The 61,759-nt window shown below is 47.7% G+C and overlaps 2 protein-coding genes across 10 annotated transcripts; one reads left to right on the top strand and one right to left on the bottom strand.

The window, feature by feature from the left end:
• The first annotated feature begins 1,589 nt into the window (after nt 1–1,589).
• On the top strand, nt 1,590–10,093 carry LOC122366289 (solute carrier family 25 member 35-like). 3 transcript variants are annotated; one of them, XM_043338364.1, is made up of 5 exons: nt 1,595–1,624; nt 2,415–2,973; nt 3,298–3,513; nt 8,727–8,841; nt 9,150–10,093. In XM_043338364.1, exons 2-5 carry the CDS (start codon nt 2,602–2,604, stop codon nt 9,368–9,370), a joined length of 924 nt encoding a protein of 307 aa, XP_043194299.1. In that variant the 5' UTR covers nt 1,595–1,624; nt 2,415–2,601; the 3' UTR covers nt 9,371–10,093. The 3 variants fall into 3 exon arrangements, with proteins under 3 accessions (XP_043194298.1, XP_043194299.1, XP_043194301.1); XM_043338366.1 differs by having other exon boundaries at nt 1,608–1,647; XM_043338363.1 differs by having other exon boundaries at nt 1,590–2,973.
• A 367-nt stretch (nt 10,094–10,460) lies between these two features.
• LOC122366286 (WD repeat-containing protein 89-like) lies at nt 10,461–46,802 on the bottom strand. 7 transcript variants are annotated; one of them, XM_043338357.1, is made up of 10 exons: nt 46,691–46,802; nt 15,786–15,964; nt 14,682–14,798; nt 14,353–14,453; nt 13,774–13,949; nt 13,177–13,322; nt 12,224–12,350; nt 11,675–11,766; nt 11,184–11,298; nt 10,461–10,656 (listed from the first exon to the last, which is right to left on the bottom strand). In XM_043338357.1, the coding sequence occupies exons 2-10, from the start codon at nt 15,950–15,952 to the stop codon at nt 10,516–10,518; spliced, it is 1,182 nt and encodes a 393-aa protein (XP_043194292.1). In that variant the 5' UTR covers nt 15,953–15,964; nt 46,691–46,802; the 3' UTR covers nt 10,461–10,515. The 7 variants fall into 7 exon arrangements, with proteins under 7 accessions (XP_043194292.1, XP_043194293.1, XP_043194295.1 ...); XM_043338358.1 differs by having other exon boundaries at nt 46,695–46,802; XM_043338360.1 differs by having other exon boundaries at nt 46,707–46,802.
• Between the last annotated feature and the right edge of the window lie 14,957 nt (nt 46,803–61,759).

Here is a 61,759-nt window from a genome sequence, read left to right as displayed (position 1 = left end):
CTAACAAGTAAATGTCCACACAAAACATTTTAACAAAAATTTGTGACTACAATGCCCAAATTACTGAAAATAATGGGAAGTGTTCCTCACTGGTGGACTCACAGAAAGGGGCCTTTGTAGCATTTGTCCCTATGGAATGCTCAAAATCAGCGTAACATTGTGTTTTCTTTGTGCAGGAAAAATCGAGACAGGTGAGTTTTAAGAAATTGGTGAACACTGCACAAACTTGAATTCAAATTGTAACATACCTAACAATAAGGAGAATCCCAATTCAGAGCGCAACCGAGTAAGCCCAATGGCATCCATGATCCATCCAATACACCTTGGATCTCTAAATACATCAGCAATGTTACTGTCATATTTTCTAGCAAATTGACCAATCCAAATTTATGCAGCTCTCAGAGCTGAGCTCTGACGTATGCCTAAAGCGATCGAAAATAAAAACAAAAAGGGTACTCACATGGGCAAAAGTTGTCCAACAAATCAACAAAATGAAATAGGCGGCCTTGGTCCAACAGTGACTGATGATAAAAATTTCAAAATATCATACTAATAAGCACAAATTAACCCGGCGGCCGCTGGGCCTCCGCGCCACCCGCCGGCCGCTGGGGGGGGCATAAAGTTGCCCCCCCTTTACTTCTGCGACGATATCGTCGCAACGCGAAGAGATAGAGAAGCGAAACTTTGCACACATCTTCCTGAATACCTAGCCGAGGTTGTGTCCAAATTTGGTGTCGATCTCATTTGAAATGACGTCACAGTGACGTCATAAGTGAAATTATAGATTTGCGACTCTCATATTCCTCACGATACATCACATATATGGGACCGAATATAAAGGGCCAATTATTGGTCAGAAACTAGATGGAAGTGTAGTAAGATGTTTTAGGATGACAGCAGGTGCTGTCTAGTTCATTTACAGTCGAGTTTCATGCTCAGCGTCATCAGAAACGGTCCATATCGGAAAACGACAAAACTTTATGACGTCACTGTGACGTCATCTTAGGTGCTACAACCACCAAACTTTCCTCAAACATTGCCTAGGTATTCATTTGAAGCTATGCCAAGTTTCACGTTCGTAGCTCATCAGGTTTCGGAGATATTTCACAAAACGTAAAGGGGGGGGCAACTTTATGCCCCCCCCCAGCGGCTCGTGGGTTAAGAACCACAGCACCCTAGCGTGGGATATTTTAAGAATTACATCCAAAAATGACCAAAAACACCGGTAATAGCGTATCAATTGACGCATGACAGCACTGGAATCGCCTAATACTGCTAGTAGTGAAAGCTTTATGTTTCATCATCATACTTGATATTTTGAGAATCGACACTAATATTGAAAGAGCTACAGCAATAGTAGCAGAATAAAATCTACTTAGTTATACACAGTAAAAATAATAAAATGAAAATCTTTCCTGTTAGCTTGAAAATGTCTTCCAACAAATGTGTCAGTTATTACGCTTTGGCGAACTCCTTTTTCTTAGGGACTCTTTAGCTCTAAATATCAGCCGTTGGTCTCTTTATTTTGCTTTCATCTGCAGCGCACAAGTGACAAACAACTTTACGGCGAGCAAGTTGTTCAGTTTGATGGCCTGTGGTGGCATTGCCTGTGGCCTGCGTTGGAGTATTAACCTACAACACACACACGTAGAATGCCTAAAAAATTAACATTGAATAGATTATAGCGCGTTAATATATGACTTTATGTGAATGTTACTGTTAACATGCATCTTCATATTTGCTTAAAAGCATTACATTGACATGATTCATCGTTCGTTGTCATTTGCTAATCGTGATTTGGATTTGAGTCAGAGGGAGACTTAATATAATTTATATATTGCTCTTTCATAAATCAAAAAGTTTGTATGTTATGTGTCAGCTTCCTTTGGCTGTGGATTCTTATGGATTGGTGCAGGCCATGGGAGTGAAGTTTTTGTGCCAAGTTGGACATGTGCACTCCTTTCTTCGTGTTCAGTCAGTTCCGTGACATCCAGTGGATGCAATGCTGAGCCTTTTATCAGTTGCCAGTTAAACACTTGAACACTACGTCATAGGCACCAGAAAATGAAGGATGGTCATAAATGGATGCATAATTAACCATTATTCCAATTCCTATTATTCCTTTGTTGTAGTAATGGATATTCAAGCGGGTGGGTTCAATCATGTCACTTTGTGCAGGTGGTTGGTGCATCTCTACTGCATTTTGGGCTACAGCCCACATCAAGCAGTGTGCATGTGCCTTAGGCTCAGATTTATATTGATATACTGTAGGATATGAAGTTCTGGGGTACTGTGTTATGTATAATGTAGATGTGCTCCACTGCCTCTGTCCATTAGGCTTAAGATACAGGTTGTAGATCAGATTCATCTTCTTTTATCTTCATTCACATTCATGATATCAGTTTGTTTCACAGGGCTGTAGTGTAGGTCAAGGTGAATCAATTTTATGAAAAGACACCTTGGCTAAAGAAGCATTGAAGCTTGTTTGGAACAATAGTTCTAAAGCAATATTTCTTCAATGTTTCAAGGAGTTGGTTGATGTTTGTTTGTAACCAGCAAACAAGAAAAGTGTGTTCTTTGAGTGGCAAGTGAAGAAAAAACATGGAATTTGTCATTGGTGGACTTGCAGGATGTTGTGCTGGTGTTATCACCAACCCACTTGATGTGATCAAAACTAGGATGCAACTGCAAGGGGAGCTGAAACAAGCAGGCAGATATGTAGTGCATTACAGGAATGTGTTCCATGCTGCCTATGCCATTGCACGTGCAGATGGCATCTTGGCTCTCCAGAAGGGGCTTTCACCTGCCCTTTGCTATCAAATGATGATGAATGGTGTCAGACTTGGCACTTTCCACATCCTGGAGGACTCAGGAATAATGAGAACCAATGATGCAGTGAGCCCATGGAAATATGTGTGTGGAGGTGCCTTTGCTGGTGCGCTCGGCAGTTACTTTGGCAGCCCATTCTATCTAGTAAGTGCAATATTTCCGTTTTTTAATGTTTTTCTTTCTCCTCTTTGGGACTTGCAACATGTGTTTTGGTTAAATCTCTTGTTATATCTCCATTCACTCTAATTATTCATAAGTCTTGAAGAATATAAGGGCAAAATGTAGACGAAACAAGCCTATTGATAATATTCAGTTCTGATTGGGTTGTATTGTGTGACTTACATTGTACAGTTTAAATTGTGGCAAATAGTTTAAATTGTATTTAGCATATAGAGCTGTTTGTATCTGACTGTGGCCCACAGTGCCCCCTAGTCTCTGCTCACGCCACTATCCTGTCTCCATCTGCAGGTGAAGACGCACCTGCAGACCCAGAGCGCCACTATCGGGGTGGGCCACCAGCACCGCCACGGCGGCCTGGCGGCAGCGCTGCGCGCCATCTACGGCCGACACGGCGCGCGCGGCCTGTGGCGCGGCAGCGTGTCGGGCCTGCCGCGCGTCATGGTCGGCTCGGCCACCCAGCTCACCACCTTCTCCGCCTCCCGCGAGGCCATCGAGCGAGCAAAGGTACACCGGGACGGGGAGCATAGAGAGACGAACCGCCAGACACTATCTTACGCACCCAGGGATTGAGGGATGAGGTGAGAGAAGAGTAACGACTGAGGCATTCCACGTCAAATCAAACACCGAAATCCGTCATCCCCTTCGATTTTTCTGAAAATTTGTAGGCAGACTGGGCATGGTTCAAAACTGAGTTACGTATAATATTTTCGAAATTTGATAACTTATCGCTGAGATATAGGTCATCGAATATAGCGAAAAATGCCACACATCAATTTTTTAAATGGCTATAACTCTGGTTCCTTTTCTGGTATCAAAATGATATTAACAGGGTCGTATAGGCAATTAATAAGGCTTTGATTTTTAATTATAAAATTAAATTGAAGTGACCTTGAAATGCATTTGACCTTGAATTAAAACAGAAAAATTTAAATAGCAAAAAACACGTCACCTTCGATTTGGGTAATTTTTACATATTATGTCCGTCACAATGTTCCTAACCATCTGTGAAAAAATTGGAGTGGGCCATTCATAACTTTCGCGGCAAACGCCGTTTTCATGCATCAACATCACGCAACCGCGCGTGACCTTGAAAGACAGAGTCAAGACATGCTTGCATGTGTACACTTTCTGAAATGAATGATTGCTGATAAATGATATCCCAAACTCTGCGAGAATGGAAATGCATAGTCATCGTAGTCAAGCATTCACGTTCCATAGTAAAAGTGTCTCAGGCAAACGGTATTTTGCGGTGAATTTTGAGCCGTGTGGAAATGCATCATGAAGTAAATTCAACGAAAACATTATCACGCAACGATATCTTCACGTCATTTGATCTTCACTATACGAAAGAACATACATTTTTTAGTATGTATGGGAAATTTCTAGTTAATCCAATAATAAATATGGCAGTTAGAGGCCTGCTAAGAGTAACATGTCGCCGGCTGAGGCGGGCTCGGCCGATGCGGGAAACGCAGCAATCACAATTTTGTGTTTACACGCTCATATTTCAATTGTTTACCAACCGATTTTCAAAATTCTTTCACCATAAGATTGCCTGTACATTTCTTAGTCTTCTCACAAAATTTGACGCGAATCGAACGTAATCAGCGGTAGGGAGCGCGATGTAAAGACGGAACCGTTCCGTTCCGTCCCGGCACAGTCTACAATTCAGGCGGCGCGTAGCGGTCGGCGCCGGCTGCCGAGTCGCCGCGTCGCTGCGGCGACAGGATGTTCACTTTACACCGCTATTACTAGAACAGTTGTGAACCGATTTTCTTATTGCTTGCACGATGAGATGTCCAATTCAATTCTTGACAGGTAGCCATAATTAATTTCGCATTAATCTTATGAGATATTGGCGAAAAACAGGAGGGGTGGGCGAAATTCGCTCTTCCCCCTCCACTGCGCGTGCTAACATACGTTTGCATATGTGCAATTTTCTTCAAAACTTATGAATGGCCCACTCTAATTTTTTCACAGGTTGTTAAGAATATGGTAGGCAATAAAATATATGAAAATGAGCCAAATCGAAGGTGACGTGTTTTTTGCTATTTCAATATTTGTGCTTAAGTACAGAGTTAAGCAAATTTCAAGGTCATATATTTAAGTAGGTGCAACTCTTAACAAATGCTTAAGAAATTACCTAAACAGTAAGGTTTATTTCAGGGGCGTCGCCGACGGGGGGGTCGGGGGGGTCGTGACCCCCCCACTCTTGAAAACTGGGGGTGTCGACCCCCCCACTTTTTGCGATGCTGAGTATGCTTTTTTAGCTTTTATGTCAGTGAAGCAGGCGTCAGCAACACCAACAAATACATCAGATTCAAAATCGTTTCAAGAGCTCCCTAAAGCCAATTAGCCAATTACCTAAAGGTCAATTAGCTGTGGGCGGGGAACACCAGCACAACAATGTTTTTAAGTAGCCCCCATCCTAGTATACCTTTTTATCCCTCAAAGGATTGGACGCGCCAAAACTGCCCCGAGCGTTCGTCTGATCGTTTAAAAAAAATGGTCGCAGTCGATTCGTCGGATCAGTACCTAACTACAAAACTACAAACTAGCCTCAGCCCCATGGCTACCGTCACAACTAGCTGCACAGTGCACATGTAGGGGAAAGGGAGTCAGATGGAACAGTCTCGGGCTTTCGCAAAGAAGTCGCGCAAAAAGGAGCCGATTGCAACAAAACTTCCGGTGCGCTCGAGTTAATCACCTACTTAAAATAAATCGATATCCCTGATTCAATTAAAGATGACCTTAGTTCACTTTTTCATAACGTGCTTTTAATTGATAGGGTAGTTTTTGGAGCTGATTTTGAATTTAGCGCCCATCTGAACATTTAAGAAGTAGTTGTGTTGCTTATTCATATAACATGCTAGGAAGCAATCGGTGGTGGTCATCCACTATTAGGTACTGGTCGATCTGACCTGACCTGATCTACCCAAATGCATGGAGTCATCATCTTCGTTCAAAACTAAGATAACATTCGTAATCAGAACCTCGAAAAACCATCACAACTTACATTCGTTAAGTTCTAGCAGGTCCCGAGTTTCTCTACTTATTGGCGATGACCTGAGTCCTGAGATGACCCGAAAACTTGTAAATGGGTATCATCGGCTTTCTCTCGTCACGGGCAGCATGCTCTTTTTTCCGCAAACCTCTAGATCGATCAGGGGTCGAAAGCATGCCTCAGCGTTAGTTTAGTATACGTTATACGTTAGCGACTGGGAAACCACCAATAGAAGGGCTACAGTGAAGCAGAAAACTATTCGATAGCTCTTTTAACGCTCTTTCGCTAGCTTCGCGTTAGATTTCATCTCAGGTCTATGTTTGGCCCATAAGAAGGCAAACAGCTAACTGGACAGATTCTGCCGAAACATCTGCTTTGCAATAACTTTCGATTCCGTGAATTTGTATGGTATGTACATATGTTGTCTTGTCACCACCGTCTTGATCTCTTTGAGACGCGTCACATGAGTTAAAATTTGACCATTCAGAATTAACGTTAAAACGACCTCAGGTCAACGTTATGTCCTGATCGAAAAAGGACCTCCTGCTGCATATGAATGGATCCGTGTTGTTGAGCTGAACAGTGAACACCTTCCAGGTGCTGTCATCGCTCTACCGCGTCTTCGTCAAAAGTTGTAGAAAAAAATGCTGGTGGCCATCGATGGACATTTCCACTAATGACCTTTCGAGTCATCACTCGCCATAAGTTGCACCCTGTCCCTGGCAATGATGAGCTGATTTGTCATGGCTCCAAAGATATTTTGCGTTTTTGACGAACCTTTTCAAAGCAGGAGGCATTCGTGCTTTTCTAATTTCTCATTATTTTCTAATGATGAGGTCACGTATTTGACCTGCCTTCAGATCATAGATGTAAATCCTCAGTTAGAATCATGAATTGCTGACACGTATAACCCCATACATTAGGTACCTATACAGTGTACCAAATTTCGAAGTTATGGGAGAAAAGCTACAAGAATGGCGAGAGGGGAAAGTTTTATAGAGGCATACCGTGTAACTGAACTTGACATGGCGACCTGACCTTAACCCTAGAACGCCTAGGGGGGGGGGGGTTGTATCAACCCCCCCCCCCTGAGGTTTTTCGAAGTGCACGCTAAACGGCTTGTCGTAGCGGGCTGAAATTTTCAATACCCTCTGGGGCAACCTTTGCGCATCTTTTGCCGAAAAAAAATTGATCGGGTCATGTCAGGTCACGGAGTTATGACGTCATAAGAGGTACAGCCTCCGGCCGACAGTTACCAAACGTGTGCGCCGAATCCCTAGGTTTTCTGCCGGTGATACCCACATCGTTTGATGGATCATGATGAAACTTCCCATGCATGTTGGGGCAAGCATTGGCTATCGTGTGGTGCAAGAAAATTGACCGGGTCAGGTCAGGTCACGGAGCTATGACGTCACAAGAGGAACAGCGTCCGGTACTATTTTTGAAAAGCGCCCGAACCACTATTTTGCTAATTCTTGTCACCTCAATGGGAATATGCACTATGCAGCAATATTAGCTTCTATAGGGAGCAAATGGACCTCCCAAATCCAAAAATACAATCAGATTTCAAAAATTTAAATTTTGATTTTTCGAATTTCTGACGCCGACTGTGACCTTGCCGACTTCCGGCGCTCCCAACGCGCCATTTTTAGAGCTAGGGAAACGAAATACATACCAAACGATAGAGAATTGATCAAGGAACACGATAGTGAAGGTTTCAAGTCGATATCTCCCACCGTTTTGCCGCAATCGCCGCGGAAAGTTGAAAAAGTTTGATTTTTTTCGGAAAATTTGACCTTTGACCGGTCATAAGTAGGTCAAATGTTGACCTAGGACCAAAAAATATACCACCAATCGCGAGATCTCGTTGAGAGCAATCCGTTGGTTTTTTCCGCTAAGCTCTACGACCTTCTGTTTCGAAACGCCAGGGGGGGTCGTAACAACCCCCCCCCCTGGTCGTTCGTGTTATGAGAGATGGCCTGGTCGTGCGAGGGTTAAGTGACCAGTGATAATTTTTACGCAAGTGATGTAGGTAGGTATACCTACCTAATAGGTTATACCAAATTTGGCGGCGCTGCGCGCCGATTTGTTACACACGCACACACACACATACGCACGCACAAAACTGGGAAGTGTGGCAAAAAAACACCCCTACCCATCGGGTGAAGACCCGACCCCCCCACTCAAAAATCCGTGGCGACGCCCCTGGTTTATTTCATTCAAATCAAACAAGTACAACCAAAGTTATGGTCATTCAAAAATATAAAGATGCAACATTTTGTAAAAATTTGATGCCCTATATTTAGAAGACCTGTGGTCAGAATGTGCAAAAAACATCAATGTAATGTCCGGGGCCACACAGGAACTCGCTCACAAATTTATAATGAAATCGCTGATGGTAAGGTGCAAAACAGCCGATTTTTGTTCGATTTGACGTGGAATGCCCCGACTGGAAGAGACGTAGTCGGCATTCTGATGGTCACTGATCAGTCCATTTGCCCGGGAAGCCGGTCTGTTTAGGGTATGCTATTCTTACACCAATTTCTGGTAATAATTTCTCCAAGAACATCTTGTATGCTTTATGATAACTGGCTGTCAATTATTTTTGTTGTCGCATTGTCACACTGTTGCCGTTTTGTTTGTATCTGGCTGCTGCCCTTTGCCAGCTGATTGAGGCTCGTTCGTCTGAACCTGTCGCTCCCCGTGTGACCAGGTGCTGCCGCCGGGGAGCTTCCTCTCCACGCTGGCGGCCAGCATGCTCTGCGGCGCCGCCGTCGTCGTCATGATGACGCCCTTCGACGTCATCGCCACGCGGCTCTACAACCAAGGTGAGCAGGCTCGGCAGCTATTTGTATTGAGTTATAACAGAGGCTTGAATGCATTGCACGATGAACTTTCATGTTGTGTACGCGATATCAGACTATATAGCAGTGAAGTGACTTAATGGGTCATTCACCTTCTCTATCTAATGTCATGCAGCTTGCGTTCTCTGGTCTCTAAAGGTTTGGTGTGTTGCGCAGCTTGACGTTTCCTCCGCTCTGTCACAGCTAAAAGTTTACATTTTCGATAAATTGTGTGATAACTGATAATGGACTGGGTGACCAGATCTAACACCACTTCTCCACCTCGCGCGCAGGCGTGGACAGCAGCGGCCGCGGCCTGCAGTACCGCGGATACGTGGACTGCGTGCTCAAGATCCTGCGCTCGGAGGGACCGCGCGGCTTCTACAAGGGCGTGACGGCCAACTGGCTGCGCGTCGGACCGCACTCGGTGCTCAACATGAGCTTCTGGTCGTACCTGAGGGCCGTCCTGGGAGAGGCTCGTGCCGGGGATGAGGGGTCGGTCGCGGCAGACTAACGTCGGGGACGAGCGGTCGGCAGCAACAGACTATTGGCGAGGACGAGGGGGTGGCGGCCGTCATAAGTGCCTTCAGCGCCCTCCAGGTCGTCGGCGAGAGATTCAGTCGGAGGTTTAGTATGAATTTTATGGAGATTCTCTGTCGCAGAACGGTACAGCTCGCCAGATGAGGTGACGAAGTGCCGGTAGAATTGGGCTACACCTGCGGCAGACGCGGCGATCAGGTGTTAGTCGCCTCTGAACTCAGCGCTCGGCCAGTGCGGAAAACGCCTTTTCCACCGATCATACGTTGCTTAGTGGCAACGGAATGTCTTCCAGGTCAGTAAGTGCCCAGTAGTGTTTATAGTGATGCAGTTTAGCAGGGCTTTTGTGGATTAAGGTTGTGTTCGTACAATCACCGCACAACTTCGGAGTCGCCCCGCCGAAAAAAAACTTGTTTCAGAAACGATAATCTTGTTTCGTAATCATGGTTGCCTCCTGGGTTGTGTCCCGATGGTGCATTTCACGGTTAATTTGGTGTTACCAACGTTCCTACTTTCTCATATGTTTTAACGATGCATAACATAACGACATATTAGTGTATGTTAAATATAGTGGCAGCTCTTCAGTCAGTCTCCATGCTGCATTATGTTACATGTGTTAGTCACCCTTATTTACTTATTTGTGCAATATGTATGGCTGTCATTTTATCGCATGTAATAAATAAACAATAGATAATGCGCGTACACTGTGAATCGTATGATGTTTTGATTCATTGATACGTCAGCGTCCATTGGTCCATTGTCCATTGGGACCATTGTTGCTGTTGGCAGCAATGCATCAATTGCACCTTGTATCCATAACGGAAATCGTCGCAATACATTTTGTGAAAGCGTACTTTGCTGTTCGTCATTGCCTTTCAACAGTGCCCTTCACACGTGAAACGACACGAGGTTCGCTCTCCCTGCTAACTGCGCCTGCAGTTGTACACGGCTGGTTTGTCAGTTTGTCAAAATACCCTGCTTCCAACTTACGGTCAACAGTCACCAATCAACTCCCTGTTCTGTCTCGGATGATTTGTCCGCTTTCTGTCATAGTCTCAAAAAGGTCCTCTTCACATGGTCACGCGATGTATTCAAACAGTGATGAGGCGGTAACAATCGGACTCAGTAGGGCTTCTGTTTGTGTTTGCCGCGCTGTTTGTGGGTGGGCGCCTTGGCGTCTCGGCGTTGGGAGGAGCTGGGCCTGGCGCCCGGCCTCCAGAGGGTCAGCATGCCGCCCTCGCCGCCAGTCACCAGCTCGCCAGTCTGAGGAACCGGGGGGGGGGGGGGGTGTCAGTGTCAGTGTCAGCATACCGCCCTCGCCGCCAGTCTGAGGGACCAGAGGGTGTCAGTGTCAAACAGAGGACGTAGAATGTGGGATCTGGGTGAAATACGGATGGCACCGGGGGAACCGGGAGACCGAAGCTGCATTGGCGTAGACATTACCGTTTGGGACAGGGGAAACAATACAGTGACACCATGAATTTACGGATTACATTGAAACTATTCACGCAAAGCGACGCTGAGCTTCCCGACGAGGTGGATGGTAGCCATAACCGACTGAGCTACATGGTATGGCTGTCAATCCAGAGGCTGACGAAAATACATCAAACACACACGAACTAGGCATGAGAGGCTGATGGCATCGAGCTACAGGATACCAACCAACGGATGGGTAACACAAACACACATCCTGTTTTTTCTCCATCGATTATGTCCTATCACTGACGATAAGCACGATCAGCCCCAGCACCGTGACGCGGTCCGCCGCTACCCACCCCGCCCCGTCTTACCGCCGGGCTGAAGGCACTGGCGCGCACCAGCTGCTGGGTGACCTCGGAGTCCTCGAGCAGCGCGTGCGGCGTCAAACGGTCGCCGTCTATCCGCAGCAGGCGCAGACAGCCGTGACTGCGGAAGGACAAGGGCGTTGGAGATCACGCATCGCTGGTTTATTATCTGCACACAGGTGATCCGAGCGAGCTCACAGTTTGCAGGCATAGCGATTAGAGATGTCGCTGCTAGTCAGGGTGCAAGTGACGCTCGTTGACGCTCGTCCATACATGGTGCCTATCGTTTGCCTGTTCCGATACGAACACTACGCAGGCATTCTAACAAAATATGTATATAGCACCGAAGCAAAGTATATGTAATCAAAAGCGTCCTCGTATAATCTAGAAACAAAACATCAGACTGTACTCCATATCAAGGCTTACACGATCAACTACCTCCGTTATTTTGCACTCAGTTCAGGCCCCCTGCCATTCTCTGTCGCTCAGCAGCTCACCCTTCTTTGGTGGTGGCTCCGGCGACGGCCAGGACGTCTCCCTCGGCGGTCTGGTGGCAGCTCTCTACGTAGCACACCTCAGACATGGTCCGCTGTGGGTCAGGGGCGCCAGTGTCACATACATTATACATAGCACAGCTCCGAGTCGTCCGCTGTTGGTCACGGGGAGCGTCCCCATCACGGGCCGCGCACACAGAGAAACGTAACATCAATCATCATGGACAGGCGCACAGGAGTTTGGATCGCATGACAGATTAGTGCAAGAAGAGACGTCGGATGGAGAAGGCGAATTGATTCGTAAAACAGATCGTCGCAATATGTTTCACAAATCACGAGACATTGCACGAAAGCTTTAGAAAAAACAGCCCTCGAGACATCCCAGATATTCAACCACTGACTATTCGTAAAAATTCATAGAATTACTGAAAGCTGCTGTAGAAACAGTGCAGGTGTGATTTCCTGGGCTCTGGATTACAAGCACTCCCCTTCCTCCGACCGCTGCCCACTGTCGCTCGACCATCCGCGATCAGTGGCCATCCGCGTGCTCACCCGAATGGCCTGTGCGACCTCCTGCCGTCCGAACTGGGCAGTCCGCTCCGACTCCTGCAGGTCCCAGAGCTGCAGCTCCTCCGTGTCAAGCACCACCGCCAGGTGACGGCCGTCGGACCGCTCGTACCTGGGAGAGGGCGAGGACCGTGATACTAACGACAGACAGTACACACTACACACTACACACTACACAGCACCACGGCCAGGTGATGACCGTCGGGCCGCTCGTACCTGAGGGGGGGGGGGGAGGTTCGTCTTATAACACTGTCAGACTGTTACACCACCGCCAGGTGACGGCCGTCGGGCCGCTCGTTCCTGAGGGAAGAGACGCCGTGGGTTTATCGTACAACCTAACCAGACAATGCACTGTAATACAGGCACATGGGGCGGCCGCCCCCGCTCGTACCTGGGGGCATGGGGTCAGTGGGGTCATGGTATAACTCTGCCAGACTTTAACACCACAGCTAGAAGGCAGCCGCCGCACTGCTCGAGCCTGGGCAATGAGCGAGACCGAGTCATTGCTCCAGTGGCAAATACTGAAATGGTACGCCGAGACTGGCAGCTAAGCCGCCGTTGTAAGCCCCTGCAGTCGCAATCATACACTTCCGCCAGCATTGAGTGCAGAAGATCCATAGTAAATACAGTGAGCACATGACAAACATAGCATCAGTTCGTCACAGCCTGACTCGGCGAAACGGTAATGGCATTTATAAGCGGATTAAGCATCAACCAGATACCAGAGCGTGCCCCTGAATAGACAACCCTAGAACGAGATATTGCATATGGATACATCAGTGCACACGACTGCTGCACTCACTGCCCACGTGATTTGAACACGTCGACACCATCCATCGCTCGTTTGCATCACGTGACCTCTCGCTGACACCAGCCTCTGTCGGTCTCTGCCCATCACGTGACCTCGTCAAACGCCAGCCTCTGAGTGTGTGACTCACCACGTGACTGAGCTGACGGAGGACTCGGTGTTCAGAGTCGCCTGGAGCGCGTCGTCCTCGGAGGTCTGAGTGACGTCGAACACGTTCACGTATCCGTCCGTGGAGCCGGTGGCCAGCGCGCCGCTGTCGGTCGGGTGGAAACGTACCTGGGGGGAGAGGGCGCAGTGTCACAGCGTGAGCAGTGCCGCCTGGGAGGCGGGGTCGGTAAGCGGGCTGGGTGTAATGGTCGAGACAGTGAATAAATAAACTGAGTTCCGATATCATTTCAACCTTTTCTCCAATTCCGTATTCTGTCTAACGAAGTGTGACATAATCCAGCGGTACATACAAATAGTATGTCGAAATAATACAATGGTACGGATAATACAATAAAATACGCCGCGAACGAAGCAAGTAATCCGTTATCACAACAGTCCACCCTTTCTCTTATCGTAGCCGTTTCAACAGTCCAAATCTACGGCATCCCTTCTACCGTGCCGTGACCATCCTCAGATCTACGCCCATGACACCCAGCCTCTCCCAGTCACAACAGTACACTTTCCCCCCAGTACCCTAGCGGTTCACAGCTCTCTCCCAGTCCGCCCCTTGCCGACGTACCGTGGAGAGTTCGTCCGTGTGCGACTCCCAGTAGCCTCCGAGCGGCATCGGCTGTCGCACGTCCCAGAACACCAGGTAAGCGTCCTGGTCCACCACCTCAGTACCGGCACAGAGGAACCGGCCGGCCGCATTGACGTCCACGCAGGTCAGCGGTTTCCGCTTCTGTAAGGTGGTGTCTGTGGAAGTAGGGGTTGCAGAGTCAGAGAACGGCAGAGACGGAGCCTCAGACGGCGGCGCGGCGGCACTGGTGGTCAGTGTGTGTGCTGTCAACAGGGACAGACGCGTCGGCGGCGGGCCAGGGACCGGCCCCGGCCCGCCGCCGGGTCAGCCGTCAGATATCCGTTCGGAACATCATGCCACAGTGGATACCGGGGGAGGAAAACGTAAAGCGAGCTACATTTGCTGAAGCTAACATACAAGGTTGTTTTGGTAATAACTCAAGCTGCAAAATGTATTTACTAAGATGTTTGAATTTCAGCGACTGTTTCATGACCAGTTAGCACCATGTCATGCCCTCGTCCACCAATCAGCCTGGCGCATGAGGGCAGACACTATAACATCCTGTCTGGAGCTCCGTACCTGAGTGTTCCATTGTCATCTGGCCGGACCGGGTGTCCCACTGTCGCACGGTGCCGTCCAGGGACGAGGAAACCAGCACCGAGTCGCTCCCTGGCACGTACCTAGCATCAAGGAAGGACACACATTGAAAACATGCCCCAAATTGATGATGTGAGAACAGTTGATGTCACTTATATCTACAGAATATATCGCGTAAGGAAGAACTCCAAATGAAAAAAATATGTTAGACAAAACACAGTTGACATCTTCCTTACCAGGGAATGATGAAATCATCAGTAAATTTTACCATTACTTACACAAAGCATCTAATTAAAGCACGTGGCACTGACCTGACGCCTGTGACTTTGTCTGTGTGCCCTCTCATGGAGTGGAGCTTCTTCAAGGTGCCCCAGTCAAACAGTGACAGTGAAAAGTCTGAACATACCGCAGCCAGCTGGGACTGGGACCTGGAAGACATGACATGTGACTGTGTGGAGACTAGAGGCACACCTAATGTAATGTCATTGTTTACTCATAATTGTTTTAGTGTTCCATGGCAATGACATACTCGTATACTCGTATGGCTTCAAGAGATACATAACACAGTTACAAAACCAGTATAACGCCTTTTGGGGCGACTAACGGAGCGAGCGAGAGGGTGAGCCTTGCACGTGCGAAATTTCGAGGGGTACCTCCAACTGACTTGTGCACGGCACCCTACTAACCGGTCTCTAGCGATGTATCAAATTTGAGCACAATCGGCCCAGCCGTTCTCGAGATCTGGAAGCGGCACCCTGCACGTGCGCACATGCAAAATGGGTCCCAACTGACTTTTGCACTGCACCCTACTAACCGGTCCCTAACCATGTACCAAATCTCAGCGCAATCGGTCCAGCCGTTCTCGAGATCTGGAAACGACCCCTGCACGTGCGCACGTGCAGCAGCAACCCAAGTCTGGCACATGGATATGCAGTGCCTAGTGGGTGCCTACCTACATGCCAACTTTCAGCGCAATCGGCCAAGTAGTTACCGAGATATTGCAACAATTACGAAACTGACACCTATTCGTTTTGCACGTGGCACGTGCATAAGGGGTCACCCACATGCATCGGGAATAGTCCAATACTTGGTAGAAGGAATGAAGCTACCCTACAAAAATTACCCCGTGTAAATCGGTCAAGTGGTTCCTGAGATATAGGCCTTGCAAAAGCGTCCGCACGGCCGGCCGGCCGGCCGCTCATACTCAGAAATTTCCGTTAATCTAAGGAAAGACTCCGCTCGCTTCGCTCGCTCCGTAATAAATCCCAAAGAAGCATTAATGGCTAGAGGAAACCTTTTCAGTTCATATATCTCAGTTTAATATGAATAATAAAAGCTGGATTCTGCACCAATTTACAAAATAACTATCTCAATCTCTCTGGCCAATAAACCCTAGGTATAAATTCAGTACTTACCCACTGATAGCCAGGTGTGTAATGTAGTTAGACTTTTTCCCAGAATCACTCAGTTGTCCCAGATATGCAGCTGCGTGATATTCATTAGGGAAATCCTTTTGCATAACATCATACCCCACAGTATCTGTATCCTTTTCAGACTCAATATCTCTGCAGTTCAGATCCATGCTGATTGGTTTCTGGAGAAAGAAAAAACAAAAGGTAAACATATGCCAAGTACAAAAAAAGATCAAAGAAAAACAATGAGGGCCACACTATGTGCTGTCAGATTTCACAATGCAAGCAGGACTTATAATGATTGATGATTCTCAAGCTAGCAGCAGATTTACATTTTGATTTGTAAATCTGCAGCCAGCATGGTTAGCAGTAAGCAGCAAGACATTTGTCACCCCAGAACATGCTGCAACTGGCAGCAGAATTGAGATTTGCAGAATCCCCTCTACCAGCAGCAGATTTGGGCTGATGCAATAAATTGTGTGCTAGCGATGGTGAGACCCACATCAGCATATTCACAAATCTAACATTGAAAATGGAGACTTCAACCAGACCTGTATGGCTGAATGTGCAGCTGCCTGCAATCCAATCACCCAATGTTTCTCTGCCACAAGGACCTTGAGGTTTGAGGTCAACAATCAGTAACCACTTATGATGGAACATAGGTACCTAGGTTAGGTACCTTTTTAAAATGGACTCTGACAGAGGAAGGAGGGAGTCTGAAGATAATGGGAACCACGGGCCTGAACACAATAAACACAAACACAATGTTAGTTGCTGGTACCAGCCGCGGCTAGGTTGCCAGTCCCTGCCTCAAATGAATAGGATCCTTGCTGCACAGTGCACAGTACCTAACTATATTTACAATACCTATCAATAGATTTTGAAAACCAAACAGCACTTTCTACTGTAGCCTGTCAGTTGGGGAAACTATGAGGCGCCAAACTTAAATTTGATCGGCCAATCAATGGCTGCGGTGGGTGATGCCCATATATGGTTATAAAATCAGAAAACAATCTTTTCTATGCATCCTAGCATTCAAATGAAAAATGAAGCATAAGAATGTTGAGATATGACTTGAGTGTCATGATTAAAAAGTTTTTCCTCAGGACTATATGTAATTAATGTTTATGTTTTTTTTTCGGAGTTGTTCAAGAGGATAAGTACAAATATTACATTTATTCAGATATTTCGGTACTCGTTGTGGTACCTTCATCGGTGAAATGGCGCACAAAGTTTCGGTTCGTGGTTCGACAATCACATACAATACAAAACACGCGACAACGTCATCTAAAAAAGAAAGACGGAGGGAGAATTTACCATCTCACTACGGCACTAAAAAACGTGAAATGTAAGCTGGCAAGACTCTCTAACCATATCATCTTCTTAACGCGTTGCCGCGATAACAAGCTGGTTCCGAAAGGAATGCAGCTCCGTCGCACAGTTATATCACCTAAGGCCGGAGACATCATCAAAAGGGCGGAATACGGTCTGGTTCGGGACCAAATCGTCAACCTGAAGCAAAAGAAAGCAATCGAACTGAAAACGAAAAACCGACTTATCATGTCACTTCGGAGTGTACTGTCCGTTGGTGACTTCAGAGTCGTTGAAAATGTAACAAACAAGGCGGAGAACGGTGAATTCCAGAAGATAAAGAACATCCAGGAAAAAAGTTCACATCGCTTCGGAATGCCAGGGCCAACCGTAACGAGAACCGTCAAGATGTAGCCATCAAGGCAGTAGACAACCGCAGTGGATGCCAGCTGTCGACAGATGAGCAGAAAGTCTTGGAAAAGGGACTCGGGTTCGCCCCGACGCCCCAAGCGGTGCCTGTAAAGGATATCATCTGTGCGGTTGAAGCCGGCCTGTCAAAAGTCACAGATGTCACCCAAGCTAACGTCATCCGGTCACAGGTAAGCAGCATTGTCAACAAAGCCAAAGCCAAACCGATAGAAGACAACATGACGGCAGCAGAGCGTATAGCCCTCAACAGACTGAGCAAGAGAACCGATATCAAGATACTGCCGGCAGATAAAGGTAACACAACAGTCGTGCTGTCGGCTCAGCAGTACTCTGAGAAAAAAGATCAGCTATTAGATGATCCGAGCTACATGACAAAGATCCAACAGCCGCAAAAGAAAGACAGATAAGAAAAGCTATAGACGAAGTCTACCGGAGTGGAAGCATATCTGAAGGACTAGCAAAACGACTGAAGCCAAGTCACTCTTCACCACCCAGGCTCTACGGTGTACCAAAAATCCATAAGGATGGTGTGCCTCTGAGACCAATCACCAGTATGATAGACCAATCACCGGCGTATGATTTGGCAGCTCATCTCACCAAGATCATAAGCCCAGTGCTTGGGAAAACAGAGTACACCGTGCCGAACTCGAAGTCATTTGTAGAGGAGATTAGAAATATTACCTTAGACGGAACAGAAGAAATGATCAGTTTCGATGTAGTCTCATTGTTCACCAAGGTGCCGGTGGATGATGCAGTCAACGTGATTTGTTCGAAACTAACAGCAGATGACAGCCTGCAAGACCGAACCGGACTGAGCGTAGAACAAATCCGAAGGCTAATGCTGGCGTGCCTGAACTGCCGCTACTTCCAATGCCAGGGGTCATTCTACGAACAGACCGAAGGTGCACCGATGGGTCTGAGCCTGTCCGTAGTCCTCGCTAATGCCTACATGGAGCACCTTGAGGAGTCGGTATTAGGCACAGCATCCAGTCAGCCAGTCATCTGGAGAAGGTATGTCGACGACACATTCATTTTGTGGAAACATGGGAATGAGGCACTTGAACAATTTCACAGGGAGCTGAACAGCTTCAGCCCAGCCATTCAGTTCACGGTAGAGAGGGAACAAGACCAGCAGCTCCCGTTCCTTGACGTCCTCGTTCGTCGCGACAGGGCAAGGCTGAAAACATCAGTGTATTCGAAGCCAACAGCATCTAATCTGTACCTGAAGTACGACTCCAATCATCCGGCGTGCATAAAAGCTGGCATTGTAAGATGTTTGGACACGAGAGCCCAGGTCATCTGCAGTGAGCCATCAAGCCGGCACGAAGAGAGGGCGCACCTCTGTGACCTTCTACAAAGTAATGGCTACCCAAAAGGTTTCATCGAAAAATCGATGAAGAAAAGAAAACAGATCGGGCAGCAAGCTGAAGATAACGCGCAAGAAAAAAACATTCGTCAAGCTACCATGCGAGAGGGGCGTTAGTGAAAAACTAGCTAAAGTCCTCCGTCCCATTGGAATCCAAGTGGCACACTCATCGAACCGCCTAAGAAGCCGCCTAGTCAAAGCCAAAGACGCCCCCAAACCCGAAAAGAAAAAAGGAGTAGTCTACCAGATATCCTGTTCCTGTGGCTCAGTCTACATCAGCGAATCGGGAAGGCCAAAGGATGTCCGACTCAAAGAACATGTCGCGGACATCAAGCACGCACGGCTGGACAAGTCTGCTACAGCAAGACACTTCAGCACCTGCAGGGGTGACTTGAACCCACTCACCGCCAAGACGCTAGCCTCTGAAGGTCACTGGAAGAGGCGCAAGGTCCGAGAAGCCATAGAGGTCAAGCTAACGCCACAGGCCACTATGAACCTTGACGAGGGCGGCGTCCGTTTGAGCCCCATATGGGACATTCTCTTAACCTAGACCCGCAGCATACATTGTATCGTCGTCTTCAAACCGCTAGCTTATAGAACCTCTAGTATTTACCCAGCGGCCGCCATCTTTTCTCATATCGTTTTTTCGTATATATTTGTCCTACAATTACGCGCATTGTGAACCTTACATTACAAGTTTGTCCCCAACAGTTGTAGTTTTATTACAAAAAAATGAAGTCACCAACAGCTCAGTTGGGCAAACTAGACTTTTGGAATCAAAATATGGAGGCATCAATAATTTGATTCTGGTGGGAGGAGCCATGACCAAATATGGGCATGGAATCAATTTTTTGATTCATTTGGGTACGCTTTTGACTTCAAATGAATCGTTACGGTTGAAAAAAGGCCCATGACGGTGAGATTTTTCTTTTAAAAGGTAGAAAAATGTGGTAGGTTTGCAAAAAGTGTTACCTCAAAGCTAAGAAATTGTCCCTTTGGCCTTGTGAATGGGAAAAAGACAGAGCCACTGTCCATCACGTAAAAGCTGTTTTGAGGAAATCACACTGTATGTTATTTTTGTATCATGAATCATATACTAACCAATCAGTATTTGTGTAAAATGGCAAAATGAAATTTTTAAACCCCTAATTATCATTGTTGTAGTGCTTTTATATTATTTATATTGTTTTTACCTGTTGCTTCAGTTTTTGTAATCTTGACATTTATAAATAGTGAATTGTTATCAAATGTAGTGAAGGTAAGATACCACTAAATGAGAATAATAGCAAGATAAATGCTGTATTCTTGCAAGTCATTGTTGCCTATCTGTTAACATTACCTGTGAATCAAAATAATGATTAGCCAGCTGATGGGGAATCAATATTATGATTATCTGTTAAAAGTGAATCAATTCCTTGATTGCCTTTCACTACCTATAGAATTCAAATTGTTATGATAGGAGCAATATGATTTTGCTTAGGAGATAGTTCAAGCATTTCTGTTCAAGATCAGGCATGCTCCTTCTTGAAACACTCTGTTATTTTTATGTGATTGGTAAGTTAGAAATGGTCTGCATTTATGCCCAAAAGGAATCAATCTTTTGATGCCTCCATATTTTGATTCCAAAGGTCTAGTTTGCCCAACTGAGCTGGTAGATTGCCTGTAATATGCTTTTGCTTGGTGCTAAATTAGGTTTAGGTAATTAGGTCTTCTCAGGCATATTTAAAGTGTAGGTTTTTAGATGACGTTGTCGCGTGTTTTGTATTGTATGTGATTGTCGAACCACGAACCGAAACTTTGTGCGCCATTTCACCGATGAAGGTACCACAACGAGTACCGAAATATCTGAATAAATGTAATATTTGTACTTATCCTCTTGAACAACTCCGAAAAAACATAAACATTAATTACATAAGAATGTTTTTTAACCACACAAGGCCTGTACTCACTCGGTGCATATATGCACTGGCGGGTTATATGGCCTTGCACTGGCGGCTCTAAATCGCAGTTACAATACAACGTCAAAAAGTGATTGGCAAATATGGCGGATTGAAACAGATGCGCCAAAAAACGTAAGCAGCACCTTGGTTTTAAAATGTCATGAGCAAGCCTATAACCGGTCATGCTTGCGTATTTCATGCTTCAGCACTGCTGTGAGCCATATTTTATGATTGCGGATCTTTCGCCGGCACAGGGGGGGGGGGGGGGTTGATGAGGTTTTTCGCGAATAACTCGCGTAAAAAGCGGCCGATCGCGACGAAACTTTCAGTACCCTCGCATTGATCAATTTTACACCTACCCTGAAAATTTCATGACCCTGACCCAAATGACCTGTGACTTGTGACCTCTTTTCGGAGACCATGTTTGGCCGGAATCGCGATTCGGCGTATGTCGGCTTGCATTAGCCGCGCGTTTGCAAGCTTTTCGTGGTTTCAAACGTTCAAACATGTGATTTGATGTTGCTCCCATACATTAGGGTGGGTGTCAAGGTCACCTGAAGGTCAGGTCAGGTCATTGACCTTTGGTGACCTCGGGTGACCTCGGTTCACCTTTTCGAGTTTTACATGTTTCTAGCCTAGTTTTTGGAGCTGAATTCGAATTTAGCAATCATTTTAACATTTACGAAGTAGTTTTGGTGCCTTCGTAACATGTTACGAAGCTGTTCGAGGCGGTTGACACGTATTACGAATACCCGTCACAACCCCTACCGGTTGACCTGACCTGACCTGACCCGACCTGGTCTAAATGCTTAAAGACATCATCTCTGATCAAAACTAACACGATATTCGTGATCGTGAAATTACAGGTATGGTAAAACGTCCCAACTTTGGTTGTCACCTGGTTATGAGTATGAGTTCCGTTCGTATAGATAATGCATTTAATATTCCAGTTTTGGCGGTACTACCCTATTATTTAGGTAAGCAGAAACGTATTAACGTCAGTAACGTGCTTTGGGAGTATATGATTGGATGGAGAACCGTTAAAAAAACCATACTTCAGCATTTGCAAGCAAAGCTACCTAGCTCAATAAATTCACCCATTGCAAAAAAAAAACTGTTTTCAATGTCTTCGTCATCTATTTACCCCAATCAGCAACAATGCATCACAATATAGCCATTTCTGGATTGTGGCAAGCAAATAAAATGGTCAAGGCTGAAACAGATTTTCCGCAGTCAGGAAATCGCATGCGAGAGCCTATTCAAATACATTACAATCCTTCCCGCATCAAACGCATGCGGGAGGTGCGTAGGGGAGAGCGGGGAGAGTTGTATCATGTCCAAGTTGTATCAGGGCGAATTGTGCCAAACTTATCCGATGGATGGCGCTCGCGACACGACCAGCCGACGAGGTTTTCCGGGCGCCATCTTTCCCTGTTCTGTCTTGTGGCTGAGTGGACGCGTCTCGAGGTGAGAGCCGATTTTATGTTTTTTTAATGTCATTCTAAAAAAATAAGTTGCAAGAAAATGTGTGTTCTGAGCATTTAGATGTGCACGAATTTGAAAGATCTCCGTAGCGGTGGTGAGGGTAGGTTCTAAGGCTGCGTGAGTGAAAACGGATTTCTCCAGCTGTCCGCTGTTTTTTAGCACGAAGATGTTTTTTCCAAGATGGCGGCTAGGTACATGTTGTATCAGAGCCGGGTGGGGTATGTTGTAACATGTATGTATGCATGTATGTATGGGTATGTTGCTTTTGATCGCGAAAGCTAAGCCCTGGCTCGCGTTTGTAGGTAGCTAGTCAACGCTCGTTCCATTTCGGCACAATGTGTTGGCTTCTTTGCTCTTAACGGGCCACTTTTGCGTCTAGTCTGTTGATGTTTCGTTCGGATTGCATTGACCTAAGTTTGGTCTAATAAAGTGAAGCCTTTGAGCATACCTATGCATTGTATTAACCCCCTTTAATGTTGTTGTTATGTTCAAAACCAGTAGCAAGCACACTCCCTGAAACGTGAAATAGTGATACAAATTACCCCACCATGTGATACAACTCACCCAAGCCATGGGGCAAGTTGTATCAAAAACATTGTTCTATTCGGGAGACCGTAGAAGAAAAACTGGTAGAGGTAGCGGAAAAGTTACTTTGCACAAAAAAGCAGAAGAATCAAGGAAGGGGATGGTATGGAAATAATGAGTTTATCACGGATAGTTACGAGGTTATGGGTCTCGGAGTAAAAACTGATACAACCCACCCCACTCTCCCCTACGATTGATGCGAGCGTGATTTAATCAATTTGAATAGGCTCTCGCATGCGATTTCCTGACTGCGGAAAGAGTCTGTTTCAGCCTTATTAGAAACCATGCCGGTGCGTTTTGTGAATTTTACAATGCTTGTTTGTAGCGGTATATCTTATATCTGTCATTTATCCCGCGTCGTAGTCAGTATTTTCAATTGCTTCACGTGCTAAGAGACCAGAGAGAAAATTATCAGATGTTGAGTAAATGATTTGTTTAACAGGTTCTAGACGTGTAACCAGTGGCGGCGCCACGAATTTTCGCCAGTGGGGGCAAGCTTGAGGTGACCCTACTGTTGTTGACACCCCGATCTGCAGAATCCAGGAGCACCTTGCCCCTAGCCGTTGCCATCCAAAATTGTCCAGATGAAGGAAATGTTATGGCAAATAAAGGAATTTCTTTGCCATCATCACATCACCACAGCTTTGCATTGGAGTTTTGTAGCCTCGTTTGCATCGTCACAAGTCCTATCCCATCAGGAATATTGCATAGGTCTTCTGTTCCCTTTTCCACATCAGCCAAATTTTGTGGGGGCAAAAATATAGTTTTGCCCCCACGGCCTCTTGTCAGTGGGGGCAGTCTGCCCCCACTGCCCCCACGGTGGCGCCGCCCTTGCGTGTAACAGTTGTTAAACGTCTACTGTGACGATTAACAAACTGTTAAACGTCTAGTAGACATTACATGAAATATGTCGGCGGCACGGGATAAATTATTAAACCGCTCGTAGGTAGAAAAATCTTTTAAAGATTTGTTGTAGGGGAGAGTGGGGCAAAGCGGCCACCCTAACGCTTCTCACGATGCCAACGCTTGATTTTTAAACTTGGAAAGATCGGTGGTCACGCTTTTGCGAGGCTTATATCTCAGCAACCACTTGACCGATTTACATGCGGTAATTAGTAAAGAAGCTTCATTCCTTCTATCAAGTATTGGGTTATTCCTGATGAATGTGGGTGACCCCTTATGCACGTGCTACTTGCAAAACGAAGAGGTGTCAGTTTTGTAACTATTGCAATATCGGGCCGATTGCGCTGAAAGTTGGCATGTGCAGGGTGTCCCATAAGATCGTTCTCACCTAAATTTTACTTTTAGGCGTACTCTTGTTTTATAACACGTTCAGCGTAACTCGCAAATTAACCCGCGCCCCACTGGGGTGGGGGGGGGGGGGGCTATTCAATATTCATAGCCCCCTGCCGTTTTTCTACTGCAATAACTTCTAAACCGCTTGATGTATCGCCGCCACACTTTCAGTACCTTCGGCTGCATCAATTTGACATCTTGTGTCAAAATTTGAACTTCGTATCCATCATAGGTCGGCCGGAAATGACGTCAGAGTGACGTCATGTTCAGCCGATTTCGACGCAAAACATTGAACCACGGGAATCGGTCCCAAGAGCTCAGTTTTTGAGCTAGATCCAATTTCTTTGCATGAGAGGACTCCGAATGTACTACGCTATCAAACTGCCATCTCGAATTTTCAAAATTTTGAAAATTTTGAAAAATGTTTATATTTAAATTCAAAATTTGTATTTTTATCTTTTTCAAAAACTTTTTGACTTTTCGAAAAAACGGAATACATATGATATAAAAAAACGGAATACATGCTTATGACTTACCTACTCTATGCTTGAGGATCAAAAAACGGAGCCCTGAGGACACCAGTAAGGTCATGTGGACTAATTCATGATCGAGATGAAACACTCGCCTAAATCCCAAAACGGTCTCATAAGCGCGAAAGACAGTGCCTCCTTTTCGCCCCTCTTGGTTCCTGTTCAAAAGGCCAGGGCCACGGTATTGTGGGGTTATAGGCGCCCAGGTGCTAACTAAAGTTGCACGAGGTACCCCAAAAGTAGTTTTTTTACGAAGACTGGTTCACCAGAAGATCTAGGGATCTAAGAGAAGCTTCTTAAAAAGCTCATATGTTTTTCTGTAATTATCGCTGACGAAGCTTCAGGAGCGAAATATTCGATAACTTTAGATATAACTTTTTGGCTCCTATTTCGGATTTATATTATGAGGTTAGGGTTATTCTTATATTATTATTATGATCTAAGAGAAGTCTCTACTTTCCAGCTTAACTCGAATCGCCAGTATGGACTCAGTTTTGGAGGGGAAAATGGCATCAGGGAGATCGGTCGGTCGGTGATACATTAAAGCATTGAGGCAATTATGATGACTACACGTTGACGCTTTGATTTAAACATAAATTAAAGGGACCCTCCCACCTTCAAAAAAGTTAATGAATTGGCATGAAAGTGATGTCGCTCGGTTCAGAAAGAGCAAAAACGAATATCTACCAAATTTCATCGAAAAATATTCACCGGTTTTCAAGATATTAGACTTTTACTTTTGTTCACTTTTTGGGATCTCCGCTGTTCCTAGCGACTTTATTTGAAAGTGCGGCATTTGTTGCGCGCAAAGCAGCATATACCACCGCGTGCTACAAAACGTTTTAGTCAAACATTTAACGTACGTTCGAAAGCCTGATGACGTCATCAGATTCCCGTAATGGTTAAGAGATAGGGACCACGCTGGTCCCACCCTGCAAGTAAAGGGAAGAAATTTCTTGAACACCATAAAGCTGCGGGGGTTGCGACCAGGATAAATGGTGGTTTCTGAGCCTGGCCGCAAACTTGGCTATCTCAACTCAAAACTAATGTTAAGGTGGGAGGGTCCCTTTAATAGAATATCGTAGAAGAATAACCGTATGCTCACTATCTTTTAACAATCCAAAATTAGCCTAAAATGAACGAATATATTTCGGAAACGTTCCTTCTTCAGTTCAAAAGTTAACTATCATAGTTAACTTTTGAACTGAAGAAGGAACGTTTCCGAAATATATTCATTCATTTTAGGCTAATTTTGGATTGTTAAAAGATAGTGAGCATACGGACTACGGTTATTCTTCTACGATATTCAATCATGCTGCTCATTCTAGTACTTCGCCACCTTATTATAAATTAATAGAGACTGATTCTATTCATGTCAATACCTTAATTGGTTTGACCTTGGTACGGCTACCTACCGTCAACCCCTACATCGTAGCAGGGCCTCGTCTAACATGTTAACTGGGGGTGGGGGGGTGGGGGGGGGGCAAACCCCCGCAGTCACCGGCCTCCCCCCCCCCAGTCAGGGTAAAAATGTCACTACTGGGGGGGGGGGCGGCAAAAGCGAAAAGGTAAACGAATTTTTACTCCAAGGCGTCGATGCGCATAAAAACAAATGCGTACCTAAACGAAACATGGATGCAATGTGAGCATATTGATATACGCGATTAGTACCTCTCACTGTTTTCACGTGTTTAGGTATCTTGTTTACTTGATAGCATTGTTTTTTTTTTCTTGGCTCACTGCTCAGCAATACGTTACATTTCGGGTTTTCAGGCGACCTAACTCCGTGTCCCGCATATCATCTTTCACGTATTCTCCTGTTGTTTCTGTCCTCGGGGCGTCAATCTATTGCTTCTACCCATCGTCGGCCTCACTACGCGACGTCGAACTTCTAGCTGAACGGTCACCAGTGTGCGGCAAGAGTAGCTCCTAATCGTAATGAAGCAGGCTCCCATTCTGGGTGATCGTAAGTTCAGCTTGGCATGGTCTGTCTCTGGGGACAGGAAAGACTAGTGTGGGCTACCAGAGGTCAACGTGGGTCCAGAATCTGGCATTGGCCATCAGAGCTCGGCACCTGACGCTCATAAGCCAGCGGGGCCCATTAGAACCGATCAAGGCCATATATACAGGGTGTCCCAGAATTACCCGAACATTGTTAATTAGCGTATAAAATAAGGCAAACATGATTGCGCTTTTTCTTTTTACCGTCCTATATAGTCAACTACTATAGGGTGGCTGTCAAATAGCACATGCAATAAATAAGCTTGTTACAAGATCAGCCGACAATGATGGAAAATGCCAGCCATTGCTGGTCTCAGTTGTTTTACGGGTCTCCCGGAACTGGGTGTAGGCCTGTTTTCTTTGACCTCTTGCCGGAGGATATTACGATCATATAAAGATAAACTTGACATCAAAGTGTTCCCAGGCCATAAGGTCCCCCAAAACAAAAATTTCTGCCTACACCACTTTTGCTGCGTTTTTTACATCTGGAGTGGAGAAGCTCCATGTCTGAACATGGCGCGACCTTTGGCTTCCAGCAGATTTGGTTTCCAAAACAAACCCGTTCATGGCCACTTGGTTCACGGCATCCAGTTTTTGTACTGGTAGAGTATTACCGCAGTAGTACTCTGTGCTAACGGTTGTCTTTGGGCCATCATATCAAGCCCAATGAGTGCACGGTGGCTCAAAATGTCTCACAATATGATTTTCGACGGGTGCCTGGCCGTTTCTGCTGTTAGGGCGTTGTAGTCATCTGACGTTCACACACGCCTTTTTCGGGCGGTTCGAATGACATAATACCCACGGTGACTAATAATACCTCCGTTAGACCACAAAGTGTGCTTCAATATACTGTTTTGTTGTATATGATATGTTTTTGGGATGAATTGTAGTGATTTGCGCTGCTTTTCCCGTAGTTTTCGCATATTTTTCTGGCGAAGGACCCCAACTTCCAAAATTTTGTCGAAGATAGTGGTGCAAGGTAGACTGATGTTTTGTAGATAATCCTGATCTATTGCTTAACTAGTTTTTAGCTAGATCGGTGACGTTTGTTGTCTATGACAAGCAACCACCTATTTGACAACTGGTGCATGGCCCTTTTTGGCCGAGCCCAAGCTTGTCAATCAGGTTTACCTCTTGCTCTCTCTCGCTTCGTTAGCTGATATAATTGCGCTTTGCTCAATCCTAACTGCATGCAGATGAGCTGCCCAAGCTCTCCAGCAAAAACCATGCCGAAAGTCCGTTTACAAAGTTGAGAACGGGAGTTGATTCACCATGGTTGCCTGTTAGTGGCTTAAGCTGAAAACGGAAAAGGACTACTCTTACTTGACTCTGGATAATAGGGGAAGCCGGGGGAGGCCCGGGCGCGGGGGAAGCCCGGCCACCCCGTTTCCGGCTAAATTATTCACAATAAAATGCTCAACTGTTTGTCCTTTCAGCGTGGCAGCTATAAGGTAACGCCAGTAAAAAAGTTAAGGCTAACAAAAATTGCATATTGTTAAAGTTATAGAGCAGAAATGATATTTTAAGGGTTTTTAGCTAAAAAGTGAGATATGTTGCACTGTTAATATTATACCATACAGTGCTAATATTTATACGAATGTTATGTAAGGACCGTTTAAGTGTTTGTAGTGAGGGGTGACGAGGCAGGCTGGCTTAAGTTTGACATTTTTTTTCGAACATCGCAGTTCTAAAATAAAAATTAGCACATTGGGGTAACCCCGGGCGAGTGGCCAAGCTTACCCCCAACCGAGACCAATGCCACTAAACCACTGTTTTCCATGAGATAATAGGTACTGAGCAGGTTTGGTTTACACCTAGATCAAGGATAAATTTCGAAAATAAACATGTTATCATAGACAAAGCCAGTCATGTCACTTAAGGTCAACTAGGGTCAAGCTACGTTTTTGCAGATAACGCGACAGACAATGAAGCTAGAGCTTCAAAAATGGTGTCGTTGTGTTCTTCTTCATCAGCCGAGTCGAATGATATACAATATGATGCATTAAGGCAAAAAGAAAAATAAATTTTAAGGAATTTTGAAATACACATTTTTTGTCAATTTTGCATCACGATTTTCATCGACCTGTACTGTATATGTGGTAGACGCTAGCTAAAATACCAGTAGTGACATAAACTCTAAGATGTCCAGACTCCAGAGCTAATCAGTACCTTAGTATTTCACTTTCCGTTAAAGGGACCCTCCCACCTTAACATTAGATTTGAGTTGAGATAGCCAAAATGGGGTCCCTGGCTCACAATTACCGGTTTCGGCACTCACAACATCGAGAAATGCCTCAAATCGGAAATATTGAATTTCAAAATTGCAGCATTTTGATTCAGAGGGGCTAATGCTTAGGAATACCCCTCTGAATGTGTGACGTCAGCGCAAATATCTAACGATTTTTAAATGTTTGACTAAAACGTTTTGTAGCACGCGGTGGTATATGCTATTTGCGCGCAACATCTGCCGCAAACGCCGCACTTCTAAAATAAAGTCGCTAGAAACAGCGGAGATCCCAAAAAAGTAAACAAAAGTAAAAGCCTAATATCTTGAAAACCGGTGAATATTTTTCGGTGAAATTTGGTAGATATTCGTTTTCGCTCTTTCTGAACCGAGCGACATCACTTTCATGCCAATTCATAAACTTTTTTGAAGGTGGAAGGGTCCCTTTAATATTTGGAAGACACATAATGGTTTCATCAACTCGTTGTAAAGCGCTGGGGAGGTGGCCGGCGTTACCCCTATGCCGGGCTTACCCCAGAAAAATCAACACTTTTTAAAACTCGATTTTCTCAACCTTATACTTATTAGAGAGAGAAAATATATGAAAAATTGACCTCTCCTCGACATTTAAAATTATTTGAATAGCCAAATATTACTGTATTGATATTTCGACCAACAGGTCTTCTTCAGAATAAGACAGTGTACACAAGTGTACGAGAATACAATAATTGATGCAGCAGACTTATTCCCGCGGTTTTCAAATTCAAAAATTAGCGCGGTTTATCTCGCGCTCATAAAACAGTGGTACAATCAGTGGTACAAGAAGTTGTTAAAAAGGTTGTACCACTGTTTAATGAGCGCGAGATAAACCGCGCTAATTTTTGAATTTGAAAACCGCGGGAATAAGTCTGCTGCATCAATTATTGTATTCTCGTACACTTGTGTACACTGTCTTATTCTGAAGAAGACCTGTTGGTGGAAATATCAATACAGTAACATTTGGCTATTCAAATAATTTTAAATGTCGAGGAGAGGTCAATTTTTCATATATTTTCTCTCTCTAATATTCATAATGTTCCTCGCAAGAGCGCTCCAAAGAAAACCTTATACTTATTCCACGAAACCGAATTTTTGGGAAAACACGGCCAATGAACTTAGCTAGCTAACAGGATATCAACATTTTATACAGCACGTATGGTATGTAATAAAAATGAAAAAGAGCTTACTATGCCGGGCTTCCCCCGGCTTCCCCTAATTGATTCGAGTCGTTACCGGCCACCAAAAGCACACAGTCCCCAAGCTCGATAGCTAAGGGATATCTTATAAAAGTATGATGCTTGTATATCATTAGAAGCGAGCGCAGTCGTACTTTTAGCCAGAAAATAAATGTTCGGGTAATTCTGGGACACCCTGTAGGAACCGATGTGGTTCGCAATAAAATTTATGCGTTCGTAATAAATTGCTAAGATAAGGTCAATGTTCAGGTCATTCGAGGGCATCCATTGTCCATTTGGCTCGATTATTCTAAAAAAAAAAATATTTGATTTCAACGTTTTAACTTTACCTTGCACGAACAGAGGAGCAGAAGCGCATATAAATAAGTGATGGCTCCCTTATAGCCATAACGGGAGTACGATTCTTAGATAAACGGAAATAAGTCGTTAAATTTGAACTCCGACGAACAGTAAAGCATCCATGAGAGGCTGAAATCGTTTACGAATGACCGACTTAAAAAAAAGGTGTAGCGGGTCCAAAACTACGGTTTCATTCTTTACATGCTTATTACTGTCTGGTGAGGCAATGTGAGGGGGTTGTAAACTAATGCAAATGCATGGGTTGGATGGTCTACTTTTTACTTATTTAGTGTTAAAAAAGTTCATCAGGTTTCAGGATTTGTGGGCACAAACTATAGGTACACGCTATAAACAAGGTCATGTAAAGCGACTTGATTATGTCAACAGTGATACGTGTAGGTACGGCCAGCACTTTGCGGTCCAGCACCGGGAGCCCGGTCGCAGCCGGGAGGGCGGGGTGCAGGAGCGCCAGACCGTCTGGGAGGTGGCGCGCACCCCTCCTATTCACAGCGCAGGCCCGGCTCGCCTAACGGTCACCGCTGCCACTACCGTTCACATACTCCCCCTGTCATGAGACAGCAGGGATGGGAAGCTGATTGATGAGGATACCCTTGAGGTGGGTCCGAGATTTGCTCCGCTGCCCGGTACGCTCTTACAATGGGCACATCCGATGGTCGGCTCAGTGGCGGGGCCCGTCCCTTGCGCTGCCCCGGCCCACCGGGGGACCTCCTGTGGCGACACTCAGTCATCCATGAATTGAGCAACTGGTGCAGCCCAAGATGAAAGCTACTAAAAATCAGCTATAAACCTATTTTAACCAGATCGCACCGAATGTCACAAAATGTGTTCCAGATAACCGTTCTAAAAATGGGTATTATCTTGTCATCTACACACTTCTTTGGGATAAATTAACTACCTGTGTTTACTTGCTGATAGGGTGGGTGTCAAGGTCACATGAAGCTGCGGAGACGATGGATTTTAAGGTGACTCCGACTCAGGCTCAGACTTCGACTACGGCAAAAATTATCCGGCTTCAAAAATCGCCTCCAACTCCGACTCCGGACATTGCCCAGCAAGTCCATATAATGAAATAAAATTTATTGTCGGATATCTTTTTATCTTGCCTGAAGCGAACTTTTGCGCGTTCCAAGGCCAATGTTGCCTACTTTTTAAATAGCATGCATAAATAAAAACAGGTTTTGACGCAGCAGCCTTCTTCAGTTTTTTTTTTCAATGAAAACGCTGGTCCAAAACGGGGGTATGTCCTTAGCTTCAACAAAATCAGATTTTGAAAGGTCAACAAGCAAAATATCATGAAGCAACCAGGTGTCGGGCATGACTTTGAGCAATGCAGTGTTAACTTCGGAGTCGGAGTCGGTAAGATTTTAGCGACTCCAACTCCGACTCAGGGCAAAACTTCCGACTCCGACCGACTCCGACTCCGACTCCGCAGCCCTGGGACTCAGGTCAAAGTTATTTTCCTTAGATGACCTCGTTTGGCGTTTCAAAACGTCTCAGCGTATTTTTTATGAGCTGATTACAAATTAAGCACAGATATAAACATTCCGGAACTAGTTCTGGCAATATGTTACAAAACTGACAGCGATGGTTTATAGTTTATACCTAATGGATAGCCGTCGGGACGCCGGTTGACCTGACCTGACCTCGTTTGATCTACTCAAATGGATGAACACATCATCTTTGATCGTAATAATTCTTAAGTTCGAAATCAGGACTCCAGAAGCATAAAGCATCACTTTTAGAAGTTCTACAAGATCTCGATTTTCCCGATATTTGGTCATTGACCTGACCTTCGGCTTCCAGGTCAGACTAATGACCTATGTACAGGGTGAGGCAGAAAGATTTACCTGTTTGTTTTCAGTCCATGACTGGAAAATGTATGAACGGATTTTATTAAAATTTTGCATGCGGCCTCCAGACTTGTGCATTAACATTGATATCGTTTTTGCATTTTGTCATAATTTTTGATGAGCTATGGCGAAGATTATAATTAACCCTCGCCCTGGCAGGGCGCCCGAGCTTTTTTGCGATGCAAACCGAACTATTAGTCGGATCGTGCTTAAATTTTAAATGGCCTCTGGGGCATTCTTCGCGCAACTTTTGGTAAAAAAAAATCGGGTCATATCAGGTCACCGAGCTGCGACGTCATAATAGTTACAACCTCCGACCGTTTTTGACAAAACCGCACATACCTACCGTAACTGGGCTCGGTCTCATCGACAAGAACGAAACATCCCGTGTAATTTATGCTAGAATTTGGCTATCAACTGACCGGTGTGCAACGAGCAGATATGTATTGATACTCGGCAATGGTTATTTTTGTTGTTTTGATTTTTTAATATAGGTATGTTTAGAGCTGTTGTGGCTATTTGTTTAGGCACCAAACAACATCAGTGATAGCGAGGTTATCGTTTTATTGCGTGCAAAGATATGTAAATTGTAGACTGTTCTAATTACCGCACGGTGGAGAATTGAGGTTATACTTTTCCAGGTATGCTCAGCTCAGTTTAGTTTAGTTCATTCAATCAATCATCCATAGGCACACACCCAATGATGGATGAAGTCATAATATAAAACAAAGCTTGTCCAAAAATAAGGCTTGCGTGGTGAAAAGAAGTAATATTTGCGCTACTGAAACAGTTTTTCTTTCTCCAGGGTTGAACTGGAATTTTGTGTGACAGAGTAAGCGACTAAGCGTAAAAATATGTTACAAGTACCACACCTTACACTTCTCTTGATGCATCTAAAATGACCGTCGTGATGCGTGCCACGTGAAAAGTCAAGGCTGTTTAAGTCCTTCCAAGGACAATGTAAATGGATACCATCGGCTTCCACACGCCACGCCCGCTTTCCCTGTAGCTCAATCAGGGGACGAATCGCTGGTTGGTTCTTTTGACCCCTCCTTCCAGGGGCGTCGCCGACGGGGGGGGGGGGTCGCGGGGGTCGTGACCCCCCCCCACTCGCGAGAACCGGGGTGTCGACCCCCCACTTTTGGCGATGCTGAGTTTTCTTTTTTAAGCTATCATGTCAGTGAAGTTGGCGTAAGCAACCTCAATAAATACAACGTCAGATTCAGAATCGCTTCAACAGCTCCGTAGCCCTATTGCTTATAGGCCAATAAGCGGTGGGCGTGGAACATCAGCATAACAATATTTTAACCCTCGCCAGGCGAGGGCCTTTTCCATCACGGACGGCGAGGGGGGGGGTTGGTACGACCCCCCCCCCTCGCGATTGGCTTCTATGGCACTAGAAACACTAAATGTACAGGGTAGGTGGGTCCATAGGAGATCTCGCCCCTGTAAAAGTTTGGTGACTCTAGGTCAATATTTAGGGGGGTTTTGGGGGTATGAGTGCAAAAATTTTGCTAAAACATGTCAAACGTTTTTCGGTTCTAACTTTTTACCTAGTAAAGATAGTGCAAAAATAAAAGCACCAGTGAACTCAGGACGTTCGTGTGCATCGAATGATATACTTTGTTACCCATTTAAGTGAACTCTGGAATTCAGTTGCCGCTAAGCTAGTCCAATTTTCCCCTGACCTTGTACCGGCTTTTGTGACCTGGTGACCTGACCTGAAAAGACTGGGACTTCAAATTTTCAGGATAGGTGCGAAAAGGTTGCCCCAGAAGGTATGCCAACTTTGGCGGCGCTACCCGCCGCCGTTTTTACGTTATTTGCGAAAAACCTTAGGGGGGGGTTGCATCAACCCCCTCGCCGGGCGAGGGGGGTTGATGCCACTATAGCCACTATTCTAGTCCCTTTTTATCCCTCAAACGAATGAGCGCGCCAAAACTGACCCAAGCGTTCGTCTGATTGTCAAAATAATGGTTGCAGTCGATTCGTCGGATGACATATCAGTAACTACGAGGTACCTAAGTCCTAACTAGCCTCAGCAGCCCTGACTACCCTCGGACTTGCCTGAGGTAGCCGAGAAATGGGGTCAGATTGTGGACCCCTCTCGGGCTTTCCCAATAAGACGCGCAAAAAGGAGCCTATTGCAACGAAACTTCCTGTGACCTCGAGCTAATCAATTTTACACCTACTCTAAAAATTTATTGACCATGATTCGAATATAGATGACCTTGGTTCACTTTTTTGAGTTTTATTTGCTTCCACTTACAAGTGAAGTTTTTGGAACTGATTTCGAGTTTAGCGCCCGTTTGAACTTAAAGAAGTAGTTTTGATAAATGGTGGTTATGTAGTAACATGTTACGAATGGTGGTTGTCACCCACTCTATGTAGATGGCCGGCAGGAAGCCTGCTGGTCGACCTGACCTGACCTAACCCGATCTACCCCAAATGCATGGAGTCATCATCTTTGTCCAAAACTAACATCGAACTCGTACCCGGAACCCCGATAACAGCTACGGCTCACAAAGTTCTAGCAGGCCAGCTTTTTCTACTTTTGGGAGTTGACCTAAGATGACCCGGCCAAGACCTTGAAATTGGACATCATCGGCTTTCTCTCATCACGGGCAGCATCCTCGCTTTTCCGCGAAGCTCTACCTCGATCAGGGGCCGAAAGTATACCTTCAGCGTTGCGTTGGTAAACATTTTACCTTAGCGACCCGTAAAACACGAATAAGAGCTATAGTGACACAGAAAGCGTACTCGATAGCTTTTTTAAAGCTCTTTCGCCAACTTCGCCTCAGATAGGTATGACTTCGGGTCTATGGCTTGTGTACCTACCACAGAGGCCAAACAGTTAAACGGACGGATTTTGCCGAAACATTTGTTCTGTACCAACCTATATGATTCAGTGAATGTGTATGATATTCATGTTAGGTATCACCATCGTGTTTGTTTCGTCGAAACACGTCGCATGACTTACAATTTGAACTTAAGAACTTAACTAGAAAACTTGACATCAGGTAAAGGTTAATCAATGGTCATGTCCTGACCGGAAAAGAACCCGCTGCAAAAATGTGCGATAGATCTGTGTTGCTGAGCTGAACACACTTGACACTCCAGCAGGGCATATTTTAGCATACTGACTGCGTCCCATTTTGGGACGCAGCCCCCTGCCTTTGGGACGTAGCCCTCGCGAAATTTGGACCACTGCGTCCCACACTGAAATGCCACGGTTTCAGAGGAAAGTGCGAGCAAAACTCCACCAGCACAGTAGGATAGGGTGGGCAAAGCGCCCACCCTAACTTTTCAGCCTCAGTATCTCCTTATCTTACAAATTTGAAGAACAACCAGGTAGCTGATAAGCTCATTACTTTAGCTTTCTTCAAAAAACACATCAGAAACGTGTGGCATCCCCAGTACCTATTTGAGATATGCCGTCCGATTTGAGAGGACTATACAGATCGGGCGTTTTGCCCCACCCGTGGGGCATAACGCCCATATGAGTGGGGCATAACGCCCAGTCCTGAATGTTTCATCACAATTTTGATACTCTGACAAAATAATGTAGTAATGTAAAATAATGACAAACATCCATTCCCCATTTCATTAGACCTCAACTCGACATATTGCATTATTAAAAACACCTCAAACACTGCTGTCGCCACCCCAGTCCTTATTCAGTCAACGCCTGTCACTGCCATGGTGAGCAAAGATATCTCGCGAATAAATCGTTCTAGACGATCCTAACCAGAAAACTGCATTATAAGAATCCTGAGCAATAGAAACATATCCCGCCACTCACTTTGAGCCCAAAATGCTCGCAATAACCCGTGCTGTATAACTCCCATTGGCCCATGATGGGCGCTTTGCCCCACACCAAAGTGTTCGTATTACCCCAACAACACATTCAAAACAAAATTTGCCAAAATTTAGCCTGTCACAATTGTGTTGCAAGCAAATAAATGCTCAAAGCATAGCTTAAATCTGCAGATTCAACATAACAAAATTTTTATTGCCTTCTTCTATCTCTATCAGACAAAGTTTTGGCACTAAGAAAGCTTTTAATTTCTAGAAAACATCAGCAATATACCAATATGTATTTAATATCCAGAAAGCCCCACTTGTGGAACCAAAAAAAGGGGGGCACAAGCAGATTCCTGCGTGTTCTTGAAAATGGCTATCAAGGATTCTTTAAAAAGTCGAGCATTTCACAAATAAGAGGGGTGGGCGTTTTACTCGCCCTGGGCGCTTTGCCCCACTCTACCCTGCACAATGACACATGTATCTGTACATTATCTCACTTGCATTATATACTATTTCGCTTGCAAAGTGCCCTTTCCGATCGAAGCATGTGCCCTATGCCACCTTTGGGACGCAGTGAAAAATCCTTAAAATATGCCCTGCACTCCAGCACTGAACACTGAACACACACTGAACACAGTACACACTCCATGGGTGCTGTCATTGCTCTACAGCGTCTCCAGCAAAAGTTGTTGTCGAAAATGTGTTAGAGACCTTTGATGACCTAACTAATAGTAATGACTGACCATTCGAGTCTCCACTGGTCATTAGCTGCACCTTGTCTCTAAAATGAGCAGAGGTGCCATGGCTACAAAAGTATCTTATAGCGTTTTTAGCATATTCGTTCAAAGCAGAGGGCATCTCGTGCATTTTCCCATATCTGAGGCCTGTTTCACTAACAAATAAAGTGTGTAATTACAAAGAAAAAACTTGAGTTTAAAAGAAATAATTACCAACATTTGAAATTTGGATTTCACGAAACCTTCGGGCATGAATTTTGAGATTAAAATTTACCAACTTTTTTACAAGAAAAAAGTTTGTAAGAAACATCGAAATCGCAAACTTTCTGTTTCACGAAGACCAAAAACTTGAAAGAAAACGTTGTACTTACAAACCCGAAATTCCAGTGGCCCTTACGTTTGGAATTTTATTACTTTTTGTGCAATGATGCAAAGCAATCAACTATTTAAAACAAATATGATATGCTGAGTCATTATATGCTCTTTTTCACTTAGCACATTCCCTACGAACCAGCTACGAGCAATAAATAAATATCGTCATGTTTTGTCATTCGCGCGCCATAATTGCATTCAACAGTCTTCTGCTGTCAAATGTTTTACGTGTTATTTTCTTTCAATAATAAGATATTGTGAACTATCATTTATACCACTCAGAAACAGCATCATTATTTTTAACCCGCGCGGGGCTGGGGGGGGGTAAATTTTACCCCCCCTCGCGAATTTTTGCGATATCTCAAAAACGGCGGCGCGCAGCGCCGCCAAACTTTCAGTACCTTTTCTTACATCAATTTGACACGTTCCCTGAAAATTTGAGCGAAATCCGTCGGAAAATTTTTGAGAAATTGACGTTTTAGTGACGTCATGTTCGCCATTTTCGCCTCAAAAACGGTAAAAGTTCAAACGCCGCTAACATCTTCATTTTTAAAGGAATCAAGACGTAACAAAAAAGGTTATACGTAATTTTACTTTGTCTATCAAATGGTTATCTCGGTTTTTTGAAAATTTTGGATTTTGGCCTAAATGTTTTCAAAAAAATAACTTTTTTGGGAAAATCATTATAAAATCCAAAATTTTGAGTCTATCGAAAAAACCGGAATATATGTCAGAGAAGTCGTCTATGTGCACCTACATACCAAATTTTAGAAGAATCGGTTCAAAAATGTGGGAGTTATTCAAAATTTTATGACGTCACGACACACAAATTTTTTGAAAAATGACTTTTTTGGCAGTTCTAGACCTCGTACGGAAACAAAAATAGCACCATTCGATTCGCCGTGAAAAACTGCATCAGATAGACACCTTTTTAGGCCTTAACAACCAACTTCAAAATTTGACCTCACTTGACCTGACCTTGACCTGACCTCGACCTGAAATTCATCCAGAGGTGGTCCATATCACTTATTGAGTGTGCCTATTGAATTCTATGAGTAAAATGACCCATAAAACATGTGTCGCACATGCCCTTTTCTATATTTTGTTTTTTGGTGACCTGACCTGACCTGACCTGACCTTGACCTTGACCTCTGAATGATATTGTATGCAACGAATATTGTCTTGGTAGCCTAAGAACACGTTTTGGGCGATCAGTCTCAGTCCATGACTCCATTCTTCGGCAACTACGGTGCAAGGCCGATACTGTAGGAACTTGCAATTTGTACCCTTGACCTGACCTTGACCTTGACCTCAAACTTAAAATTAAGTACATGTTTTTAGTAGTTCGTGATGAGAGCTTTCGATTGGCGTTTGAATTTTCCAAATCGGACCATTAGTTTGGGAGATAACAGGGGGGGTAAAATTTACCCCCCCCCCCCCAGCCCCGCGCGTTCGGCTGGAGACCCCAGCCCCGCGCGGGTTAATTTATTCCTGCAATTTCTGACATGAAAACTAGACATAGTTTGATAAAAAGAAGCAATATCTGCAACATGTTAATGTTCTTGATAAAAAACAATTTTACTGTTTACAAGTTTATTTACCAACTCTTTTTATCGGAGGTGCCGCTGGTGATGAAGTTTAGTGAAACCCGATTTTACATAGTTTGCAAAAATACTTATGAATTGTAAAGTTCAAACACTTGTAATCGCAAGTTTTTAGTGAAACAGGCCTCTTATCATGATTGATTGGTGAGGTCACATATTTGACCTGACTTCACTTTTCAGATGTAAAATCCCAGATTCATTAACTGTTGGCACTTATAATCCCATTCATTACAACAAATTTCAGACTTATAGGAGATAATCTTTTTTATAAATTTAGCTCGAATGTTTGAATGGACGGATTGACAGAGCCGGAGGCCCGGAGCCCACGCTAAGCAGAGCTTGTTGCGTAGACCAGGGCGTATTTTAACATATTAACTGGGTCGGCAATTGCCGACCCAGTCACGGAGAATGCCGACCCAGTGACAGCCGTTTGCCGACCCAGTTGCCGCCCCCTCTAGAATGCAGCACGCACATGCAGGCTAGGTGCCGTCATTCATAGTGAGGCTGCTGCCCTCCAAAATGATAATGCCGCCTCTTAAAGTGAACCAGCCGTCTATAGAAAGTGATCATCCCGCAACTCAATGTGACAGTGCCGCCCCTAAATCTGTTAGTAGCCCCACTCAATGTAATGGTGCCGCCCTTCTAAGCATCTGTGGAGCCCCTCAATTACCGGGGTTACATGAGCAAGTTAATGCGTATCAGGAACGGATTTCCCTATTCGCTCACCATTGTAGTCCGTTTGTAATGCGTATTAACTCTGCTCATGTAACCCCGAGCAATGTGATGATACCGCCCCTCAAGAAGATAATGCCGCCCCTTTCAGTATCGGTGGCGCCCCTCAATGTGATGGTGCCGCCCTCAAAGTGCCGGTGGCGCCCCTGAATGTGATGGTGCTGCCCGCCAACGAGTCGGTGGCGCCCCTCAAAATGATGCTGCCGCCCCTAATAGTGTCAGTGACGTCCTTCGAAGTGTCGGAGGAACCCACCAATATGATGGTGCCGCCTCTCTAGATATCCACATAGCCCCTCATTGTGATGGAGCCGCCCCTCAAGCAGATGATGCCGCCCCTGAATGTGATGGTGCTGCCCGCTAACGAGTCGATGGCGCCTCTCAAAATGATGCTGCCGCCCCTTAAGTGTTAGTGCCGCCCCTTATAGTGTCAGTGACGCTCTTCGAAGTGTCAGAGGAACCCACCAATGTAATGGTGCCGCCCCTCTAGGTATCCACATAGCCCCTCATTGTGATGGAGCTGCCCCTCAAGCAGATGATGCCGCCCCTCAAGAAGATGATGCCGCCCCTTTCAGTAACGGTGGCGCCCCTCAATGTGATTGTGCCTCCCTCAAAGTGCCAGTGGCGCCCCTAAATGTGATGGTGTCTCCTGTCAACGAGTCGGTGGCGCCCCTCAAAATGATGCTGCCGCCCCTAAAAGTGCTGGTGCGCCCCTTAAAGTGTCAGTGGCGCCCTTCAAAGTTTTGGAGGAACTCATCAGTCATCAATACAATGTTGCCGCCCTCTAATTTTCTGTAGCGCCCCTCCATACACATAATGGTGCCGCTTCTCAAACCATCCGTGGCGCCCCTCAAAGTGATGGTGCCGCCCCTTACAGTGTCGGTGGTTTCTCCTCAAAAGTCAAGGTGCCGCCTCTTAAAGAAATACTGGTGTCCCTCGAAGTGTCGGAGGCGCTCCTCAATGATGTTGCCGCCCCTCAAACCTTCCGTAACGCCCCTCCACGTCATGGTGCCGCCCCCAATGTGCTCATGGCGCCCTTAAATGTGATAGTAACGCCGGTCAAAGTGCTCCTGGCAGTGTCGGTGGCGCCCCTTATAGTGTCGGTGGCGCCCCGAACAATATCGGTGGTGCCCCTCAAAGTGATGATGTCACCCTCAAACAAACGGTGGCGCCCTTCGAAGTATCGGAGTCCCTAAATATCATACCTATTGCCACCCATTAACCATCTGTAGCGCCCCTCCATATGATGAAGCCGCCCCTTAAAGTATCCGCGGCGTTCCTTAAAGGTAGTGTGCCACCTTTAAAAGATTTCCCATTTTATTTTTCCTAGGATAAGAAGCTTCTGTTTTTACCTAATATCGCAAAAAAATCAAAAATGGGCCTGGAATAGTGCCTTTTTCGCCTAAAAGTTTTTCGGTTTTTAGATATGTATAACATCTGTAGTGGGCTCACCTGCAAACAGGCGTCGGGCAACAATCGCGAATGCGGCGCACTTGTGACAATAAGCAAAGGTCATTATAGTGTTACGACCATACGACGTACGGGAATGAGTTATCAGCTGTCTAATCGTAGACAACACAATGTCGAGCCTTAAACTGTAAGCCCGTATTGTATTGTTTCTTTTATTTGGCTGTCGAACATTATTTATGGTTTGAAATATGATTTTATGTAAAATAATTGATATGAAAAAGCCGTCTTATAAGTTATGACCCCATTTCACCACACGCAAGTGGCAGAAATGACAATGATCAGCTGACGCATTTTTCTTGGCCGAAGTCAGAGCGCGCGGCCCGACGCACCACGCGTATTTGGAAATTCCGACCTCGACGAGCATCAGAAGCCACCTAACAGGCGTGTTCGAAACCGCAGGAGATGATGATGAACGGGTTTATCGAAACTTGATTGGATGAGCATATCGGTAATAGCGATTTCAGTGTGTGCATTTATTGTTCATAGTGGTGTGAAATGTGGTTGGGGTACGACCGACAACCCGTCGGGGCGAATTTCGCACTGGGGTACTCAAAATTTGAAGAATTTAAGACGTTTCCATGAGTTTTGAAGGTATGGATAAGTTCTAAAAATCCGGTTCTCCTTATCCGGGTCATTAACTCCATATGGTCCAAGAAAGCTGGCACACTACCTTTAAAGTTACAGTGCCGCCCCTTACAATGTGGGTGGCGTCCTCAAAATAAAAGTGATGTTGCCCCCCCCCCCCCGAGTAATGTTGGCGTCTCTTCTTTAAGTATCAGAGGCGCTCCTCATTGTCAACTGCTCACATGGCGCCCTTCAATGTAATGGTGCCACCCCTCAACGCTCAAAGAGATAATTGCGCTCCTCACAGTGTCGGTGGTGTCCCTCAAAGTGGTTTAAGTGCCCTAAAAAAAAAAAAAATGGTGGCGCGCCTCAAAATGATGCTGCCGTCCCTTAGCATATCTGCAGCGCCCCCAAAATGATAGTGCCTTCCCTTAACCGGCGCCGGGCTGAGGTTGTTTGAGCCCCCCTCCCGACCCCTATAACTTGGCTACTTGGGCGACGTAGCGACACGCGGTAAGCGGCATTCGAAGGAGTGTCAAAACTACTTGGGTTAGTTGGTTAACCGTACTTTGGTTAGGTCAAGTCAAATGTCAAATATCAGGTGACCAGAGGTCATCAAAGGTGAAATGTGGGTGAAATGTTGTCTGTTTCAACATTTATTGACAAACTGGCGCATAACTCGGGGAAGAATAGAACTACAGCACCGCGAAAAAGCGCATTCGATAGCTCTTCAACGTTCCTATAAAGTCCTCAGACTTGACCTAACATCAACGACTTAACCTCCAGAGCACAACTTGTTTAACCCGTGTCGGGCGGGGAGGGTTAAAGGGGACAGTGGACCCCCTCCGCCCCTCTACTGAGCTGTTTTAATGAAGAACCTTTTTACTTTAATAATTATTGACTCACGAAAGTTATGACATCGTTTTCTTCAGTACTGCGCTCCTCTCGTCGAGATGCGTCGAATGAACTATAATTTGACATTCAAATGTCATTTGGGAAATTTGAGCTCAGGTCCAGGTCATGACCTGACGGGCCAAAGGTCATGTTGCATATCAGTCGATTTGTATCGTCAAACCGAAATCATCTAAGGTGTTTTCATCGCTCAGGCATATCGCATGTCTCTATCAGAAGTTATTGAAAAAAAAAACCTGCTGGAGGCCTACCAATCCATGACCTGACATGACCTCAAGGACATAACGAGGGGTCGTGGGTGGCATTTTTCCGATTAAGTTTGTCATTTTTAATTGTTTTCTGATGTTTAAATTCGTTAACTTTGACATTTGTCTACCTATAAAAAGAGGTACATGCCCCGACTTTCTCCCATTTCCTTAGGTATACCTAATGGAAGGGTCGCAAAATTGTCCTTACCTTTGGTCAAAGACATCGCAATTTCGAGACTTACATTTTATGTACTTACAGTGACACACTGTTTGTCTTATCAATCGCTGAAGTTATAAAGGGATCGTTCAGTCGGTATATCTATGGTGAGCATTTGCCTGTTCCGTAGCTCAGTTGGTAGAGCACCGGACTCCCCGCATTGTCTCCGCTTGCGTTTTGTCCGCCGGTCGAGCCGGAGAGAAAGTTACCGAGTGAAGGTCATTCAAATTTCTAAAACTCAATGACAAATGTCACTGGGGTCACCAAAATGTTTGAGTAGGTAGGTATAACATTCATTAACTGGGGGGGGGGAGGGATGAACTTATCTGTGCAATACGCTGTTCATTACGCGAGTAACTAATAAATAAAAAAGGTATGAGTTCATCCTTACTCCACCCGCTCTCCCTCTCCATAAAAAGAGAGTTTAAATGTGTTGAATTTTATTTATACCTATGCAGAAAAATAGAGACGTCTAAGGATATGGCCGAATATCAGCGACCCTTGCTGTGTAAGCAATGAGGTATGACAAGTGGGGGTAATGGCCCCGTCCAGCGCCCATGTGGTGCCCAAGTGGGCACCACTCGTGCGACCTGCCGACCACTGTTCTAGATAGAGCCATAAAACGCGTGAATGTTTTAAGCTTGACGATACGGATCGACTGGTATGCAACATGTTCTATTTCTGGTGAGGTCATGAACTTGACCTCAGGTAAAATTTTAAAATTATTTTTTTTTTTGTAAAATCAAATTATATTTCATTTATCGCATTATGATGAGACAAAAACTATATCCCGGAAATACCGCTGAGCTTAGGTTGAATCTGAAATCATTACTTAGAAAGAGTTATAAAAGAACCGTCGAACGTGTCTTTTTTGGTCATTAAATATCAGTAGGTATGCCGCCCCCTCAGATGCCAAGTGCCGCCCCTATGAGTGCAAAATGCCGCCCCTAATTGTGACTGCCGACCCAGTGAAAATCCCTTAAAATACGCCCTGGCGTAGACCCCGATCCCTACCGTCCGATCGCGCAATTCCGGGTATCGGGAGAATTTAGATGCCAAAGTTTAACGTGCCCTTCAAAGCCGGACACGGCCTGCCCCACTCAACTGACTTCAACTGGCTGCGGCTGCTCCCACCAACCGCAGACCATCCCCGTCAGGAGTCTCAAATATCGAGCGCCGGGGCGTCTCGAACCCGGGCTCTCACTACCGGGAGTCCAATGCTTTACCAACTGAGCTACGGGACAGGCAAATCTATACGAATGACAAGATTGCAGGTTTTAGAGGCATTAAAACTGAACTAAACATGACATTGTGACCTGACCTCAGGTGGCCTGTGCTTGATTTTTATGCACGATGCAAAAGTGATGTATGTAGTATGTACAATAAGATACACCGCTGCTTTCGTGGCGCTGCGCGCCGAGATTTTTCTCAACACATGAAAAAACCGGGAGTGTGGCTAATAACACCTCTACCCATCAAGACGAAGACCGGAAACCCGACCCCACCCCACTAAAAAATCCGTGGCGACGCCCCTGCCTCCTCCCCCTCCTGCAATTTAAGTAGCCGCTGCGAACACTAATTCGTGCAAGGGGTCATTTTCAATTTCAATTTCACTTCTCCTTCGGACGCCGCAGCACGCTACTTCCCGCCGCGCGGGGGGCCGAGGGACGCTACCTCCCGCCACACCGGATGACCATCGGGCCTGGGCGCCGCCGCGGCGGGCGATGGACGGCGCTACCTCAATTCAATCTCGAGAAAATCAATCACAAGCACACTGCCAAGTAGTGTACCAAGGTGGTCCAAATTTGTATCCGCCCCTCCTATTGGTCAACGTCACGGCCGCCACAGGGATGCATTACGTCATTCCCGTCTGCCAACGACCAATCACAGTATGGTACTTGCGTATTCATGGTCCCTTCAAATCCTGGGGCCGAACGTAACCTGGGCCCCTGTGTAACCTTGGTCCCAGTGTAACCTGGGTACAATTGTACTCTGGTACTTATGAACGTCACCCCCCGGAACCTGCAGAAAGGCGATACTTCAGTTTTTTACATTGAGGTAGCACAATTTTGATGATGCTTCACTGTTTCTCCTTGGTCAATTACATAAAAAACAGCTTCAAAACACTTTGATTCGCAACATTTACCGAAATATAATAAAGAAACCACCCTATCGTCAGCACGCTACGTCAACTGCCACGACGCAAAATGGCGACGCTGTTTTGCCTCTGATGCGCCAGATATGTAACCTTAAGTAATTGGATACGACTACTAAATACAATATGCCGATAATAGACTATTTTCCTCCTAGGGGACACTGGGAAATCGGGGTTTTCGGGTGAAGGTGATTGAGAAACGTGTTTGCTAGCGACGCGAACCAATGATGTGGCCTTGGCCACAAATAGGGGATATCTTAGGTAAGGGTAAATGGAAAAATGTTAGGTTAAAGAGTTCTGGAATTGTCTCCAGGCCGGCCGAAGGCCGGCCTGGAGACAATTCCAGAACTCTTTAACCTAACATTTTTCCATTTACCCTTACCTAAGATATACTCCTTTTCGTCCCTAGCGCACAAACCCCTGGAAACGTGGTAGGTTAGGTTAGGTTAGGTTAGGTTAGGTTAGGTTAGGTTAGGTTAGGTTAGGTTAGGTTAGGTTAGGTAAGGTTAGGTTAGGTTAGGTTAGGTTAGGTTAGGTTAGGTTAGGTTAGGTTAGGTTAGGTTAGGTTAGATTTGGTTTGAATCTAACCCCCCTCCCCCACCCAAAAACCCCGATTTCCCAGTGTCCCCTAGGATGAAAATAGTTCTTGTTTCAGGATATTGTATTTAGTAGTCGCATCCAATTCTTTTAAATTACATATCTGGCGCATCAGAGGCAAAACAATGTCGCCATTTTGCGTCTCTGCAGTGTGTGCGTAGCGCATCAAAGGTGGGGTGATTTCTTTATTATATTTCGGTAAGTGGTGCGAACTTAAGTGTTTTGAAACTGTTTTTGATGTAATTGGCCATCGAGAAGGAGAAACGATCATTAAAATTGTGTTTCTTTAATGTAAAAAACTGAAGTTTTACCTGCAGAAAGGTTGTATTCCTATCGCCATAATCGAGTGAGTAGTAATTTAATATAATTGCACTGCGCTAATTCCTATTGGAAAATGGAAGCCTTTTCTCTGCGATAAGTGGACGCTATACTGCAAGTACCGGCATGTTATACCATTCCTTGCAGTAACGAGGGCTGCATTGATACCCATATATGGTCATTAAAATTGTATCTATTGACCAATCAATTTTTGGATTTTGGCCTCGTAGTTTCCCCAACTGCTGTAGGTTGAGGTAGCCGGTAGGTACAGGTCTCGCGGGTTTTAGCGGTAGGTTTTGCACCTAGAAAATTTGGTGTATTTCAGGCTATATCTTCGTCATCTTAAGCTTTTAAGTGTTGAAGATGTGACTGACTTGTTGGGTAGCAAGCCGGCCATGATCGTGTAAAATGGCTTCATCGTAGATCGATTAGTTTCTGAGATATAACCGGAAATGTAAAAGTGCAAAACCTACCGCTTAATCTCGCGAGACCTGTACCTACCTAGCTATTCCGGAATCCGGCAAATCCCAACATGCATTTCAAGTCCCAACTCTGTACCTAGTTCTCACCTACTTTTTATCTTGCCTTAGCTAATTTTCTGCTGTTTTGAAAATATCACACCATCACATAAACATAAATAAGCATGACGTCTACGGCGACTGTCTTTCGATCGTATCGTGTGTCCAATGATCGTGTCGCCACGCGGCCACCGTACCGCACACTACCTACTACCTAGGTCAATAAACCGAGCACTCAATAGCCTGTTCAGCAAGTAAGCTTATGTATTTAAACTCAGCAGCTGATTGGACCAAAAACGCTAAAAATCGAAATTGCCTAGCAATTCGATGGGCAGGCAATATTTCCCGCAGGAACGGTAGCTATCGAACATAAAACATGTGACCGTCCCACGCCTGACCTTGTCGCAGTGGTTCTATAGCCTTGTCGCAGTGGATGTCCGTGAAGTTAGCGTCAGCAACAGCAACGAATACAGCGTCAGATTCAGAATCGCTTAAAAAACTCATATCTGGGCAATTGGGGGACGGGGAGCAAGAATATGACCTTTATTTGGCCCTAGCTCTTACCCCTTACCCCTTAATCGGCCCTTAAAGGAAGGGGCGCGTCAAAAGTGCCTCAAGGGCTCGTCTGATCGCCAAAATAAGGGTCGCAATCGATTCCCCGGGTCGATATCTAGCCGCAGCCTCGGGTTCCGGATGTGTGCAACTTACCCCTTACCCCTTAATCGGCCCTTAAAGGAAGGGGCGCGTCAAAAGTGCCTCAAGGGTTCGTCTGATCGCCAAAATAAGGGTCGCAATCGATTCCCCGGGTCGATATCTAGCCGCAGCCTTGGGTTCCAGATGTGTGCAACTTACCCCTTACCCCTTAATCGGCCCTTAAAGGAAGGGGCGCGTCAAAAGTGCCTCAAGGGTTCGTCTGATCGCCAAAATAAGGGTCGCAATCGATTCCCCGGGTCAATATCTAGCCGCAGCCTCGTGTTCCAGATGTGTGCAACTTACCCCTTACCCCTTAATCGGCCCTTAAAGGAAGGGGCGCGTCAAAAGTGCCTCAAGGGTTCGTCTGATCGCCAAAATAAGGGTCGCAATCGATTCCCCGGGTCGATATCTAGCCGCAGCCTCGGGTTCCAGATGTGTGCAACTTACCCCTTACCCCTTAATCGGCCCTTAAAGGAAGGGGCGCGTCAAAAGTGCCTCAAGGGTTCGTCTGATCGCCAAAATAAGGGTCGCAATCGATTCCCCGGGTCGATATCTAGCCGCAGCCTCGGGTTCCGGATGTGTGCAACTTACCCCTTACCCCTTAATCGGCCCTTAAAGGAAGGGGCGCGTCAAAAGTGCCTGAAGGGTTCGTCTGATCGCCAAAAAAGGGTCGCAATCGCTTCCCAGGGTCGATATCTAGCCGCAGCCTTGGGTTCCAGATGTGTGCAACTTACCCCTTACCCCTTAATCGGCCCTTAAAGGAAGGGGCGCGTCAAAAGTGCCTCAAGGGTTCGTCTGATCGCCAAAATAAGGGTCGCAATCAATTCCCCGGGTCAATACCTAGCCGCAGCCTCGGGTTCCAGATGTGTGCAACTTACCCCTTACCCCTTAATCGGCCCTTAAAGGAAGGGGCGCTTCAAAAGTGCCTCAAGGGTTCGTCTGATCGCCAAAATAAGGGTCGCAATCGATTCCCCGGGTCGATATCTAGCCGCAGTCTCGGGTTCCAGATGTGTGCAACTTACCCTTTACCCCTTAATCGGCCCTTAAAGGAAGGGGCGCGTCAAAAGTGCCTCAAGGGTTCGTCTGATCGCCAAAATAAGGGTCGCAATCGATTCCCCGGGTCGATATCTAGCCGCAGCCTCGGGTTCCAGATGTGTGCAACTTACCCCTTACCCCTTAATCGGCCCTTAAAGGAAGGGGCGCGTCAAAAGTGCCTCAAGAGTTCGTCTGATCGCCAAAATAAGGGTCGCAATCGATTCCCCGGGTCGATATCTAGCCGCAGCCTCGGGTTCCAGATGTGTGCAACTTACCCCTTACCCCTTAATCGGCCCTTAAAGGAAGGGGCGCGTCAAAAGTGCCTCAAGGGTTCGTCTGATCGCCAAAATAAGGGTCGCAATCGACTCCCAGGGTCGATATCTAGCCGCAGCCTCGGGTTCCAGATGTGTGCAACTTACCCCTTACCCCTTAATCGGCCCTTAAAGGAAGGGGCGCGTCAAAAGTGCCTCAAGGGTTCGTCTGATCGCCAAAATAAGGGTCGCAATCGATTCCCCGGGTCGATATCTAGCCGCAGCATCGGGTTCCAGATGTGTGCAACTTACCCCTTACCCCCTTAAGTTGCACACATCTGGAACCCGAGGCTGCGGCTAGATATCGACCCGGGGAATCGATTGCGACCCTTATTTTGGCGATCAGACGAACCCTTGAGGCACTTTTGACGCACCCCTTCCTTTAAGGGCCGATTAAGGGGTAAGGGGTAAGTTGCACACATCTGGAACCCGAGGCTGCGGCTAGATATTGACCCGGGGAATCGATTGCGACCCTTATTTTGGCGATCAGACGAACCCTTGAGGCACTTTTGACGCGCCCCTGCCTTTAAGGGCCGATTAAGGGGTAAGGGGTAAGTTGCACACATCTGGAACCCGAGGCTGCGGCTATATATCGACCCGGGGAATCGATTGCGACCCTTATTTTGGCGATCAGACGAACCCTTGAGGCACTTTTGACGCGCCCCTTCCTTTAAGGGCCGATTAAGGGGTAAGGGGTAAGTTGCACACATCTGGAACCCGAGGCTGTGGCTAGATATCGACCCGGGGAATCGATTGCGACCCTTATTTTGGCGATCAGACGAACCCTTGAGGCACTTTTGACGCGCCCCTTCCTTTAAGGGCCGATTAAGGGTAAGGGGTAAGTTGCACACATCTGGAACCCGAGGCTGCGGCTAGATATTGACCCGGGGAATCGATTGCGACCCTTATTTTGGCGATCAGACGAACCCTTGAGGCACTTTTGACGCGCCCCTTCCTTTAAGGGCCGATTAAGGGGTAAGGGGTAAGTTGCACACATCTGGAACCCGAAGCTGCGGCTAGATATCGACCCGGGGAATCGATTGCGAGCCTTATTTTGGCGATCAGACGAACCCTTGAGGCACTTTTGACGCGCCCCTTCCTTTAAGGGCCGATTAAGGGGTAAGGGGTAAGTTGCACACATCTGGAACCCGAAGCTGCGGCTAGATATCGACCCGGGGAATCGATTGCGACCCTTATTTTGGCGATCAGACGAACCCTTGAGGCACTTTTGACGCGCCCCTTCCTTTAAGGGCCGATTAAGGGGTAAGGGGTAAGTTGCACACATCTGGAACCCGAGGCTGCGGCTAGATATCGACCCGGGGAATCGATTGCGACCCTTATTTTGGCGATCAGACGAACCCTTGAGGCACTTTTGACGCGCCCCTTCCTTTAAGGGCCGATTAAGGGTAAGGGGTAACTTGCACACATCTGGAACCCGAGGCTGCGGCTAGATATTGACCCGGGGAATCGATTGCGACCCTTATTTTGGCGATCAGACGAACCCTTGAGGCACTTTTGACGCGCCCCTTCCTTTAAGGGCCGATTAAGGGGTAAGGGGTAAGTTGCACACATCTGGAACCCGAGGCTGCGGCTAGATATTGACCCGGAGAATCGATTGCGACCCTTATTTTGGCGATCAGACGAACCCTTGAGGCACTTTTGACGCGCCCCTTCCTTTAAGGGCCGATTAAGGGGTAAGGGGTAAGTTGCACACATCTGGAACCCGAGGCTGCGGCTAGATATCGACCCGGGGAATCGATTGCGACCCTTATTTTGGCGATCAGACGAACCCTTGAGGCACTTTTGACGCGCCCCTTCCTTTAAGGGCCGATTAAGGGGTAAGGGGTAAGTTGCACACATCTGGAACCCGAGGCTGCGGCTAGATATCGACCCGGGGAATCGATTGCGACCCTTATTTTGGCGATCAGACGAACCCTTGAGGCACTTTTGACGCGCCCCTTCCTTTAAGGGCCGATTAAGGGGTAAGGGGTAAGTTGCACACATCTGGAACCCGAGGCTGCGGCTAGATATCGACCCGGGGAATCGATTGCGACCCTTATTTTGGCGATCAGACGAACCCTTGAGGCACTTTTGACGCGCCCCTTCCTTTAAGGGCCGATTTAGGGGTAAGGGGTAAGTTGCACACATCTGGAACCCGAGGCTGCGGCTAGATATCGACCCGGGGAATCGATTGCGACCCTTATTTTGGCGATCAGACGAACCCTTGAGGCACTTTTGACGCGCCCCTTCTTTTAAGGGCCGATTAAGGGGTAAGGGGTAAGTTGCACACATCTGGAACCCGAGGCTGCGGCTAGATATCGACCCGGGGAATCGATTGCGACCCTTATTTTGGCGATCAGACGAACCCTTGAGGCACTTTTGTCGCGCCCCTTCCTTTAAGGGCCGATTAAGGGGTAAGGGGTAAGTTGCACACATCTGGAACCCGAGGCTGCGGCTAGATATCGACCCGGGGAATCGATTGCGACCCTTATTTTGGCGATCAGACGAACCCTTGAGGCACTTTTGACGCGCCCCTTCCTTTAAGGGCCGATTAAGGGGTAAGGGGTAAGTTGCACACATCTGGAACCCGAGGCTGCGGCTAGATATCGACCCGGGGAATCGATTGCGACCCTTATTTTGGCGATCAGACGAACCCTTGAGGCACTTTTGACGCGCCCCTTCCTTTAAGGGCCGATTAAAGGGTAAGGGGTAAGTTGCACACATCTGGAACCCGAGGCTGCAGCTAGATATCGACCCGGGGAATCGATTGCGACCCTTATTTTGGGATCAGACGAACCCTTGAGGCACTTTTGACGCGCCCCTTCCTTTAAGGTTCGATTAAGGGGTAAGGGGTAAGTTGCACACATCTGGAACCCGAGGCTGCGGCTAGATATCGACCCTGGGAATCGATTGCGACCCTTATTTTGGCGATCAGACGAACCCTTGAGGCACTTTTGACGCGCCCCTTCCTTTAAGGACCGATTAAGGGGTAAGGGGTAAGAGCTAGGGCCAAATAAAGGTCATATTCTTGCTCCCCGTCCCCCAATTGCCCTAATATGAGTTTTTTAAGCGATTCTGAATCCGACGCTGTGTTCGTTGCTGTTGCTGACGCTAACTTCACGGACATGCAGTGGCGCCGTCATCGCAGCAAGTTGGTATCATTTGGAAGCAAGTATTTATAAAGGAATCATGTGAAGTAGAACTTTGTTTTTGCCATGCAATGTATTTGCGTAATGTGATTGTGCTATGCATGTTCACAAATCACAAGATTACTTTACTACTCAAGGACATACCTATTTCACTTTTTCATCATATTCCGTCCTCATGTACTGCCATTGAAATGAAGCAACACTCAGAACGGACTTCTTAGACGTGCGATGAAACTGAGCAATACCTAAAGGCAAAGCAACCCTGAACCCTGTTACCCTCGCCAGGCCATGGCCTTCATAACGGGGACAAAGGAATCTTGACGGGGACGACCCGTTATGACGACCCGTTATGCCCGTTGGTTGACCTATGGCGCCAGTCATTGAACCGTTTGTACGAAAATCATCGAACACGAATACGATTGCCGACGGCCAGGCGCCGTATAAGCTATATAGGAAAACCGATGTAATCCAACTGGTTCAGCTGAAGATAAAAGGTTCAGTTAATTCAACCAATGCCTCACTATCTGGGCTATGTATTGTTACGCGCCCCACTGGGGGGGGGGGGCTTCATAGCCCCCTCATAACTCCAAAACAACCCGGCTGATTGCACTGGCGGTCGCAGCCGCTGGCAAAAGGGGGGGGCAAGGTCACACTCGCGGGACATAACATTTATCCGTCACCGGAGGGGGGGGGGGGGGTGATCGGCTAATTTTTACGCCCACGAGGCGCCGAAAATATTGGCATTACTTATGCTTCATCCACCTCATTTTTGCGTGAAATCTTTAAGCTCAATTTAAGGCAAAATCACCAGTTCCATTTCCCGTCCCACGGTGTTTCCACCGGTCGGGCCACTGCACCATGGCGACGGATCGGTGTAGCATATACTGGAAGGTCGAGCACGCGGATTCATGACCTTACCACTATCAAACAATTCGGAAAAGTACAGATACCTCTTGCTTTGAACAAGCATGTGAAACCCAGAGAGCATTTTCAAACCATGACATTTACCCATATAGATGTGTAGCGGCGGGAGAAAGTAGGTACACCGACCTCTGGAGACCCTCGGCCCCACAGGTTCCTGGTTTTCAAAATTGGCATCTGAGGGCCGCGCGCGACTCGTGCCGGGCTTCGCAACGGCTCTATTGGGGCTCGGCTCACTCAACCTGTCTTATAGTCCTACTGCTAAAAAGACTGGCCCTGAGCCCTAAGGACTTCATCAGTCTCTGCCAGCCCCACACACCGGCTCATGGGGTCCCGACGTCGAAATATGAGGGAATCTGCGCGGGACCATCAGGACGTAAAGTAATCTGGATCAGGACCAACGTAAGGCTGTGCAGGAGTCTATGTGAGCCCTGTGATCTTCAGAAGCCCACCCATGTATGTTTTCACTTAGAGGCCAGTTTAGGGCCCTCAGAGACCAGTACAGGACCTGCAGACTGCAAAGGCCAGTAGTTTGAGACCATCAGAGACCGAGGTGGGCTCTCTGAGGCTAATGTGGGTCCTTACTCATTACAGGCCAACATGGGGCCCTCAGAGGTCAGCGTGGGGCCCTAAGAGACCGGCATGAGCCGTCGTTGGACCCCAGAGGCCAGCAGAGGGCCCTCAAAGGCCAGGATGGGCCCTTCTCAGAGGCCAATGCAGGCCCTTAGAGGCCGGCATCGGGTCTTCAGCAGCCAGTGCGGGGCCCTCATTGGCACCTAAATGTTCGTCTTGGGACACCAGAGACAGCAACAAGGCCATTAGAGACCGGTGTGAGACCCTCAGACGCCGGTTGGGGCCCCTGAGGCCGGTTAGGGGCCCTCATATGCCAGATGTGGGGCCTCAGAGGTCGATGTGGGCTCTTAGTGGTCAACATGGGCGCTTGACCGCCACTGAAGTTCCATCAGAGGTTAGTGTACTTGTAGGACGCTCAAAGACCGGTGTGGGAGCTATATTAATAGCTGGGCGTGTGTTTTTTTTTTTTAGCCTCGTGACTATCGAATCAGGGCCAGGGCCCCATACACCTATGGAAGTCCATCGGTTGCTTGAGGGCGGCGGGGGCAAATGATATGACGGCCCCCTTTATGTGCCTGGGGGGGGGGGCATGGCCCTGATGCCCCCCCCCCCCCAGCGACCGCCACTGTGTACACATTACATACAGGCCTCTGAGATTACATACTAGCTCATGCAAACTCTATGCAGGCCCCGGAGGTCCCACGCTAATCCTTAAGAAACCAAGCCGGCATACGGCGTCACCACCGGGATTCTGAGGTGCACAGCACCAACCCATGAGGTCTTATGTGTCGTAGAGCCACGCTCATTTGGCAGGGTCCACCCGCCACTGGCGAAGAGGGTCTCATGCAAGCCATTGCTGGGCCTACGAGAGCCTCAAGTAAACCCACGCTGATATTCCATATAAGATCCGGCCATACTCGTGAACCGGTGCCAGCGACGCTGACCGCCAAATTGACAGAATGCGAAACTGAGCCCACTCATGAGTGAAATTTACGTCCTTTGATGGCGCAAGAGAGAAAATGAAACATACAAAAAGCTTTCCTGGGACTTTTGTTTGATCTGAAAGGTGGGGCCAAAAGATAGTATGGCCCCACCTTTCAGCACCAAAGGGGGGCCATGGCCCCCGTGCCCCCCCCCCCTGGGACCGCCTATGGCTGATTGTCAAAATCTGAACGTCTCTGATAATAGACTCGGAAAACTGTCGAGCGCAGTGCGGCGGAACACCTTCAATTAAGGGGGGGGGGGGGGGCACTGCCGACTTTTGGTCCCATTCTTTCCATGCAACGCCAATAGGCCTAATGTTAAAATGCCAAAATCAAAGGGGGCACGGTGCCCCGGTGCCCTCCGCGTTCCGCCGCCTATGGCCGAGCGGAACCTAATTTAATTGACCTCGAGCCCATCGATGACGTCACAGGTCCGGTCCAAGTAAAAATTATCCACGTTTTGGCTTGTTCATAATTCGGGCTCTGCCGGCTGTTGTGATGCGTGCTACTGAGCCGGCACGAACTAGTATGCCGGCGCAGTCAGCTGACAGCTGTTGCCAGCCGCCGCGGCGCCGCACACTGGTCGGAAACGCCCTGACGAGAGGCCACGGGCGATTCCGGAGTTTCGGATTATTTTTTATATAGATCGATTTGAAATTGATCAAATTATTATACTTAGGCCAAAAAACTAATCCGGGTGACCAAAAATAACTGTAATCAGCCCCCGAAGATGGGGTATCCCAGAACTCGGAAACTGACGCGGAGCAAGAGGTTTCTTGAGCCGGATATTCAGAGTCTTATTGCTGATAGACACCAAATTGAAATCCCACATATTATGCATCAAAATGTTCGTTATGAAGTTGCCGACTGGTCAGTGCAAAATTTTTGGCATACTAAATCCCTAACTAAGATGTACTATAGCTTTTTATGAAGGCTCTCCTACAGTGATTCTGGAATATAACTGCAAAGTTTAGGTAAGGAAACAACAGGTAGTCCCATCTAGTTCCACTCTGATTTTTTGTGAGATGAAGTAGGATTTAAATTTACACCAGGGCAACATAAAAGCTAACTGCGCATATTTGCGCAAAATTTGCAGGAGCCGCTCTTCCTACCCAACTACCGCCCGCCCCGCCCCAGTTTCGGCTCGGCCGCCGCGCCCGGCTTACGCTGACCTGTGTGGCCTGCACGCATCCATGCGTAGTTGACTGGTCATTAAAAACAGATGCGCTTGAGTTTATGAATTTTGTGAAAAGCGCGTTTTATGTATGCATTTATGTTGATGTATTGACATCAAAAGCCTTCCACATATTGCGTGGCGATTACGGCTTGTATTTAGAGAGCCTTGCTATCAGCTATTGACAACCATCACTCGGCTGAAGAAAGTGGAAATTGAAACCTTCGTGAATATAAGACGCTGCAAATATAGGACGCCTGTCACTGACGTCGGGTTACCTTGGGCCGTCTTTAGTTACATTAGATCACAATTCCGGTATTTACCCCGGGCCGGACCGATTGGTTTTCTATATTGACCGGGGAGGGTTGGTACAACTCCCTCGCCGTTTCGCCTCTAATTGAGCTAGAGCCTGGCGGAAAAAAAGCTTGTGTGCCGTTATAAGACGCAAAAATCAGGTGCTACCCGATTTTAAGGTCTTAGGTCAGCCAGTGACCTCTTAGGTCAGGTAAGTGCCACAAGGCACGGGTTCGGTTTTAGGTTAATTACTTTACCAAAAATGGTCGCACTGCCGCGATTTTGGCATCATCGTGTTTGTCTAGCTCAGGCGCGTTGAATGCTATACTTGGTGTTCGGGTGAACTCAACTTAAGGTGTTAACCTCGGGTCAAGGTCAGATCGGAGCCCCTCAGGTCACGAAAATGGTTGAATGAGGTCATATTGCATATCATTCGATTCGGCAGGTCTTCCTGAGTCCAATGGTGGCTTTCCCGACTCTCTAGCTCCATCTGATCAGGAGTTATTGACGAAAAACTTATATGGCCTTAGTGACGTCATAAATGACGTCACGCAAAGTCAACAATGCTTAAGTCAAGCACTGGACCTTGCAAGAAGTGCATGAAACCATTCCCGGTGCCCGAATAGCAGCCCCCAATTTCCCTTGTTGACTTAAAGTGGTGCTAGATCCTGTATTATACTCAATTATGACGTCATAACTTAACAAATTCACGTCACATATTTAGTGCTTGACATCCAAATGATAGATTACATATGACAGAGAAGGTATGCAAAGTTTTATGAAGTTTGCTTCACTAGTTGTGGAATAACAAGCAAAAAACTTTTGCGGAAAGGCCGCTGGCCTCTCGCTGGAGCGTTTCCGACCAGTGTGCGCCGGCCGGCGCCTGATGGTAGGCTGTGCCGCCCGGCAGCTTCCGGCGTCCTTGAGTAAAGAGTATTGTTGTGCAGTCGTCAGCCGGACTCAATACAGTTCACATCGGGAGTGCGCGTGTGCGTCTGGGGCGGCGGAATCGCGACGATAATTAATTTGCTATCGAACCATTATTAACGTAGACTTAAATGTAAAACCATAACATGGCGCGATCGGTATAATTTACTTTTTCATCATTAAATATAGCATTTTTTCGTCAGTTTTCGCGCGCGTTTCTCGTAATGACGGAGGAAGGCAAGCCGGTGGACCTGGGAGCCCTCACCAAACTCCTCGCCCAGCAACTGGAGCTGGCTCAAGAAGCTCAGCGACAAAGCCAGCAGCGGGAGGAGCGTATGGTGGCCGTAATGGAACGGATGTGGGCCGGGCCGGCGGCAGGGACCGGCGCTGCAGCCGCGGTGACTATTGCAGCGGCCACCCCAGCCGATACGAGCGCAGCCGTCAGTCTACCGCCCAGACTGCCGGCATCAGCGACTCCCGCTCCACAGTTGTCGTCATCGGCGTCACTGAAGGAGTTTGAATCCTGGCGACAGAAATTTCACGGCTACAGTCTGCTGACTGGCGTCAACAGGCTAGCCCAGCCCGAGCAGAAGGCAGCCCTACTCGCTCTGCTTGATGACGATTGGACCAGGGTGGTCAGGTACGGCCTGCCGATCCCCGAAGACGCTGACATGAACACCATCATCACGGCGATGCAGACGCATCTGCGCCGCCAGCGTAACGTCATCATTGATCGGAGAGATTTTTACATGCGAGTACAGGAAGCGGGCGAAACAGTGGACGATTTTCTCTGTGGACTGAAAGAGATTGCATCGTTCTGTGATTTCTGTCACCACTGCCAGGACAACAGGTTCAGAGATCGAGTCGTTGTCGGCACGCGAGACGAGGAAGCACGCCGCAGAATGTTGGAAGAGCCGGATCTCACGCTTCAGAAGGCAGTGGATATCGCCCGAGCGTCAGAGAATGCCGCCTCCAACAGCTCAGCCATCCGTGAACCAGCTGGCTCGACCCTGGCGAGGGTCTCTCAGTACCAGCGCAGCCGCGGTCGCCCGAGAGACCGGTCGACAGAGAAGACGTGCCCCCGCTGCGGTGGTGAAGTTCACCGTAGCGCCGGCGACTGCAGGGCCGTCAAGAGGACCTGCCGAGCCTGTGGCAAGGTAGGCCACTTCGCGTCTGTCTGCCGCGGTCGCAGCGCCAGTCGCTCGCGCGCTCCGGCGGCGAGCACAGACCGGACCCAGCGGAGGTCCGATGGAGGCAGACGTGTGTCGCTCGTCACAATGAAGGCGCGAGCGGCATCTGCACCTGCCAGACAGACAGTGGACCAGCAGCACCGAGACTGCATGATCCAAGGCCTGCACACGACGCGTGCTCCGCAGATCCAGATTCTGCTGCATCGGAGTGACGGTCGCAGGCAACAAACGACATGGACGCCAGATACAGGCGCTGAGGTGTCTGTTATCTCTCAGGAGGCAGCGAAGCAGATGGGCATCAACGTCAAGAAGCTGACGCCGCCCTCTGGAAGCCTGTTCGCAGCAGACGGACGAGAACTGCCCTGCCTGGGAGCGTGCCAAGTCGCACTGCAGCTGGGAAGCATCAAGAGGACGATAGCCGTCTCTGTGGTGAAGAAGCTGCACAGCTCGCTGCTGTCGTGGCACGACGCTGTTCGACTGGGAATACTGCACAAGGAGTTCCCACAGCAGATCCGTTCTGCCATCTCTGACGAGGAGGAGACCTCCAGACCAGCTCCAGCAGTCTGCTCTCTGAGGACCATGCCAGGGAAGAGCAAGATACCCCGCAGAGTGGTCAAACGAGGCTCTGCTCCTGCACTTGAAGACGCCGGGAAGGCGCAGAAGGTGCACCCGCTGAAGCCGACGTGGGATGAAAGCAGAGGCGTGCCGTCGGCTGAGGAACGACGGAAGCACTTCTCAGCGATGAAGGACGCCTTCCCACGAGTGTTTGACGTCACCTCGAAGCTGCGCAAGATGTCCGGAGGCTCAATGGCCATCGAGTTGACTGAAGACGCCACACCAGTTGCCGTCTCCACAGCTCGCAGTGTACCGTTCTGCTGGCGTGACGATATTCGGCGCCAGCTGGATGAGCTGCTGGAGAGTGACGTGATCGAGCCGGTGGAGCATCCGACCGAGTGGTGCCACCCCATCGTGCCGGTGGCAAAGCGGTCGCCGGACGGCACGGTCTCTGGCTGCCGTCTGACGGTCGACCTCACCAAGCTGAACCGATTCGTCAAGAGGCCAGCGTACCCAGTCAGGTCGCCGCACGACGCTGTGGCCTCGATCGGCAGCGGGGCAAACTTCTACACGAAGCTGGATAGCAAGTCTGGCTACCACCAGATCCCCATCCGCGAGGAGGACCAGGACAAAACGTGCTTCATCACGCCATGGGGCCGTTTCCGCTACAAACGTGCCGTCATGGGTCTGATCTCGTCAGGAGACGAGTACAACCGAAGAGGCGACGCTGCTCTCGGTGACATCCCTCAGACATGCAAAGTCGTAGACGATATTCTGGCGTACGACTCGAGCTACTCAGCTCACCTGGAGCACGTGTGGAACATCCTGCAGAGATGCGATGACCACGGGATAACACTGAACCCAGACAAGTGTTCCTTCGCTGGGAATGAGGTGGAGTTCTGCGGGTTCAAGATTGACCAGACAGGCTACACCGCAGACAACAAGAAGGTGCGAGCCATCGCGGAGTTTCCGCAGCCGGCGTGCCTCACGGACCTCAGATCGTTTCTCGGTCTCGTGAACCAGCTGGGTGACTTCTCACCAGACGTCTCGGCCGCCGCCGAGCCTCTGAGACACCTCCTGCGACCGAAGAACGAGTGGGTGTGGACGCCGCTGCACTCCAAAGCCTTCAGTGATGTGAAGAAGGCGCTGGTCTCGCCACCAGTCCTCGACTTCTTTGACCCGCGGCGCCGGACAGTCCTGGAGACCGACGCCGCTCGCCTACGAGGGCTGGGTTTCTGTCTGCGGCAACAGGATGCAGATGGACGATGGAAACTGATCCAGTGTGGGTCTCGTTTCCTGACCGATGTGGAGTCCCGCTACGCCGTCTGCGAGATTGAGATGTTGGCAGTTGCGTGGGCTTGTCGGAAGTGCAGCATGTACCTCTCGGGCATGCAGCAGTTCGAGGTGGTCACGGACCACCGACCGCTCGTTCCAGTGCTGAACTCCAAGAGCCTCATCGACATCGACAACCCGCGACTGCAGCGACTACGGCAACGTCTCACCCCGTTCAACTTCGTCGCTGTCTGGCGGCAAGGGAAACTGCACGCGATCCCGGATGCGCTCTCCCGGGCACCGGTGGATACTCCGACTCCAGACGACGAAGAGGCGGAGAAAGAGGAAGCCCACCAGATCGCAAGCCTGATCGCCAGGATCACCACGGCTGATCCGACCGAGGAAGACTCACTGTTCCCGGACGCTACTCTGCAGAGGGTCCGGGCGGCGTCTGAGCGTGATGCAGAGCTCAGCGCCCTCCGAGACGTGGTCCTGGCTGGTTTTCCAGACCACAAGTCGCAGCTGGAGCCGACGCTGCGGCCCTACTGGACAGCTAGAGACCGTCTCGCCGTGGACGGCAGCCTGTTGGTATGCGGGCAGCGACTCCTGATTCCTCAGAGTCTGCGTCGGGAGACGCTCGAGCGGCTTCACGCCAGCCATCAAGGTGTGGAGCGCACCAAGCGTCGGGCTAGACAAGTTGTCTACTGGCCCGGGCTTGACCAGGACATCGCTAACCTCGTCGCAGCGTGCAAGTCCTGCCAGATGTATCTTCCGAGCCAGCAAAAGGAGCCGCTAGTCTCCGAGGCGGTGCCAACTCGAGTCTTCGAGGCCGTCTCAGCGGACTATTTTTCGTGGGCTGGTCGCACGTATCTTGTATACGTAGACCGCCTCTCTGGATGGCCGTTCGTCTTCCACTGCTCTGGAGAGACGTCGGCGAAGGACCTGGTGTCCAGCCTGAGGGTCGCCTTCGCGGCCACTGGGGCACCCCAGACTCTGCGAACGGACGGAGGGCCGCAGTTCGCAGCCCGTCACACCCGCGACTTCCTGCGACGGTGGGGAGTGACCCACGAGATATCCACTCCGCATTTTCCTCAGTCGAACGGACATGCGGAATCTGCAGTGAAGGCGGTGAAGAGGCTCGTGCAGAAGGTCAGCGACCGAGGCAACCTGGACAATGACGCGTTCGCGCACGGCCTCTTGGAGCTGCGGAACGCGCCTCGGGCCGATGGCCGCTCGCCGGCCCAGATACTGTACGGTCACCCGCTGCGCTCTACCGTGCCAGCTCACCACCGAGCGTTTGCCGAGGTGTGGCAGCGCGCGGCGGAGGAGTGTGATGAGAGAGCAGCCGCTCTGAAGTCCCAGACCGCAGAGCGCTACGACGCGAGCGCCCGCTCGCTGAGACCTCTGCGCATCGGTCAACAGGTTCTCCTGCAAGATCCGAAGACTGGTTTGTGGGACCGGACAGGCGTCGTCGTTGGCATCGGCAGCCGCCGAGACTACCTCGCTCGCCTGCCAAGCGGCCGCACCTACTGGCGGAATCGACGATACCTCCGCCCGCTGCGGCCGATGGTGACCACGTCACCCGATGGCAGCCGAGACGCCATCACCGAAGACGGCGACAGCGCCCGAACCAGGACCGCCGACAGCGGGACCCCAGCCGCTGACAAACTCCCCCGCAGCCGCCCTGGCGGAGCGACCCCCGCGCCTGACGCCTCTGTGAGGCGCAGCAAACGACTTCGTCGACAGCCTAAGAGGCTGACTGTGACTTGGTCGGACCCAGTGTACGAGTTCGTGTAGCCATCGTGCGCTGACACGCGTTGGTGCGTTTGTGTTTGTCGGAGGCACCGTTTTTGTTCTTGAGACGTGTTGTCTCCCCCACGTCTGGGGGGAGGTGTTGTGATGCGTGCTACTGAGCCGGCACGAACTAGTATGCCGGCGCAGTCAGCTGACAGCTGTTGCCAGCCGCCGCGGCGCCGGCCGGCGCCTGATGGTAGGCTGTGCCGCCCGGCAGCTTCCGGCGTCCTTGAGTAAAGAGTATTGTTG

Source organism: Amphibalanus amphitrite, unplaced genomic scaffold (assembly GCF_019059575.1).
Source record: "Amphibalanus amphitrite isolate SeventyFive unplaced genomic scaffold, NRLGWU_Aamphi_draft 000794F_arrow, whole genome shotgun sequence".
NCBI lineage: Eukaryota > Metazoa > Arthropoda > Thecostraca > Balanomorpha > Balanidae > Amphibalanus > Amphibalanus amphitrite.
Note: the sequence above shows the minus strand (reverse complement) of the source record. Positions and strands in the feature narration are given on the sequence as shown.

Bases quoted from the DNA above. Each gene is read 5' to 3' on its own strand.
- LOC122366289 (XM_043338363.1), top strand. From the start codon at position 2,602: ATGGAATTTGTCATTGGTGGACTTGCAGGATGTTGTGCTGGTGTTATC. The intron at 2,974-3,297 runs GTAAGTGCAATA...CTCCATCTGCAG, and splicing joins TTGGCAGCCCATTCTATCTA to GTGAAGACGCACCTGCAGAC. The intron at 3,514-8,726 runs GTACACCGGGAC...CCGTGTGACCAG, and splicing joins AGGCCATCGAGCGAGCAAAG to GTGCTGCCGCCGGGGAGCTT.
- LOC122366286 (XM_043338361.1), bottom strand. From the start codon at position 20,111: ATGTCAAGATTACAAAAACTGAAGCAACAG. The intron at 13,950-14,352 runs GTACGGAGCTCC...CTACTTCCACAG, and splicing joins GATGACAATGGAACACTCAG to ACACCACCTTACAGAAGCGG. The intron at 11,299-11,674 runs GTGAGCTGCTGA...GTCCTTCCGCAG, and splicing joins GGAGCCACCACCAAAGAAGG to TCACGGCTGTCTGCGCCTGC.